Genomic DNA, 71,029 nt, shown 5'->3' with positions numbered 1-71,029 from the left:
TTTGACGGTGGTGATAGGTAGTTTAAAAACATGATCAAGTAGCTGAGCGTCCAACACTAACCCATCATTAAGGTCGGCTTCCGGTCCATTGGGTGGCGGATTTGGAATGGCAACAATATGATCGCTCATGTCATTAGCCCCATCAATAAACTTAACCAGGCCACTCGGGTGGTGACATGAACGACTCAAGGCATGAAGACTCATGTAATCCCCGTATATCCATTGACCAAATGCATTCAATGTTGCTACCACAGACATAAAAAATCCATGGATAGAAGTAATAGCTGTTGGATTAGTGTCTAAGCTGTAACTATATTTGGTATGTACTTGACCCGGTTATGCATGGTCCTTTTGGGTTGCCTTCACCAAAGCAACTTGACAAGGTAATTTAAGGAAAGAGAGAGAGGATATTATGGTTTATCAATATATTATAAGAATAATATATTAAAGGAGAAATCATATTTATTTAATTAGTATTAGTCATAAATTAATTAGGAATTAATTTGGTGACGAAAAGAGATTAATTAAAAAAAGGGGTTTAAACTGTCAAATGTGTGATAGTTGGGTTTTGGGCTGGGAAACCTAATGGACTAAGGGGGAACGAAATTATGATGAAGGTTCATTGGGCTGCTTGGTGACTAAGCTTTCCATTAGGGTTTAGACTGAAACCTTAGCAACCTACAGTATAAATAGAGACCCTTGCTTGCAATTTTCGGCCACTTGCTTCCAAGAGAAACCCTAGGGCCGATTTTAGCATTCTCTCTCCTCTCTCATAATTGCCTTCTTGCTTGTGGTGTTTGTAAGCCATTAGAGGAGTTGCACTTGTGACTCTAAGCTCAAGAAGAAGAAGATTCAAGAGGACTTTCCAAGAGGTAAACTTTCAAATCTGGTAGTATTTGATATGATTAAAATATGTATGCTAGATTAGGGTTTGTAAGTCTTGGATTCAATTGCATGTTCAATAGAGAAACCTAGATCTAAGCATTAGGGTTTGCATGAGCACATAGGAAAGTTCTTATGTATAAAACCCATCAGCGGTATCAGAGCCTTGATTGGTTTCTGTTGTATGTGATGTAATTATCGAAATTTTGCTGAAAATCGTTTTTCTGGCCTCTGCCCGACTCAACTCGGCGAGTTGGCCCAACTCGGTGAGTTCAGGTTGCTACTCGGCGAGTTTGGGAGTCAGACAGAGGATATCTCGGGATTTCTTGCTGTTTTGCTTAAGGATAAATGCCAAAATCGTTTTTTAATGATAAAATCCGAATTTTATTGTATTTTAATGATTATCCTTACCAAAACAAAAGATAATATCAAATCTTTTAAATAATTGTTTCTTTATATGATAAATATTGATTGTTTAAATTATTTGGTAATTATCTTGTGAATAAAATTGGATTAGGTCAAATATAGATAATCATGAAATTAATTGTTTAATTTATATTATTTGTTATTTGATCCCTTGTGTATTGAAAAGTTCAAAACTTGCCCTCAAGTTTTGAAATTTAATTTTTGATTAAAAGTTTAATTTTGAAAAATTTTAAATTTCAACCCTTAGAATTTTACAAGTTTAAAATTCAATCTTATACTTTATCTATTACAAGATTAATATATATACGTGTATAAGAATAAGCTAGTCTTATCGCTAGTAGGCCTCATTCACGAAGCCAATCTATAAGGGGGGTATAAGGTTGCTGCCTATAAAATGGCGCTTAATGGGTGTACACTCACACCTACCGCTTCCTTGATTGGTGTAGGGTCGTTAGCCGAACGGACAGGATAGGGCATTTAATCCCTCATTATAAGTATAATGAATATTGCAAAGTAACTACAATGTTTTTCCAAATTCCCAATCTTAGTTACTTTAGGGTAAAATGTGAAAATTGATGTTATTCCATGGAATTACACTTTGTACCCTTGTCAAACGTTAGTGGAGCGTGCGTGGCTAACCGGCACACTAATTTGGGATTGACATTGGTGGCGAAGGGCGGCTCGATGTTTATCATAGATCAATGGAGCGTGCGTGGCTAACCGGCACATTTATTAGGTGATAGAGACATTGAGTGCACCATGTTGATTCGCATGGTTATTCACAACTTGTTTGCGATCCTCGGCATCCCAGTCGCAAATTTGAAGTGCATATCGAGATTTAAACATGCCATTGAAATGTTCAATGAATCTCAAAAGAAATCTAGGAATTTTCAAATACATTTAAAACTTAATCTCTTTTCATTTTTCATGGTGAAAATTAGTGAATTGTCATTCACTTACCTTCAAATTATTTACTTTTAGATTACGGCATCCCTTTTCTAAGTTGTAAATAATGTTGTTGGATCCTAGCCCTAATTTCTCATTTGGGTGTTTAATTGGGGATTCATTTCTAATCAAACTTTGTTCCTTTCTTTTTCAGATGTCTAACGCAAACGCAAACAACAACGCTTCTGGGTCATTCTCGTTGATGAACCTATGTCAAAAGGTGACATTTGATGGGCCGAATTTCAACGAGTGGATGAGATACATTCGCATGATAACTCGCTACGAGGACAAAGAATATGTCCTCGATGAGAAACTAGAAAAGATCAACCCAGAAGATGCTACTCCTGAAGAGATGGCCGCCTTTGAGGCCCACGAGCGTGATGCTATGAAAGTTCATTGCATCATGCTGGCCACCATGAACCTCGAACTCCAAAAGTCCTATGAGGACATGTATCCATATGAGATGCATCAAGATTTGTTGGACATGTACCACTAAAGCGCGAGGCAAGAGCGTTATGAGATCATCACTAACATGATCACCGCTAGGATGGGGAGTGGAGAATCCTTAACCGCTCATTTTCAGAGGATGCAAAGGTATGTTGATCGTCTTCTCAAACTTAATGTTAAGTTTGATGAAGATTTGGCTATCGACATTATCCTCCACTCCTTGCCTTCCTGCTACAACCAGTTCAGAATGACCTACCACATGAACAAGGAAGAGGTCGCCCTGAGTAAACTTCAAGGGCTCCTGAGGACCGCTGAGAGCAACCTCAAGGACAAATCTATTGCATCATCCTCTACTGTAGCTGCTCCTGTGTTGGCAATTGGCCAAGGAAAGGGTAAAAAGAGGAAGGCTCCTTCTAAGAGCCACCAAAAGGGTAAGACCCAAGATGGTTCCTCTTCTAGTGGGACCAAATCAGGTTCTGTTAAGCCCTCTTCTGACCCCAAGGAAGCAGAGTGCTTCTACTGCCACCAGAAGGGCCACTGGAAACGAAGCTGCCCTAAATATCTGCAAGATATTAAGGATGGGAAGATAAAGGCCACCTTTGCAGGTATGTATTCAATTAAATCTAATAACTCATCACTTGCTACTTCATGGGTCCTTGATACTGGATGTGGTTTCCACATTTGTTCTGATTTGCAGGGGCTAAGAGAAAGTAGGGAAGTGGAGCATGGGAGAATAAACTTGATCATGGGAAACAAGAGATCATCACCAGTCATCAAGATTGGAGTTTATTCCTTAGTGTTGAGTAATGGGTTAGGACTAGATTTAAATAATTGTTGCTATTCGCCAAATATGGCAAGGAACATCATTTCTTTTCATGGATTATATAGACAAGGTTTCAGATATTCATTTGATAATAGCAATGGTTCTATTAATGTTTATTTGAATGGTGTTTTTTTTTCAATGCATTACCTTGTAATGGGATTTATGAATCTGTGTTGATTGTAGATAATTTAGGAAATGATGTCTTGAATATTGATTCGTCCAATAGTTTGGACAAAGCATGCTTGTGGCATTGTCGCCTTGGCCATGTTAACAAGAAACGTATAGCCCAACTCCAAAAGGATGGAGTCTTGGAGTCATTCGACCTTAGAGACGATGACGTGTGTGAATCTTGTTTACTTGGGAAGATGACCAAGTCACCCTTTACTGGTACATGTGAAAGGGGTGAGGGTGTATTGGATCTCATACATACTGATGTATGTGGACCCTTTAGATCCACCACAAGGGACACTTGTCGCTTCTACGTGACTTTTACAGATGATTATAGCAGATATGGATATATGTACTTAATCAAGCAAAAGTCAGAAACCTTTGAAAAGTTCAAAGAGTTTAAGAATGAGGTAGAGAATCAGTTGGGAAGGAAAATCAAGATGCTTCGATCTGATCGAGGGGGAGAGTACCTAAGTCTTGAGTTTCACGACTATCTAAAAGAATGCGGAATAGTTCCGCAATTGACGCCTCCTAGAATGCCACAATTGAATGGTGTGGCTGAGAGACATAATCGAACCTTGTTGGACATGGTTCGTTCTATGATGAGTTGTGCTTCGTTATCAATCTCATTCTGGGGGTATGCCTTAGAGACTGTCGCCCATATCCTTAACTTAGTTCCCACCAAGAAGGTTGCCAAAACACCTCACGAGATGTGGACAGGGAAAGCTCTCTCGTTAGCACATATCAAGGTTTGGGGTTGTGAAGCTTTCGTAAGACGAGAGACTCACGACAAGCTAGAACCTCGTAGTGAGAAGTGTTATTTCATCGGCTATCCACATAAGTCTTTTGGCTATCTCTTCTATAGACCAAGTGACAATGTTGTCTTTGTTGCTAGGAGAGGGGTTTTCAGAGAAAGAGAACTCATAAGTCAAGGAGACAGTGGGAGTCAGATTGACCTTGAATAGCTTCAAGAGTCAGGAGATGAAGGAACCTCTGACACTGGCGTTCAACCTGAGGAGGAAACTCCTGTTGAACCAATTGACCAGTCCTTACCTCTTAGATGTTCAAGTAGAGTTAGTGTTCCACCCTAGTTTTATGGTTTCCATATTACTACTGAAGGGGATACGTTTATTAGTGATAGTACACTAATAAATCTAGATGAACCTAATAGCTACAAGGAAGCCATGGCAGGCCCGGAATCTGCTAAATGGAAAGAGGCAATGGACAGCGAGATTCAGTCCATATATGACAACCAAGTTTGGAATTTGGTTGATAATGTACCAGGCCGTAAGACAGTCGGGTGCAAGTGGATCTTCAAGAAGAAGACGGACATGGATGGGAAAGTGCACACTTATAAAGCGCGATTGGTCGCGAAGGGCTTTACTCAAACTCCTGGAGTTGACTATGATGAGACCTTCTCGCCAGTTGCTAAGATAAAGTCTATTAGGGTAATGCTCGCAATAGCTGCGTTTCATGACTATGAAATATGGCAGATGGACGTTAAAACTGCTTTCCTTAATGGGAAGTTGGCTGAGGATGTTTACATGAATCAGCCAGAGGGTTTTGTCGATGCGAAGCATTACTCTATAGTGTGCAAGCTTGAGAAATCCATTTATGGATTAAAGCAAGCATCTCGCAGATGGAATCTTTGTTTTGACGAGAAGGTCAAAGAGTTTGGTTTTCTGCTAAGCGAAGATGAGTCATGTGTGTATGTCAAGGCCAGTGGGAGTATAGTGAGCTTCCTCGTATTGTATGTCGATGACATACTACTCATAGGAAACGACATCCCAACCTTGCAGGAGGTCAAGTCCTGGCTTGGGAAGTGTTTCGCTATGAAGGACCTCGGAGAAGCTGCATATATTCTGGGAATAAGGATAGTGAGAAACAGAAGTAAGAGACTGATAGTACTCAGTCAGGATACATACTTGGAAAAGGTACTAAAGCATTTTAGTATGGAAAATTCCAAGAAAGGGGAGTTGCCAATTCAATGTAATACCAAACTGAGTAAGACTCAGAGCCCGAGTACAGAGGCAGAGATAGCTGATATGAGCCGAGTACCTTATGCTTCCGCAGTTGGCTCGATTATGTACACTATGACCTGTACTCGCCCTGATGTGGCCTTCGCTTTGAGCATGGTCAGCAGATATCAAGGGAACCCTGGTAGAGCACATTGGATTGCTGTCAAGAATATTCTTAAGTACCTACGAAGGACCAAGGAATGGTTTTTAGTCCTCGGTGGGAGTGATGACTTACGGGTGCGAGGGTACAGTAACGCTAGCTTCCAGACGGATCGGGATAATTATCGATCACAGTCGGGTTGGGTCTTTACCCTGAACGGAGGAGCAGAGACTTGGAAAAGTTCCAAGCAAGAGACCGTAGCTGATTCAACGTGCGAATCAGAGTACATTGCTGCAAGCGAGGCGTCAAAGGAGGCTATATGGTTGAAGAACTTCATTGGAGACCTTGGAGTTGTGCCATCCATAAAGGAGCCCATGGAAATTTTCTGTGATAATGAAGGAGCGGTTGCCTTAACCAAGGAACCAAGGGATCATGGCAGATCTCGACATATCGACAGGAAATACCATTTTATTAGACATAGGGTAGAAGAGGGACTCCTCGTGTGAAGAGGGTATCGTCGGAAGATAACCCAGCATATCCCCTTATGAAGGGACTGAGTAGGGTCAAGCATTTGCAGCACGCTAGGAGCGTTGGGCTAAAGGACGTTATTAGTTTAGATTAGATAGGTAGGAAACTTGTAATGGATAATTTTGTATTCAACATTTGATGATTAAATAAAGGTGTGTTATTTATAAGAAAGTTACTATCTTGTGTTGATTATTTATCTATTGTTTCGATTTTGCATGTTTTGACTTCCTGAATAATAAGATTATTCGAACGGTCCACAATCGCTCATATGTTGGAAGTAGATATGAAAGAAGATTGTCATGAATTTGTTTGTAGATTGTCTAAAAGGTTTTAGACATAGCAAAGGTTTGCTACAAAGTTTATGAGTGCTTATGAAATATGTTTTGAGCATTGGAATAAACCCGCACTTGCTAGTATCACTTCATGAAAGTTATCACAAGTGATCGCAAGATGATAATATCATATAATCTTTAAACCTAGAGATATGGTTATTGTTTGCTAGTTGATTATGCATTGATAATACGAATACGCATCGGTAACTTGATGTTATAAAACGTATTATTGTGTGTAACTTAGCTAGTGGATAATAAGAGCATATAAGTCGAAGTTTATCTGTTCCTTTTATTCTAAGAGGATAAAAGCGATATCTTGGCCACTCGATGATTTGGTTTGACTTATGTGTCAGGCCCGGTCAGGATGAAGTTGATGTCTTCAACTGAGTTCTGTGTCGAACAAATCAGAGATCGAGAAACAAAAAATTGCTGGACAATAAGTATTGTCAGCATGATATCTAGAACAGAGGATTATACGATCTCTTATCTGAAGGACAGGATTTTGATCAGAGTTGACAGAAGCGTATAAGAGCTACGATTGCTAACCGGATTCTGAAGTCATATGTGAGATATAGTTACTAGACTTATCCAAGTGGGAGACTGTTGGATTAGTGTCTAAGCCCGTAACTATATTTGGTATGTACTTGACCCGGTTATGCATGGTCCTTTTGGGTTGCCTTCACCAAAGCAACTTGACAAGGTAATTTAAGGAAAGAGAGAGAGGATATTATGGTTTATCAATATATTATAAGAATAATATATTAAAGGAGAAATCATATTTATTTAATTAGTATTAGTCATAAATTAATTAGGAATTAATTTGGTGACTAAAAGAGATTAATTAAATAAAGGGGCTTAAACTGTCAAATGTGTGATAGTTGGGTTTTGGGCTGGGAAACCTAATGGACTAAGGGGGAACGAAATTATGATGAAGGATCATCATATTTTCATCCAAGGCCTTATTCCAGAAGGTTCCTTGGGTTGCTTGGTGACTAAGCTGTCCATTAGGGTTTAGACTTAAACCCTAGCAGCCTACAGTATAAATAGAGACTCGTGCTTGCAATTTTCGGCCACTTGCTTCCAAGAGAAACCCTAGGGCCGATTTTAGCATTCTTTCTCCTCTCTCATAATTGCCTTCTTGCTTGTGGTGTTTGTAAGCCATTAGAGGAGTTGCACTTGTGACTCTAAGCTCAAGAAGAAGAAGATTCAAGAGGACTTTCCAAGAGGTAAACTTTCAGATATGGTAGTATTTGATATGATTAAAATATGTATGCTAGATTAGGGTTTGTAAGTCTTGGATTCAATTGCATGTTCAATAGAGAAACCTAGATCCAAGCATTATGGTTTGCATGAGCACATAGGAAAGTTCTTATGTATAAAACCCATCAATAGCCTCCCGTAACGCAGCTTTGCGTTCATCTGTATGGAGGTGTAAGCTCTTGAGGTGAGATATCATATGGGAAATCCCTTTACCTCCAACAATACCATTTGGGAAACAATGAAACCCCCGAAAAGGACACGGCTAAGTTCCACTCTCAAAAGGATGATAGAACACCATGAACACGCAAATAAAGTTTATTTAAGCCTTAAGGTGAGACCCGAAATTAGAAGCGGTAACCCAAAGGAAAAAAGTGACACTCCAACAAAAAGTTGGAGTGTGCACAATGAAACCAACATCGGGCAGAAACTCTACATCTTCTTGAGTCTAAAATTGGTTGCAACTGATGGGTTTTGAGCATTCTAACACTCCTAAGTGTACATGCAACCCTAGAAAACCTTGGATCTATGTTTGTCTAAAATACATTCAAAATACTTTTTCCAAGGTTCATAATCCTATCTAGCATACATGGGGAACATTAATCATAAAAGATGGCTAGGATTACATACCTTGTAGTTGTTTTGATTCCTTGAAAACCTTGAGAGCCTAGCACCCCAAGTGTGATGCCTCAAATGTTTCACACAACACCAAATGCTCTTGGAATAAACTTTGAGAGAATGTAGAACACTTCTAATTCGGCTTGCCCTCTTGTCTTACTAGTGTAGCTGATTTTGGTTGCTCTAAGTATGCTTATATAGTATGTTGCATTACGGTTACACCATGTAAACCCTAATGTAACATGGCTCTTCATTTCCATGACCCATGGGTTTGTAACTCCTATGGAGCATCCATGGAGCATCCTATGGACCTTAGCCCAACTAGATAATCCATAGAGCATCTAGCCCATTATACAAGTATGGATGATTTACACAATCAACCCATATATTTAATTAGTCTCCTTTTGATCACTTAATTAATTCTAGATTAATTCTTGATCAATACTAATTAAATAATACTATTAATATATTAGAACTTATAATATATTAATAAACCACAAGTGTTATTTTTCTCATTTAGTCTATCCAAATGCATGATGCCATGCAACCCAAATGGACCATGCCGGGTTGGGTCAAGTCCATACCAGAAATAGTTATGGACTTAGACACCTTATCCAACAGTCTCCCACTTGGATAAGTCTAAAAACTATAACTGCAAGTATGACTTCAGGAACCAATCAACAATCGTAGCTCTTTTCAAGGTCTCTCGGAACTAAGAAGATGATGATACACCATTTAAGATAAGTGATCATATAATCCTCTGTTCTAGATATCAGCCAGACAAATACATGGATCAATGTCTTGCTTATTGTCCAACACTTTGTTTCTCGATTTCCGATTTGTTTGACATAGAACTTAGTTGAACACATCAATTTAGTTCTGACCGGGCCCGGTACATAGGTCAAAACAAAATCATCGAGGGGCCCAGATATCGCTTCTAATCCAAGAAGGAACAGATAAACTTCGACTCATATGCTTGTTCTACTACTTGTTAAATCACACATAAACGCACGTTTTATAACATCGAGTTACCAATGCGTTTTCGCACGATCAATGTATAACCAACTCATAGACAACAAGACATATCTCTAGGTTTGAAGACTTATATGATATTACCGTCTCGCGATCACTCGAGATAAATTCCATGAAGTGATACCAGCGAGCGTGGGTTGAATCCAATACTCAGAACTTATGAGCACTCATGAGTGTTGAGGCCATGTCCAACATCTTAGACCTCTACAACCAACTCATGACAATCTTAATTTATATCTACTTCCAACATATGACCGACTGTGGATAATTTGAATAATATGTAAAACACAACATAAATATTCTGGAAGTCAAAACATGCAAAAGAAATAATAGTAAACGATTGACAAAAGATAGCAACACTTTACTCATAAATAAACACAACTGTTATTCATCATCAAATGTCAATTACACTTTACAAATTTCAAAAAAATTATCTAACTACTAAAACTAATATCATCCTTCAGCCCTATGCTCCTTGCATGCTGGACATGCTTAACCCTACCCATTCCCTTCGTGAGGGGATCTGCTGGGTTCTCATCCGATGATACCCTCTTTGCCACGAGGAGTCCTTCTTCTATTCGATGTCTGATGAAATGGTATTTTCTGTCAATGTGTCTAGATCTCCCGTGATCCCTTGGTTCCTTCGCTAAGGCAACTGCACTTTCACTATCACAGAAAATCTCTATGGGCTCCTTTATAGCTGGTACAACTCCAAGGTCTCCAATGAAGTTCTTTAGCCATATCGCCTCCTTTGCTGCCTCGCTTGCCGCTATATACTCTGATTCGCAAGTTGAATCAGCCACTGTCTCCTGCTTGGAAGTTTTCCAAGAAATTTCTCCTCCGTTTAAGGTAAAGACCCAGCCCGACTGAGAGCGGAAATTATCCCTATCAGTCTGGAAGCTAGCATCACTATACCCGAAAAATCTCAAGTCATCACTCCCACCAAGGGTAAGGACCATGTCCTTAGTCCTCCGCAGGTACTTGAGAATGTTCTTTACCGCAGTCCAGTGAGCCTTACCAGGGTTCCCCTGATACCTGCTAACCATGCTCAAAGCAAAGGCTACATCAGGACGAGTACACGTCATAGCATACATGATCGAGCCTACAGCTGAAGCATAAGGTACTCGACTCATTTCTGCTATCTCAACCTCGGTACTCGGGCTCTGAGGCTTACTCAATCTAGCGTTACTCTGGATGGGTAACTCTCCTTTCTTGGAATCTTGTATGCTGAACCTCTTCAGCACTTTATCCAAGTATGTACTCTGACTAAGTCCAATTAGTCTTTTACTCCGGTCTCTCAGAATCCTTATCCCTAGAATATAGGCAGCTTCTCCTAGGTCTTTCATAGCGAAACACTTCCCAAGCCAGGACTTTACTTCCTGCAAGGTTGGGATGTCATTTCCTATGAGTAGTATGTTATCCACATACAATACCAAAAAGCTAACTATACTCCCACTAGCCTTGACATATACACAAAATTCATCTTCACTCCTCGAAAAGCCAAACTCTTTGACTTTCTCATCGAAGCAAAGATTCCATCTGCGAGGTGCTTGCTTCAATCCATAGATGAATTTCTCAAGCTTACACACTTTATTAGGGTACTCTGTGCTGACAAAACCCTCTGGCTGATTCATGTAAACATCCTCAACCAACTTTCCATTAAGGAAAGCGGTTTTGACATCCATTTGCCATATTTCATAGTCATGAAATGCAGCTATGGCTAACAATTCCCTAATAGACTTAATCTTGGCTACTGGTGAAAAGTTCTCATCATAATCAACTCCCGGAGTTTGAGAAAAGCCCTTTGCAACCAGTCGCGCCTTATAAGTGTGTACATTACCATCCATGTCGGTCTTCTTCTTGAAGATCCATTTGCACCCAACTGTCTTACGACCTGGTACATTGTCAACCAAGTCCCAAACCTGATTGTCATACATGGACTGTATCTCGCTGTCCATTGCCTCTTTCCATTTAGCAGACTCGGGGCCTGCCATGGCTTCCGTATAGCTGTTAGGTTCATCCAGACTTACTAGTGTCTCATCACTGATAAGTGTCTCACCTTCCGCAGTAATATGGAAACCATAGTAGTGCTCAGGTGCATTCCTAACCCTTGTGGAATGCCTCAGAGGTACAGACTCGTCAATTGGATCAACAGGAGTTTCCTCCTCAAGTTAATTGCTAGGGTTTGAGGTTTATTCACCACTTGACTCTTGAATTTCTTCAAGGTCAATTTGCCTCCCACTGCTTCCTTGGATTATGAACTCTCTCTCTCTCGAAAGACAACCCTCCTTGCTACAAATACCACATTCTCACTAGGTCTGTAGAAGAGCTAACCAAAGGATTTATGTGGGTAGCCGATGAAAATACACCTTTCACTTCGAGGTTCGAGCTTATCGTGAGTGTCACGTCTCACGAAAGCTTCGCAACCCCAAATCTTGATGTGGGCTAGATTAGGAACTTTTCCAGTCCACATCTCGTGAGGTGTTTTGGCAACCTTCTTTGTAGGGATGAGATTAAGGATATGGGCGGCAGTCTCTAAGGCATACCCCCAGAATGAGATTGGTAGCGAAGCTCGACTCATCATGGAACGAACCATGTCCAACAAGGTTCGATTACGCCTCTCAGCTACACCATTCAACCGTGGTGTCCTGGGAGGTGTCAATTGTGAGACTACCCCACATTCCCTAAGATAGTCGAGGAACTCTGTACTAAGATACTCACCACCACGATCGGATCGAAGCATCTTAATGTTCCTACCCAATTGATTCTCGACTTCCTGTTTAAACTCTTTAAACCTTTCGAAAGTCTCTAACTTATGCTTGATTAAGTAGACATATCCATATCTACTATAATCATCCGTAAAAGTCACATAATAACGATTAGTATCCCTTGTGGCAGTTTTGAAGGGTCCACACACATCCGTGTGCACTAGATCCAACAAACCTTTACCCCTAGCAGAGGAACCTGTGAAGGGTGACTTTATCATTTTTCCAAGTAAGAATGATTCACAACTATCATCTGACTTTAGGTCAAATGACTCCAAGACTCCATCCTTTTGGAGTTGGCCTATGTGTTTCTTGCTTACATGTCCAAGACGACAATGCCATAATGATGCTTTATCCAAGTTATTATCATTAGTAGAATCAATACATAACACATTATTTCCTAAATTATCTACAACAGACACAACTTCATACACACAATCACAAGGTAATGCTTTAAAATAAAACACATTATTAAAGAAAACATTTATTCCACCAACTTCATTATCAAAAGAAAAGGTAAACCCTTGTTTGTACAAAGCATGAAAGGAAATAACATTTCTTGCCATTTCAGGCGAATAACAACATTTATTTAAATCTAAAGTAAACCCAATACTTAGCAACAAAGTATAAACTCCAATCTTGGTGACAGGTGAAACTTTCCTATTCCCCATGATCAAGTTTATCTTTCCATGCTCCACATTCTCACTTCTTCTTAGTCCCTGCAAATCAGAACAAATATGAATACCACAGCCGGTATCAAGGACCCAAGAGTTAGAATAGGGTGAGTTATTAGATAATATAGTGTAAATACCTGTGTGGTTGGGTTTCACTTTCCCATCCTTCAAATCTTGCTGGTACTTTGGGCAGTTCCGCTTCCAGTGCGCCTTTTCATGGCAATAGAAGCATTCAACCTATTTGGGATCAGAAGAAGGAGTGACGAAACCTTTCTTGGTTCCGCTTGAAGAGGAGCCATCAAGGGTCTTACCCTTGGTACCCTTCGAAGGGTTCTTCCTTTTCTTCCCTCTACCTTTCCCGATTTCCAGGACAGGTGCGGAGTTTGGAGTAGGAGTAGGAGTGGTAACAACCGACTTACCTTTAAGACCTGATTCTGCGGTCTTTAGGAGTCCTTGAAGTTTGCTGAGGGTGACTTCTTCCTTGTTCATGTGGTATGTCATGCGGAATTGATCATAACACGATGGTAAGGAGTGCAAACTGATATCTATTGCTAACTCCTCGGGGAAGTTCACATTCAGCTTCATTAAACGGTCCACATACCTTTGCATTTTCTGCATGTGGCCCGTGATGGGTTCACCATCCTTCATTCGGGTTGTTATCATGGAGGAGATGATTTCATATCGCTCTTGACGAGCACTCTGATGGTAGCGGTCCATCAAATCCTGGTGCATCTCAAAAGGATAGTAGTCCTCATAGGACTTTTGGATCTCGGCTATCATAGTGGCCATCATGATGCATGCCACTTTGGTAGCATCTCTTTCATGTGCCTCATATTCAGCAAACTCCCCAGGAGTAGCAGTTGGCTCAGGTACCTTAAGCTCCTTGTCGATAACATATTCTTTGTTCTCGTAACGAGTGACCATCCTGATGTTCATGATCCAATCGGTAAAGTTGGATCCATCAAAGATGACTCTCCCACAAAGATTCATGAGAGAGAAGGAGTCGGTAGGGTTTGAGCCAGAAGCAGCATTGTTGGAAGACATCTGAAAAGAAGAAAACAAGTTTAGTTTAGATATAAAGACAGTCCTTAATAAAACACCCAAATGTAATATTAAGGCTAGGATCCAATCACAATATATTTAGTTTACCAAATTGGCACGGTAAAGTCAGACTTCCTGGATCTCTCATTTTCTGAGGAAGTTTGTTCAACATGGCTGCTGAACATTGTTCGTTTAATACTACACTTGAAGCTTCCTCCATTTTCTTTCGGTTAACAAGCAAATCTTTCAGAAATTTTGCATATTGGGGCATTTGAGCCATAGCTTCAATGAATGGGATGTTGATATGCAAGGATTTTATATGATCGATGAATTTGCGATAGTCCTCCTCCTCTTTTTCCTTCCTCAAGCGTTGAGGGAAAGGAATTGGTGGCCTATATGGTTTGACAACTGGAGTGGATGTAGTTGTCTCAACCGGAACTGGTTCTTTTTCCTTCTCTTGGGATTGTGAAATAGTAGAAGGTTCGTTAGTATGAACTGGAACTAACGGCTCAAGATTTTTTCCAGTTCGAGTTGTTATTGCTTTGACATGAGCAGTCGGATTTGTCTCAGTGTTACTTGGTAATGTTCCAGGAAATCGCTCTTGTAGTACTCTCGAAATTTGCCCGACTTGGTTTTCGATGTTCAACATCGAAGCTTGCTGATTTCTTAGAGCAGTTTCAGTTGTTGATCCGATTCTTTTCACCAACTCTTCTGTATCTCGATGTCTTTTATCAGATGCTTCTGCAAATCTGGCCATCATTTCTTCGAAAGTTGGCTTCTTTTCTTGCACAATTTGCTCCAATGGTGGGTTTTTTTGGTAGAAACCTTGACCGCTTTGTCTCCATTTCCCTTGCATCTCCATTTCCTTCTTGTATTCATCGAATGGTTTCCAGTTGTTTCGAGGCTTCCTTTCATCGTATCTATCTCCAGATGAGTAGCATACATCAACCTTTTGATTCCCATCTTGATCTAATGGACAATCTCTTTCAAGATGTGGTCCATTACAGTTGTCACAGCCGACTTGGATAGCATGAATTGTCTGATTGACCTTTTTCATGTCTCTTCCTAATGCATCCAATTTTGCATTTAATGCTGCCAAGCCATCTGAGCTCTCTCCTGTTGATCTTTTTCGAAAAGATGAATCTCGTGAAGAATGCCACTGATGTGAGTGTTGGGCGAGTTCCTCGATTATTGCTTTCCCGTCAGCTGGATTTTTCTTAGGAATGGGTCCTTGAGAGTCAACTAACTGACGGGTACAAACATCGATCTCGTTATAGAAAGTCTGCACGACCTGATGTGGATTTAGATCATGTTGTGGACAATTTTGCAGCATTTCTTTATAACGGTCCCAAGCATCATACAGTGTCTCATCTTCAAGCTGCTGAAAATTTTGAATTTTCATTTTCATCTTAGCAATTTTGCATGGTGGGCTAAATTGTTTTATGAATTTTGTTCTTAAACCCTCCCATGTGGTAATCGTAGGTTCAGATTTTATCCAGCGTTTTGCAGCTCCTTGTAGTGTTATTGGAAACACTCTAAGCATGACTGCATCTTTGCTTACTCCAACAATGTTGAAGTAGTCAGCTATTTCGAGTACAGCTTCGACATGTTGGTTCGCATCTTCATCTTCTCTTCCGGCAAACGGAGTTTCTCGTAGAAGGTGAAGAAATTGTCCTTTCAATTCGAAATTTGTCTGGGCTGGTATCGCGGGACGAATGACTCCATGATCATCTTCGTCTCTAGTACGGCTTGTATATTCCTCTAATGAAAGGAGGGCTAGATCGGTCATTGTTTGGTTTTCTCGGATTAGTTGATGAAACGTGCGTTCGGGCTCTTCTAAAGGTGGAACGAAAGTGAAATTTGAACTTCGGGTCATATATTAAGGAAATTCTATCTTTAAGCGAATTGATTATACTGCATAAATTATTTATCTAATTTTTTTGTGTAATACTTTGACTATCAAATAGAGAACAGACAGAGAGAGACAGCCAGGAGGCAGGATCATTTCGGTGTATATTATAAATATAACTTTTCTGAAATCCAGCAACCAAAACCAACGTACCAATTCCAAACACCGTTCTGGTAAGTAGAATTACTCGTATTACACGCGAATTAAATAAGGTTATTAATGCAATATAAACATGGCTCTGATACCATATATATATTTTTTTTATTTTTTATTTTTTTATTTTTTTTTTAATTTTTTTTTTAAGTAAATTTAACAATCTATTATTAACTAAAGGAATTTAACAATCTACAATTATCTTACAACTAGGAAATTTATGCAATACTAAATAAATATTTTTTTTTTTAGTAAATTTAACAATCTATAATTAACTAAATGATTTTAACAATCTATAATTATCTTACAACTAAGGAAATTTGTGTAATACTATATATATATATATATATATATATATATATATATATATATATATATATATATATATATATATATATATATATATATATATATATATTTTAAAAAAAAAAAATTTATTAAAATTTTTTTATAGGTAAATTTAATTTTTTAAATCAATTTCGTCCTTTTTTTTTATTAATTTTTATTTTAAATTTTTTTTTATATATAAATAATATTTTTTTTTAAATATATGTTAACTAACAAACAATAAGACTAAAAAAATTTTTATAATTTTTTTTTTAAATTTTTTTTTTTATATATATATATATTTTTAAATATATGTTAACTAACAAACAATAAGACTAAACCAAATAAAACCGTTTCCCCGGCAACGGCGCCAAAAACTTGATGTGAAATTTATCTAGTCTTAAATTTATAAGGTTGAAATTACCGATACTAGAATTTACTATCGACTTAGGCAAGTGTACCTAATTGAATTTGTAATATAGCAATGGTAAGAACGGATGTCGAACACTTGGGGAAACGAGTATGATTTAATATTAGACTATTTGTCGCTAATTAACTTAAAAGATAAGTAACTTGGGGGAATTTCTAGTAACAAGACAATAATGAGAATTTTAACAATTAAAGTGTAGAATAAATATAGAACAAGAATTGGTTTTTAAGAATCAAGAATGATAAGGATGCTTTCACTTAGATTTAATTCCACCTTTTAGTAATGAATGATTTATATTAAGTGCAATGGATATTATTAGTTATTTACCGATTTCTAAAATTGGTTAAAAATCATGATCTAAATTTTTTACCGTTTTGATAATAAAATTAATTAAAAATAATTGTCATGCAATTAACAATTTTATTAACAATAATTAATTCGTATCATGCAAACATTTGATCAAACTATTCATTTTAGTGGTAGTAAAACAAATAAGAATCGTAAGTTGGTCGTACGATATAAAATATACATGTTAAATTTTTAGTATTTTATTTTGCCCAATTCCTAGAATATTGTCCTTTACTAGTCATAAATATCAATGGTTATGAAAAATTTATGATTGAAGATAATATAATTAAAGTGATCTTTTAAAAATATTAACTTAGTTATGGGAAAATTAATTACAAAAACTTAACATATACAAATAAATAATCAAATATGCATGATAAAATAAATAACAATTAATATCCGAATAATATAAATCAAATCATATTTTCAAGGTTTCATTATCCAAGTGAAAACAAAGAGAATTTAGCTCATAATTAAGGTTACAACATACATAGAAAACATATTGAGAATGTTAAACATGTCGATAAAACAAACCCGATGTAGTCCCTAATGCCACTGCAATCTTCAATTCCTTAGCTTTTTGACTCTTGAATCCCCAATTGTGGTTCAAAGGTTGGGTGGAATTTGGTATAGTGGTGATATGGTAAAAAATTGTATGGGGAAATTTGTGTATCAAAGTGTATGATGGATCTTTTTGTGGTGAAAAATGGTGGTATTTATAGTAAAAATTTGGAAAATTAAATACCAAAAAGAAATAAATTGAGATTGGATCTAATGAAAAAGAATTCAAAAGAAATAAAAAGATGGGAATAAATGGTTGGAAAGTTTAAAGGTGGTGAATTATTGAGTATTGGTTGGAAAGATATGGGTTTAAAATAGGAAAAAGTGGGAAAAATTGGTTAAAAAAACGTAAAGGAAATGAATTGGCAAATCTGGTAACCAAAACGACGTCGTTTAGAAGGATGAACAGTGCGAATCGGATTTTGGGTCGAAACCGGGTCAAGGCGCGGACCTTGATGTGAGACGAAACGGATCGGAGTTCGGGTCGGATCGGGCACGGATCTGGGCGTGGATCGGATCAGGTGACGTCACGGATGACGTCACAGGCTAAAAAAAAAACGCGGATCTAAACCGGTTCGGATCTCTGGGTCGGGTCGGTAACATCGGATCTTTCTGTGAGGGAAAATGGAAGCGGGGCGGAGCGGTTCGCGGGTCGGATCGGGTACCGGATTGAGGTGGACGGATCAGGCCTTGTTTTTGTTGGGCTCCGGGTTTTGGGCTAAATCCTGATTTTTGGGCTCTTTTTCTTTTCCTTTTTATTTTTTTATTTTTTACAAATTAAATTAAATTAAATTAATTTAATTAATATAAATTATTTAGAAATTAAATAATTAATTCCCAATAATTTATTTTAATTAAACCTCATTAATTAATTTAAATTTCTTTTTATATTTTTATTTTGTTTTCTCGTCTTTCCAACGCGGCTATCTTTGAATTCTTTGACTTTTTTATCTCGATTTTCTTCGTGTAATTTCTTTCACTTCTTTTTGCGGATTTTTGCACGTTTTCTTCTCCTTTTTCCTCAGAAATGCTTTTTAGCTGTAAAATGGAAATTCAAACTTTATAAGTACCTTTTATCTTAAATCATACCAAAATATAGCTAAAAATACATAAATATCGCTCGAAATATATGTATAATTATTGCGATATCAAAATACCCCACACTTGAACTTTGCTTGTCCTCAAGCAAAACTAACTTTAGCATGTCATCATATCAAAACCTTCATCACCAACATTGTTTAAGACAATCCAACTTGAACCCAACCATTACATCGAAACCTCAATGCATACATTTGTGTCTAATGATTCTTAAAACTTCCACAATCCTAAATACTCACAATCTTCATAAACACTTGCCCACTTCTTTTGAACAACATTCATTTTATGCATCCCTCCGAATATATCCTCAGAAATCTTTCTTAACCTCAAAGTATTTTTACTAAGTCCCCAAGCATACATATGGAAAAATAACCTAGAAATAAAAATTACAATAACTAATAACTTGGCAAATTGCCTTTATTCTAGAGTCTTCATTGATTTTTGGAATTTTTCTTCATGATATTTCTTGATCTTCATAGCTTTGTAGACTTTTCTTTTCTTTTTCTTTTTTTTTTCTTTTTTTTTTTTAACTAAAAATCCTAAAAAAAAAACATATGCTTAAGCAAGGGAACTTAACTTCAACCATTATTGGTTAGAGATATTAGTCTAGAGTGCAATGACTACATAAGCTTTCCTGGATATATTTCTGGTACACGATGCTAAACATATTATGGCCCTCAAACTAAGCAAGGTTGTGTTTTTGTTCCATGATTTCACTAGGATAGGGAAAACACAAATGTACTATAACATACTATTGGTTCAATTAAACATTTGAGTTCGCATTGGATCATCCCACACAACGTTAGTAAATTGGTTTCCTTATTCAACCCCCTACCCCACACTTAAATCATACAATGTCCCCATTGTATGCAAAAGTAAAGAACATAAAGGTAAAAAGGGAGAAAAAGGAACAGACTCCCCTGGGGTATTGTAGTGGCGAGGTCGAAATTCTGATCTGCGTGGGACAAGTGTTTGGTACACTTTTCTGTTTGTGCTGTTGAAGTGCATGTAACTCATTTCTTTTTGAACCAGCTGGATATTTAGGAAAAAGTGGCATCTGAGTCTTTTTCCGCACAATTTCTCTGAACAGGTGCATTTACGTGTCGCGTATAATATTTGAACACGTCGCGTAATGCAATTATTGGGATCCTCTACGCGTTTCTTGAATTTAATGTTGTGTATACTGGCCAAGTACACATTGCGTTATTAGAACAATTACTTCTTTTCGCTGAGTGAATTTTGATTTGACTTGTGTCGGCCGAACACTTGCTTTATCCTTCGAATAAAACTCTCCCGTAGGTCAGTATCAGCTTCAGTTCTTCATCCTGTTCTTTGTGGGGAATCACCCCACACTTATGTGATGCCACTTCTCCTATTGTAATTTGCATTTCAGAAATTTACTTTACACCATTCTGACCATCACCTGTTTCTAAGCTGAAAAGTAACTTTCACAGAAAAATAAAACCATTAAAAAGCACTTTTATTGAAAACACAAACTAAAAAGAAAATTCACACCAAACATACAGAAAATAAACACACCAAATTTAAAAATCAAAACAAACATCGGGTTGCCTCCCGCAAGCGCTTCTTTTTAACTGAGTCATGAGCCAGACTCTACCCCTCACTTAATTGTTTTCAGTGAGTTGGAGGGGTATATCCTCTTTCTCTTCTTCTTCTAACATTCCTTCCTGGTAATGCTTCACTCGATGTCCATTTACCTTAAAGCTTTCTCCATCTTTTCCAATTAGTTCGATTGCACCATGTGAAAAGACTTCTTTTATTGTGAATGGACCGTACCAACGCGTCTTCAGTTTACCTGGAAAAAGTTTCAACCTGGAATTGAATAGCAATATTTTTTCTCCAGGGGTAAACTTTTTGTCTCTGCTTAATCTTTTATCATGCCATTTCTTTGATTTCTCTTTGTAGATTTGAGAGTTTCCATAAGCTTCATCCCTTAATTCTTCCAGAGCATTCATCTGCATAAGACAGTTAGTTTTAATTTCCACAGGATCAAAGTTGAATGATTTCAATGCCCAAAATGCTTTATGTTCGATTTCGACTGGCAAATGACATGCTTTTCCAAAGACCATCCTATATGGTGTACTACCAATAGGTGTTTTGTATGCAGTTCGAAATGCCCACAACGCATCATTAAGTTTATCTGCCCATTCCTTCTTGTTACTTCTCACTGATCGTTCCAGAACTCTTTTTAAAGCTCGATTTGTGACTTCAGTTTGCCCACTGGTTTGTGGATGATAGGCCGTTGCGATTCTATGGTGAACACCATATTTTTGCAAAACCTTTTCCAGTTGGGTATTGCAGAAGTGTGTACCCCTGTCACTGATCAGAGCTTTAGGGAAACCAAAACGTAAAAACAGATTCTTTAAAAACTTGACTACTACACGAGCATCGTTAGTGGGTAAAGCTTTCGCTTCAGCCCACTTTGATACGTAGTCAACAGCTACCAAAATATATTTGTTTCCTCGTGAGGAAGGAAATGGTCCCATAAAATCGATTCCCCAAACGTCAAAAATTTCACATACTTGGATGCTGTTTTGGGGCATCTCATTTCGGGAAGAGATGTTACCGGCCCTTTGACATGCATCACATTCTTTCACGAAGATGTGAGCATCTTTGAAAATCGTAGGCCAGTAAAATCCAGCATCAAAGATTTTTCTTGCTGTGTAATTAGCACCATGATGCCCCCCAGTCGGTCCAGCGTGACATCCTTTCATGATCTCACGACTTTCTTTTCCGAATACGCATCTCCTTACTACATTATCCGCGCAACTTCGGAATAAGTAAGGGTCATCCCAATAATAGTGCTTGAGGTCCGAAAAAAATTTCTTCTTCTGTTGATGTGTCATTCCTTTAAAAAGAAATCATGCAGCCAAGTAGTTTACAATGTCTGCATACCAAGGTACCTCTTCACCTATCATCATCAAGGATTCATCTGGAAATTTGTCATTTATTTCAGACTCCTTGAGTTCTTCGATGTTGGGATTCTCTAATCTGGACAAATGATCAGCAGCCACATTTTCCATGTCTTTCTTGTCTTTAATCTCGATGTCAAATTCTTGGAGTAACATGATCCAACGAATTAATCGTTGCTTAGAGTCTTCTTTCCTGAATAAATACTTCAAGGCAGCATGATCAGTAAAGACAATAGTTTTTGACAAGATCAAGTAAGAGCGGAATTTCTCAAAAGCATAAACCACAGCAAGCAATTCTTTTTCAGTTGTGGTGTAATTTGCTTGAGCGGGGTTTAACGTCTTGCTGGCATAGTAGATTGGCTGAAAATGTTTCTCAATTCTTTGTCCCATAACTGCTCCCACTGCAAAATCACTAGCATCACACATTAATTCAAATGGCAAATTCCAATTTGGAGCGACCATTATCGGGGCTGTTGTTAATTTTTCTTTTAAATTGTTGAAAGCATTTAAACAATCTGAAGAAAAATTAAACTTTGCTTCCTTTAACAGAAGTTGAGTCAAAGGGCGCGTGATTTTTGAAAAATCTTTTATGAACCTTCTGTAAAATCCTGCATGACCTAGAAAACTTCTGACCCCTTTGACGTTGGTTGGAGGTGGCAATTTTGATATTGTCTCTATTTTCGCTTTGTCCACCTCAATCCCCTCCTTGGAGATTTTATGCCCTAGTACAATGCCTTCTTGCACCATGAAATGACATTTCTCCCAGTTCAAAACCAGATTTGATTCTTCGCATCTAGCAAGCATTTTGTCTAGATTAGCTAAACATGCATCAAAGGAATCTCCAAACACTGAAAAATCATCCATAAACACTTCCATGAAGTTTTCCACCATGTCGTGGAAAATGGCTGTCATGCATCTTTGGAAGGTTGCAGGAGCATTGCAAAGTCCGAATGGCATTCGTCTGTATGCAAAAGTTCCGTATGGGCAAGTGAATGTTGTCTTTTCTTGATCTTCAGGAACGATAGGAATTTGAAAGTATCCTGAGAAACCATCTAGGAAACAATAGTAAGCATTTCCAGAAAGACGTTCTAGCATCTGATCGATAAAAGGAAGGGGGAAATGGTCTTTGCGGGATGCATCATTTAACTTTCGATAATCGATGCACACTCGCCACCCTGTAACTGTTCTTGTTGGTATCAGCTCATTCTTTTCATTGATTATGATGGTCATTCCTCCCTTCTTTGGGACAATGTGAACGGGGCTTACCCATGGACTGTCTGAAATAGGGTAGATCATTCCCGAATCTAAGAGTTTTACGATCTCTTTTCTCACAACTTCTTGCATTTTCGGGTTCAATCGCCTTTGTGGTTGGACTGCTGGTTTTGATCCTTCTTCCATCAAAATTTTGTGAGAACAATAGGATGGATTTATTCCTTTGATATCAGAAATATTCCATGCTATAGCTTGCTTTCTCTTTTTCAAAACTTCAATCAACCTCTCTTTTTCATGCGGTGAGAGATTTGCAGCGATGATCACAGGGAATTGCTCATTATTTCCTAGGTATGCGTACTCCAAATGATCAAGTAAAACTTTCAACTCACTTTTGACATCGGAGTCAAAAGGTGTTTCTTTGTGGTGTGCTTCCTCTTTTTCTGATTTACTATCCGTGTAGTCTTCTTTTTGATTAATCTCCTCCAGCAGCTTTTCCAGTTCTTCCAGATCTTTTTCAGCATCAAACGTATCTTCTCCAAGTTGCATCATGCTTTCAATGTCTTTATCTTTTACTTCCAATATCTCATTTTCCAATAAGTTATCAAAAACATCAGCAAAGAAAACTTCATCATTACTCACCTTGGAGTGCTTCATTGCTCTATCAAGACCGAAGGTGATAGCATCAGTTCCGACTCTTAGTGTCAACTTTGATCCATGAATGTCAACTAATGCTCTTGCAGTGCTTAAGAATGGTCTTCCCAAAATAATAGGAACTTCATTGTCTTCTTCCATATCAAGCACTACAAAATCTGCAGGAAATACGAACTTGTCAACTTTCACCAGTAAGTCCTCCACTATCCCTTTTGGATACGTCACTGATTTGTTTGCCAGATGGATTGCCATTCGAATTGGTTTTGGTTCAGGTAAATCAAGTTTCTTGTAAAACGAATATGGCATAAGATTTATACTTGCTCCTGAATCAGCCAGAGCATGGCTGAGACCCAAATTACCAAATTGGCACGGTAAAGTCAGACTTCCTGGATCTCTCATTTTCTGAGGAAGTTTGTTCAACATGGCTGCTGAACATTGTTCGTTTAATACTACACTTGAAGCTTCCTCCATTTTCTTTCGGTTAACAAGCAAATCTTTCAGAAATTTTGCATATTTGGGCATTTGAGCCATAGCTTCAATGAATGGGATGTTGATATGCAAGGATTTTATATGATCGATGAATTTGCGATAGTCCTCCTCCTCTTTTTCCTTCCTCAAGCGTTGAGGGAAAGGAATTGGTGGCCTATATGGTTTGACAACTGGAGTGGATGTAGTTGTCTCAACCGGAACTGGTTCTTTTTCCTTCTCTTGGGATTGTGAAATAGTAGAAGGTTCGTTAGTATGAACTGGAACTAACGGCTCAAGATTTTTTCCAGTTCGAGTTGTTATTGCTTTGACATGAGCAGTCGGATTTGTCTCAGTGTTACTTGGTAATGTTCCAGGAAATCGCTCTTGTAGTACTCTCGAAATTTGCCCGACTTGGTTTTCGATGTTCAACATCGAAGCTTGCTGATTTCTTAGAGCAGTTTCAGTTGTTGATCCGATTCTTTTCACCAACTCTTCTGTATCTCGATGTCTTTTATCAGATGCTTCTGCAAATCTGCCCATCATTTCTTCGAAAGTTGGCTTCTTTTCTTGCACAATTTGCTCCAATGGTGGGTTTTTTGGTAGAAACCTTGACCGCTTTGTCTCCATTTCCCTTGCATCTCCATTTCCTTCTTGTATTCATCGAATGGTTTCCAGTTGTTCCGAGGCTTCCTTTCATCGTATCTATCTCCAGATGAGTAGAATACATCAACCTTTTGATTCCCATCTTGATCTAATGGACAATCTCTTTCAAGATGTGGTCCATTACAGTTGTCACAGCCGACTTGGATAGCATGAATTGTCTGATTGACCTTTTTCATGTCTCTTCCTAATGCATCCAATTTTGCATTTAATGCTGCCAAGCCATCTGAGCTCTCTCCTGTTGATCTTTTTCGAAAAGATAAATCTCGTGAAGAATGCCACTGATGTGAGTGTTGGGCGAGTTCCTCGATTATTGCTTTCCCGTCAGCTGGATTTTTCTTAGGAATGGGTCCTTGAGAGTCAACTAACTGACGGGTACAAACATCGATCCCGTTATAGAAAGTCTGCACGACCTGATGTGGATTTAGATCATGTTGTGGACAATTTTGCAGCATTTCTTTATAACGGTCCCAAGCATCATACAGTGTCTCATCTTCAAGCTGCTGAAAATTTTGAATTTTCATTTTCATCTTAGCAATTTTGCATGGTGGGCTAAATTGTTTTATGAATTTTGTTCTTAAACCCTCCCATGTGGTAATCGTAGGTTCAGATTTTATCCAGCGTTTTGCAGCTCCTTGTAGTGTTATTGGAAACACTCTAAGCATGACTGCATCTTTGCTTACTCCAACAATGTTGAAGTAGTCAGCTATTTCGAGTACAGCTTCGACATGTTGGTTCGCATCTTCATCTTCTCTTCCGGCAAACGGAGTTTCTCGTAGAAGGTGAAGAAATTATCCTTTCAATTCGAAATTTGTCTGGGCTGGTATCGCGGGACGAATGACTCCATGATCATCTTCGTCTCTAGTACGGCTTGTATATTCCTCTAATGAAAGGAGGGCTAGATCGGTCATTGTTTGGTTTTCTCGGATTAGTTGATGAAACGTGCGTTCGGGCTCTTCTAAAGGTGGAACGAAAGTGAAATTTGAACTTCGGGTCATATATTAAGGAAATTCTATCTTTAAGCGAATTGATTATACTGCATAAATTATTTATCTAATTTTTTTGTGTAATACTTTGACTATCAAATAGAGAACAGACAGAGAGAGACAGCCAGGAGGCAGGATCATTTCGGTGTATATTATAAATATAACTTTTCTGAAATCCAGCAACCAAAACCAACGTACCAATTCCAAACACCGTTCTGGTAAGTAGAATTACTCGTATTACACGCGAATTAAATAAGGTTATTAATGCAATTTAAACATGGCTCTGATACCATATATATATTTTTTTAATTTTTTAATTTTTTATTTTTTTTTTAATTTTTTTTTAAAGTAAATTTAACAATCTATTATTAACTAAAGGAATTTAACAATCTACAATTATCTTACAACTAGGAAATTTATGCAATACTAAATAAATATTTTTTTTTTAGTAAATTTAACAATCTATAATTAACTAAATGATTTTAACAATCTATAATTATCTTACAACTAAGGAAATTTGTGCAATACTATATATATATATATATATATATATATATATATATATATATATATATTTTTAAAAAAAAAATTTTATTAAAATTTTTTTATAGGTAAATTTAATTTTTTAAATCAATTTCGTCCTTTTTTTTTATTAATTTTTATTTTAAATTTTTTTTTATGTATAAATAATATTTTTTTTTAAATATATGTTAACTAACAAACAATAAGACTAAAAATTTTTTTATAATTTTTTTTTTAAATTTTTTTTTATATATATATATATTTTTAAATATATGTTAACTAACAAACAATAAGACTAAACCAAATAAAACCGTTTCCCCGGCAACGGCGCCAAAAACTTGATATGAAATTTATCTAGTCTTAAATTTATAAGGTTGAAATTACCGATACTAGAATTTACTATCGACTTAGGCAAGTGTACCTAATTGAATTTGTAATATAGCAATGGTAAGAACGGATGTCGAACACTTGGGGAAACGAGTATGATTTAATATTAGACTATTTGTCGCTAATTAACTTAAAAGATAAGTAACTTGGGGGAATTTCTAGTAACAAGACAATAATGAGAATTTTAACAATTAAAGTGTAGAATAAATATAGAACAAGAATTGGTTTTTAAGAATCAAGAATGATAAGGATGCTTTCACTTAGATTTAATTCCACCTTTTAGTAATGAATGATTTATATTAAGTGCAATGGATATTATTAGTTATTTACCGATTTCTAAAATTGGTTAAAAATCATGATCTAAATTTTTTACCGTTTTGATAATAAAATTAATTAAAAATAATTGTCATGCAATTAACAATTTTATTAACAATAATTAATTCGTATCATGCAAACATTTGATCAAACTATTCATTTTAGTGGTAGTAAAACAAATAAGAATCGTAAGTTGGTCGTACGATATAAAATATACATGTTAAATTTTTAGTATTTTATTTTGCCCAATTCCTAGAATATTGTCCTTTACTAGTCATAAATATCAATGGTTATGAAAAATTTATGATTGAAGATAATATAATTAAAGTGATCTTTTAAAAATATTAACTTAGTTATGGGAAAATTAATTACAAAAACTTAACATATACAAATAAATAATCAAATATGCATGATAAAATAAATAACAATTAATATCCGAATAATATAAATCAAATCATATTTTCAAGGTTTCATTATCCAAGTGAAAACAAAGAGAATTTAGCTCATAATTAAGGTTACAACATACATAGAAAACATATTGAGAATGTTAAACATGTCGATAAAACAAACCCGATGTAGTCCCTAATGCCACTGCAATCTTCAATTCCTTAGCTTTTTGACTCTTGAATCCCCAATTGTGGTTCAAAGGTTGGGTGGAATTTGGTATAGTGGTGATATGGTAAAAAATTGTATGGGGAAATTTGTGTATCAAAGTGTATGATGGATCTTTTTGTGGTGAAAAATGGTGGTATTTATAGTAAAAATTTGGAAAATTAAATACCAAAAAGAAATAAATTGAGATTGGATCTAATGAAAAAGAATTCAAAAGAAATAAAAAGATGGGAATAAATGGTTGGAAAGTTTAAAGGTGGTGAATTATTGAGTATTGGTTGGAAAGATATGGGTTTAAAATAGGAAAAAGTGGGAAAAATTGGTTAAAAAAACGTAAAGGAAATGAATTGGCAAATCTGGTAACCAAAACGACGTCGTTTAGAAGGATGAACAGTGCGAATCGGATTTTGGGTCGAAACCGGGTCAAGGCGCGGACCTTGATGTGAGACGAAACGGATCGGAGTTCGGGTCGGATCGGGCACGGATCTGGGCGTGGATCGGATCAGGTGACGTCACGGATGACGTCACAGGCTAAAAAAAAAACGCGGATCTAAACCGGTTCGGATCTCTGGGTCGGGTCGGTAACATCGGATCTTTCTGTGAGGGAAAATGGAAGCGGGGCGGAGCGGTTCGCGGGTCGGATCGGGTACCGGATTGAGGTGGACGGATCAGGCCTTGTTTTTGTTGGGCTCCGGGTTTTGGGCTAAATCCTGATTTTTGGGCTCTTTTTCTTTTCCTTTTTATTTTTTTATTTTTTACAAATTAAATTAAATTAAATTAATTTAATTAATATAAATTATTTAGAAATTAAATAATTAATTCCCAATAATTTATTTTAATTAAACCTCATTAATTAATTTAAATTTCTTTTTATATTTTTATTTTGTTTTCTCGTCTTTCCAACGCGGCTATCTTTGAATTCTTTGACTTTTTTATCTCGATTTTCTTCGTGTAATTTCTTTCACTTCTTTTTGCGGATTTTTGCACGTTTTCTTCTCCTTTTTCCTCAGAAATGCTTTTTAGCTGTAAAATGGAAATTCAAACTTTATAAGTACCTTTTATCTTAAATCATACCAAAATATAGCTAAAAATACATAAATATCGCTCGAAATATATGTATAATTATTGCGATATCAAAATACCCCACACTTGAACTTTGCTTGTCCTCAAGCAAAACTAACTTTAGCATGTCATCATATCAAAACCTTCATCACCAACATTGTTTAAGACAATCCAACTTGAACCCAACCATTACATCGAAACCTCAATGCATACATTTGTGTCTAATGATTCTTAAAACTTCCACAATCCTAAATACTCACAATCTTCATAAACACTTGCCCACTTCTTTTGAACAACATTCATTTTATGCATCCCTCCGAATATATCCTCAGAAATCTTTCTTAACCTCAAAGTATTTTTACTAAGTCCCCAAGCATACATATGGAAAAATAACCTAGAAATAAAAATTACAATAACTAATAACTTGGCAAATTGCCTTTATTCTAGAGTCTTCATTGATTTTTGGAATTTTTCTTCATGATATTTCTTGATCTTCATAGCTTTGTAGACTTTTCTTTTCTTTTTCTTTTTTTTTTCTTTTTTTTTTTTAACTAAAAATCCTAAAAAAAAAACATATGCTTAAGCAAGGGAACTTAACTTCAACCATTATTGGTTAGAGATATTAGTCTAGAGTGCAATGACTACATAAGCTTTCCTGGATATATTTCTGGTACACGATGCTAAACATATTATGGCCCTCAAACTAAGCAAGGTTGTGTTTTTGTTCCATGATTTCACTAGGATAGGGAAAACACAAATGTACTATAACATACTATTGGTTCAATTAAACATTTGAGTTCGCATTGGATCATCCCACACAACGTTAGTAAATTGGTTTCCTTATTCAACCCCCTACCCCACACTTAAATCATACAATGTCCCCATTGTATGCAAAAGTAAAGAACATAAAGGTAAAAAGGGAGAAAAAGGAACAGACTCCCCTGGGGTATTGTAGTGGCGAGGTCGAAATTCTGATCTGCGTGGGACAAGTGTTTGGTACACTTTTCTGTTTGTGCTGTTGAAGTGCATGTAACTCATTTCTTTTTGAACCAGCTGGATATTTAGGAAAAAGTGGCATTTGAGTCTTTTTCCGCACAATTTCTCTGAACAGGTGCATTTACGTGTCGCGTATAATATTTGAACACGTCGCGTAATGCAATTATTGGGATCCTCTACGCGTTTCTTGAATTTAATGTTGTGTATACTGGCCAAGTACACATTGCGTTATTAGAACAATTACTTCTTTTCGCTGAGTGAATTTTGATTTGACTTGTGTCGGCCGAACACTTGCTTTATCCTTCGAATAAAACTCTCCCGTAGGTCAGTATCAGCTTCAGTTCTTCATCCTGTTCTTTGTGGGGAATCACCCCACACTTATGTGATGCCACTTCTCCTATTGTAATTTGCATTTCAGAAATTTACTTTACACCATTCTGACCATCACCTGTTTCTAAGCTGAAAAGTAACTTTCACAGAAAAATAAAACCATTAAAAAGCACTTTTATTGAAAACACAAACTAAAAAGAAAATTCACACCAAACATACAGAAAATAAACACACCAAATTTAAAAATCAAAACAAACATCGGGTTGCCTCCCGCAAGCGCTTCTTTTTAACTGAGTCATGAGCCAGACTCTACCCCTCACTTAATTGTTTTCAGTGAGTTGGAGGGGTATATCCTCTTTCTCTTCTTCTTCTAACATTCCTTCCTGGTAATGCTTCACTCGATGTCCATTTACCTTAAAGCTTTCTCCATCTTTTCCAATTAGTTCGATTGCACCATGTGAAAAGACTTCTTTTATTGTGAATGGACCGTACCAACGCGTCTTCAGTTTACCTGGAAAAAGTTTCAACCTGGAATTGAATAGCAATATTTTTTCTCCAGGGGTAAACTTTTTGTCTCTGCTTAATCTTTTATCATGCCATTTCTTTGATTTCTCTTTGTAGATTTGAGAGTTTCCATAAGCTTCATCCCTTAATTCTTCCAGAGCATTCATCTGCATAAGACAGTTAGTTTTAATTTCCACAGGATCAAAGTTGAATGATTTCAATGCCCAAAATGCTTTATGTTCGATTTCGACTGGCAAATGACATGCTTTTCCAAAGACCATCCTATATGGTGTACTACCAATAGGTGTTTTGTATGCAGTTCGAAATGCCCACAACGCATCATTAAGTTTATCTGCCCATTCCTTCTTGTTACTTCTCACTGATCGTTCCAGAACTCTTTTTAAAGCTCGATTTGTGACTTCAGTTTGCCCACTGGTTTGTGGATGATAGGCCGTTGCGATTCTATGGTGAACACCATATTTTTGCAAAACCTTTTCCAGTTGGGTATTGCAGAAGTGTGTACCCCTGTCACTGATCAGAGCTTTAGGGAAACCAAAACGTAAAAACAGATTCTTTAAAAACTTGACTACTACACGAGCATCGTTAGTGGGTAAAGCTTTCGCTTCAGCCCACTTTGATACGTAGTCAACAGCTACCAAAATATATTTGTTTCCTCGTGAGGAAGGAAATGGTCCCATAAAATCGATTCCCCAAACGTCAAAAATTTCACATACTTGGATGCTGTTTTGGGGCATCTCATTTCGGGAAGAGATGTTACCGGCCCTTTGACATGCATCACATTCTTTCACGAAGATGTGAGCATCTTTGAAAATCGTAGGCCAGTAAAATCCAGCATCAAAGATTTTTCTTGCTGTGTAATTAGCACCATGATGCCCCCCAGTCGGTCCAGCGTGACATCCTTTCATGATCTCACGACTTTCTTTTCCGAATACGCATCTCCTTACTACATTATCCGCGCAACTTCGGAATAAGTAAGGGTCATCCCAATAATAGTGCTTGAGGTCCGAAAAAAATTTCTTCTTCTGTTGATGTGTCATTCCTTTAAAAAGAAATCATGCAGCCAAGTAGTTTACAATGTCTGCATACCAAGGTACCTCTTCACCTATCATCATCAAGGATTCATCTGGAAATTTGTCATTTATTTCAAACTCCTTGAGTTCTTCGATGTTGGGATTCTCTAATCTGGACAAATGATCAGCAGCCACATTTTCCATGTCTTTCTTGTCTTTAATCTCGATGTCAAATTCTTGGAGTAACATGATCCAACGAATTAATCGTTGCTTAGAGTCTTCTTTCCTGAATAAATACTTCAAGGCAGCATGATCAGTAAAGACAATAGTTTTTGACAAGATCAAGTAAGAGCGGAATTTCTCAAAAGCATAAACCACAGCAAGCAATTCTTTTTCAGTTGTGGTGTAATTTGCTTGAGCGGGGTTAACGTCTTGCTGGCATAGTAGATTGGCTGAAAATGTTTCTCAATTCTTTGTCCCATAACTGCTCCCACTGCAAAATCACTAGCATCACACATTAATTCAAATGGCAAATTCCAATTTGGAGCGACCATTATCGGGGCTGTTGTTAATTTTTCTTTTAAATTGTTGAAAGCATTTAAACAATCTGAAGAAAAATTAAACTTTGCTTCCTTTAACAGAAGTTGAGTCAAAGGGCGCGTGATTTTTGAAAAATCTTTTATGAACCTTCTGTAAAATCCTGCATGACCTAGAAAACTTCTGACCCCTTTGACGTTGGTTGGAGGTGGCAATTTTGATATTGTCTCTATTTTCGCTTTGTCCACCTCAATCCCCTCCTTGGAGATTTTATGCCCTAGTAAAATGCCTTCTTGCACCATGAAATGACATTTCTCCCAGTTCAAAACCAGATTTGATTCTTCGCATCTAGCAAGCATTTTGTCTAGATTAGCTAAACATGCATCAAAGGAATCTCCAAACACTGAAAAATCATCCATAAACACTTCCATGAAGTTTTCCACCATGTCGTGGAAAATGGCTGTCATGCATCTTTGGAAGGTTGCAGGAGCATTGCAAAGTCCGAATGGCATTCGTCTGTATGCAAAAGTTCCGTATGGGCAAGTGAATGTTGTCTTTTCTTGATCTTCAGGAACGATAGGAATTTGAAAGTATCCTGAGAAACCATCTAGGAAACAATAGTAAGCATTTCCAGAAAGACGTTCTAGCATCTGATCGATAAAAGGAAGGGGGAAATGGTCTTTGCGGGATGCATCATTTAACTTTCGATAATCGATGCACACTCGCCACCCTGTAACTGTTCTTGTTGGTATCAGCTCATTCTTTTCATTGATTATGATGGTCATTCCTCCCTTCTTTGGGACAATGTGAACGGGGCTTACCCATGGACTGTCTGAAATAGGGTAGATCATTCCCGAATCTAAGAGTTTTACGATCTCTTTTCTCACAACTTCTTGCATTTTCGGGTTCAATCGCCTTTGTGGTTGGACTGCTGGTTTTGATCCTTCTTCCATCAAAATTTTGTGAGAACAATAGGATGGATTTATTCCTTTGATATCAGAAATATTCCATGCTATAGCTTGCTTTCTCTTTTTCAAAACTTCAATCAACCTCTCTTTTTCATGCGGTGAGAGATTTGCAGCGATGATCACAGGGAATTGCTCATTATTTCCTAGGTATGCGTACTCCAAATGATCAAGTAAAACTTTCAACTCACTTTTGACATCGGAGTCAAAAGGTGTTTCTTTGTGGTGTGCTTCCTCTTTTTCTGATTTACTATCCGTGTAGTCTTCTTTTTGATTAATCTCCTCCAGCAGCTTTTCCAGTTCTTCCAGATCTTTTTCAGCATCAAACGTATCTTCTCCAAGTTGCATCATGCTTTCAATGTCTTTATCTTTTACTTCCAATATCTCATTTTCCAATAAGTTATCAAAAACATCAGCAAAGAAAACTTCATCATTACTCACCTTGGAGTGCTTCATTGCTCTATCAAGACCGAAGGTGATAGCATCAGTTCCGACTCTTAGTGTCAACTTTGATCCATGAATGTCAACTAATGCTCTTGCAGTGCTTAAGAATGGTCTTCCCAAAATAATAGGAACTTCATTGTCTTCTTCCATATCAAGCACTACAAAATCTGCAGGAAATACGAACTTGTCAACTTTCACCAGTAAGTCCTCCACTATCCCTTTTGGATACGTCACTGATTTGTTTGCCAGATGGATTGCCATTCGAATTGGTTTTGGTTCAGGTAAATCAAGTTTCTTGTAAAACGAATATGGCATAAGATTTATACTTGCTCCTGAATCAGCCAGAGCATGGCTGAGACCCAAATTACCAAATTGGCACGGTAAAGTCAGACTTCCTGGATCTCTCATTTTCTGAGGAAGTTTGTTCAACATGGCTGCTGAACATTGTTCGTTTAATACTACACTTGAAGCTTCCTCCATTTTCTTTCGGTTAACAAGCAAATCTTTCAGAAATTTTGCATATTTGGGCATTTGAGCCATAGCTTCAATGAATGGGATGTTGATATGCAAGGATTTTATATGATCGATGAATTTGCGATAGTCCTCCTCCTCTTTTTCCTTCCTCAAGCGTTGAGGGAAAGGAATTGGTGGCCTATATGGTTTGACAACTGGAGTGGATGTAGTTGTCTCAACCGGAACTGGTTCTTTTTCCTTCTCTTGGGATTGTGAAATAGTAGAAGGTTCGTTAGTATGAACTGGAACTAACGGCTCAAGATTTTTTCCAGTTCGAGTTGTTATTGCTTTGACATGAGCAGTCGGATTTGTCTCAGTGTTACTTGGTAATGTTCCAGGAAATCGCTCTTGTAGTACTCTCGAAATTTGCCCGACTTGGTTTTCGATGTTCAACATCGAAGCTTGCTGATTTCTTAGAGCAGTTTCAGTTGTTGATCCGATTCTTTTCACCAACTCTTCTGTATCTCGATGTCTTTTATCAGATGCTTCTGCAAATCTGCCCATCATTTCTTCGAAAGTTGGCTTCTTTTCTTGCACAATTTGCTCCAATGGTGGGTTTTTTGGTAGAAACCTTGACCGCTTTGTCTCCATTTCCCTTGCATCTCCATTTCCTTCTTGTATTCATCGAATGGTTTCCAGTTGTTCCGAGGCTTCCTTTCATCGTATCTATCTCCAGATGAGTAGCATACATCAACCTTTTGATTCCCATCTTGATCTAATGGACAATCTCTTTCAAGATGTGGTCCACTACAGTTGTCACAGCCGACTTGGATAGCATGAATTGTCTGATTGACCTTTTTCATGTCTCTTCCTAATGCATCCAATTTTGCATTTAATGCTGCCAAGCCATCTGAGCTCTCTCCTGTTGATCTTTTTCGGAAAGATGAATCTCGTGAAGAATGCCACTGATGTGAGTGTTGGGCGAGTTCCTCGATTATTGCTTTCCCGTCAGCTGGATTTTTCTTAGGAATGGGTCCTTGAGAGTCAACTAACTGACGGGTACAAACATCGATCTCGTTATAGAAAGTCTGCACGACCTGATGTGGATTTAGATCATGTTGTGGACAATTTTGCAGCATTTCTTTATAACGGTCCCAAGCATCATACAGTGTCTCATCTTCAAGCTGCTGAAAATTTTGAATTTTCATTTTCATCTTAGCAATTTTGCATGGTGGGCTAAATTGTTTTATGAATTTTGTTCTTAAACCCTCCCATGTGGTAATCGTAGGTTCAGATTTTATCCAGCGTTTTGCAGCTCCTTGTAGTGTTATTGGAAACACTCTAAGCATGACTGCATCTTTGCTTACTCCAACAATGTTGAAGTAGTCAGCTATTTCGAGTACAGCTTCGACATGTTGGTTCGCATCTTCATCTTCTCTTCCGGCAAACGGAGTTTCTCGTAGAAGGTGAAGAAATTGTCCTTTCAATTCGAAATTTGTCTGGGCTGGTATCGCGGGACGAATGACTCCATGATCATCTTCGTCTCTAGTACGGCTTGTATATTCCTCTAATGAAAGGAGGGCTAGATCGGTCATTGTTTGGTTTTCTCGGATTAGTTGATGAAACGTGCGTTCGGGCTCTTCTAAAGGTGGAACGAAAGTGAAATTTGAACTTCGAGTCATATATTAAGGAAATTCTATCTTTAAGCGAATTGATTATACTGCATAAATTATTTATCTAATTTTTTTGTGTAATACTTTGACTATCAAATAGAGAACAGACGGAGAGAGACAGCCGGGAGGCAGGATCATTTCGGTGTATATTATAAATATAACTTTTCTGAAATCCAGCAACCAAAACCAACGTACCAATTCCAAACACCGTTCTGGTAAGTAGAATTACTCGTATTACACGCGAATTAAATAAGGTTATTAATACAATATAAACATGGCTCTGATACCATATATATATTTTTTTAATTTTTAATTTTTAATTTTTATTTATTTATATTTTTTAAGTAAATTTAACAATCTATTATTAACTAAAGGAATTTAACAATCTACCATTATCTTACAACTAGGAAATTTATGCAATACTAAATAAATATTTTTTTTTTAGTAAATTTAACAATCTATAATTAACTAAATGATTTTAACAATCTATAATTATCTTACAACTAAGGAAATTTATGCAATACTATATATATATATATATATATATATATATATATATATATATATATATATATATATATATATATTTTAGTTAACTAACAAACAATAAGACTAAAAAAATTTTATTTATTTTATATATATATATATATATATATATATTTTTTTTTTTTTAAAAAAAAAAAATTTTTATTAAAATTTTTTATAGGTAAATTTAATTTTTTAAATCAATTTCGTCCTTTTTTTTTATTAATTTTTATTTTAAATTTTTTTTTATATATAAATAATATTTTTTTTTAAATATATGTTAACTAACAAACAATAAGACTAAAAAAATTTTTATAATTTTTTTTAAAATTTTTTTTTTTTATATATATATATATTTTTTTAAATATATGTTAACTAACAAACAATAAGACTAAACCAAATAAACCGTTTCCCCGGCAACGGCGCCAAAATACTAAATAAATATTTTTTTTAATTTTTTATTTTTTTTTTAATTTTTTTTAAGTAAATTTAACAATCTATTATTAACTAAAAGAATTTAACAATCTACAATTATCTTACAACTAGGAAATTTATGCAATACTAAATAAATATTTTTTTTTTAGTAAATTTAACAATCTATAATTAACTAAATGATTTTAACAATCTATAATTATCTTACAACTAAGGAAATTTATGCAATACTATATATATATATATATATATATATATATATATATATATATATATATATATATATATATATATATATATATATATATATATTTTAGTTAACTAACAAACAATAAGACTAAAAAAATTTTATTTATTTATATATATATATATATATATATATATATATATATATATATATATATTTTAAAAAAAAAAAAAAATTTTTATTAAAATTTTTTTATAGGTAAATTTAATTTTTTAAATCAATTTCGTCCTTTTTTTTATTAATTTTTATTTTAAATTTTTTTTTATATATAAATAATATTTTTTTTAAATATATGTTAACTAACAAACAATAAGACTAAAAAAATTTTTATAATTTTTTTTAAAAAATTTTTTTTTTATATATATATATATTTTTAAATATATGTTAACTAACAAACAATAAGACTAAACCAAATAAAACCGTTTCCCCGGCAACGGCGCCAAAAACTTGATGTGAAATTTATCTAGTCTTAAATTTATAAGGTTGAAATTACCGATACTAGAATTTACTATCGACTTAGGCAAGTGTACCTAATTGAATTTGTAATATAGCAATGGTAAGAACGGATGTCGAACACTTGGGGAAACGAGTATGATTTAATATTAGACTATTTGTCGCTAATTAACTTAAAAGATAAGTAACTTGGGGGAATTTCTAGTAACAAGACAATAATGAGAATTTTAACAATTAAAGTGTAGAATAAATATAGAACAAGAATTGGTTTTTAAGAATCAAGAATGATAAGGATGCTTTCACTTAGATTTAATTCTACATTTTAGTAATGAATGATTTATATTAAGTGCAATGGATATTATTAGTTATTTACCGATTTCTAAAATTGGTTAAAAATCATGATCTAAATTTTTTACCGTTTTGATAATAAAATTAATTAAAAACAATTGTCATGCAATTAACAATTTTATTAACAATAATTAATTCGTATCATGCAAACATTTGATCAAACTATTCATTTTAGTGGTAGTAAAACAAATAAGAATCGTAAGTTGGTCGTACGATATAAAATATACATGTTAAATTTTTAGTATTTTATTTTGCCCAATTCCTAGAATATTGTCCTTTACTAGTCATAAATATCAATGGTTATGAAAAATTTATGATTGAAGATAATATAATTAAAGTGATCTTTTAAAAATATTAACTTAGTTATGGGAAATTTAATTACAAAAACTTAACATATACAAATAAATGATCAAATATGCATGATAAAATAAATAACAATTAATATCCGAATAATATAAATCAAATCATATTTTCAAGGTTTCATTATCCAAGTGAAAACAAAGAGAATTTAGCTCATAATTAAGGTTACAACATACATAGAAAACATATTGAGAATGTTAAACATGTCGATAAAACAAACCCGATGTAGTCCCTAATGCCACTGCAATCTTCAATTCCTTAGCTTTTTGACTCTTGAATCCCCAATTGTGGTTCAAAGGTTGGGTGGAATTTGGTATAGTGGTGATATGGTAAGAAATTGTATGGGGAAATTTGTGTATCAAAGTGTATGATGGATCTTTTTGTGGTGAAAAATGGTGGTATTTATAGTAAAAATTTGGAAAATTAAATACCAAAAAGAAATAAATTGAGATTGGATCTAATGAAAAAGAATTCAAAAGAAATAAAAAGATGGGAATAAATGGTTGGAAAGTTTAAAGGTGGTGAATTATTGAGTATTGGTTGGAAAGAAATGGGTTTAAAATAGGAAAAAGTGGGAAAAATTGGTTAAAAAAACGTAAAGGAAATGAATTGGCAAATCTGGTAACCAAAACGACGTCGTTTAGAAGGATGAACAGTGCGAATCGGATTTTGGGTCGAAACCGGGTCAAGGCGCGGACCTTGATGTGAGACGAAACGGATCGGAGTTCGGGTCGGATCGGGCACGGATCTGGGCGTGGATCGGATCAGGTGACGTCACGGATGACGTCACAGGCTAAAAAAAAACGCGGATCTAAACCGGTTCGGATCTCTGGGTCGGGTCGGTAACATCGGATCTTTCTGTGAGGGAAAATGGAAGCGGGGCGGAGCGGTTCGCGGGTCGGATCGGGTACCGGATTGAGGTGGACGGATCAGGCCTTGTTTTTGTTGGGCTCCGGGTTTTGGGCTAAATCCTGATTTTTGGGCTCTTTTTCTTTTCCTTTTTATTTTTTTATTTTTTACAAATTAAATTAAATTAAATTAATTTAATTAATATAAATTATTTAGAAATTAAATAATTAATTCCCAATAATTTATTTTAATTAAACCTCATTAATTAATTTAAATTTCTTTTTATATTTTTATTTTGTTTTCTCGTCTTTCCAACGCGGCTATCTTTGAATTCTTTGACTTTTTGATCTCGATTTTCTTCGTGTAATTTCTTTCACTTCTTTTTGCGGATTTTTGCACGTTTTCTTCTCCTTTTTCCTCAGAAATGCTTTTTAGCTGTAAAATGGAAATTCAAACTTTATAAGTACCTTTTATCTTAAATCATACCAAAATATAGCTAAAAATACATAAATATCGCTCGAAATATATGTATAATTATTGCGATATCAACTGCACTCAGGGGCTCCTACTCGTCGAGTGCAAGAACCTACTCGACGAGTAGGATGAGTTTGGTCATGGACTCGTCGAGTCCCCCCCCCCCCATGGACTCGGTGAGTTCATGCTGCAGAATGCATAAAAACGAGTTTTTTTTTCACAATTTTGCATCAAGTATCAAACAAACAAGCCTAGGCTCTGATACCACTGATAGGTTTTGAGCATTCTAACACTCCTAAGTGTACATGCAACCCTAGAAAACCTTGGATCTATGTTTGTCTAAAATACATGCAAAATATTTTTTCCAAGGTTCATAATCCTATCTAGCATACATGGGGAACATTAATCATAAAAGATTGCTAGGATTACATACCTTGTAGTTGTTTTGATTCCTTGAAAACCTTGAGAGCCTAGCACCCCAAGTGTGATGCCTCAAATGTTTCACACAACACCAAATGCTCTTGGAATAAACTTTGAGAGAATGTAGAACACTTCTAATTCGGCTTGCCCTCTTGTCTTACTAGTGTAGTCGATTTTGGTTGCTCTAAGTATGTTTATATAGTATGTTGCATTAGGGTTACACCATGTAAACCCTAATGTAACATGACTCTTCATTTCCATGACCCATGGATTTGTAACTCCCATGGAGCATCCTATGGACCTTAGCCCAACTAGATAATCCATGGAGCATCTAGCCCACTATACAAGTATGGATGATTTACACAATCAACCCATATATTTAATTAGTCTCCTTTTGATCACTTAATTAATTCTAGATTAATTCTTGATCAATACTAATTAAATAATACTATTAATATATTAGAACTTATAATATATTAATAAACCACAAGTGTTATTTTTCTCATTTAGTCTATCCAAATGCATAATGTCATGCAACCCAAATGGACCATGTCGGGTCGGGTCAAGTACATACCAGAAATAGTTATGGACTTAGACACCTTATCCAACAGCAACATCGGGCAGTGACACTCCAACAAAAATTAGAAGCAGTAACCCAAAGGAAAAAAATGACTTATTAAGGTAATTAACTTTTCAATATGTTTACATCTGGGTAACTATCTTTTTTTTTGTACACATTTAGGTAACAAACTTGTTGGAAGTATTAACATATGACCATTATGACCTGTTGTAGCAGGTTAAATCCTAGATGTGAACACTTTCAACAAGTACCTAGATGTGTACAAAAAAAATAGTTACCCAAATATGAACAAAACGAAAAGTAAGAGTAAATTACACGAATGATCCCAGTGGTTTCGAGGAATTTGTGTTTTTGGTCCCTAACTTATTTTTTTAACTCGGATGGTCCATACTATTTATTTTTGTTGCACGTTTGGTCGCTGTCTTACCTAAAAAGACTATTGGCGTTTTAATTGTTGCTGGGCAAAATAGAAGGGTGGAGGTCACGAGTTTGATCCCTCCCCCTATCAATTTAATTGTTTTTTCTAAAGAAATTTCAAAAATTGTCCCTGTGGTATATCAAATGTCACAAATTCAGTCCTTTTATAATTGAAAAGACGAAAATACCCTTATAGATTTAGTCCCTAACGGCGTTTTACTAACGTCGTTAGTAAAAAGGGCCAACCTTGCAAGTTTTGCAAACCACAAGGACCATTTGCATCAAAAAAAATTAGCAGGGACTGACTTTGTGACTTTTGGCAAACCACAGAGACCATTTTTGTAAATTTATCTATTTTTTACAACTAAGGATATTTTTGTAATTTTGTCTATATATAATTTTGTATTTAAAATATATTTATCATAGAGCCCAATAAGAATTTGGGCTTTTAAAACTTAGATATTGGATTCGGACAGTTAATACTTTTTAGTTTTTATTCCTTTGCGAGACCACCAGTCCACGACTACTGCGACTCTGCGAGTCCTCGTTTTGCAGATCCCGGTCAATTCTTAGATCTTCTCGCCGGCGATTTAACCAAAATCACCACCTCCATCAACATTCAACGCTGTAATCTTCCAACGACAATAGGTAAATTTTAGCACATCACCTTGGCTTCATATATAAATTCGTACTAATCAGACAATTTATTTAAGTGATTGTTGGTGTTTCCGTTCTTTCTCACTCTTTCTTTCTGGATCGATCTCGAATTGTGATTTAACAGGAATGATGGATGGAGGTACACCTAATTTCAAAACTTGGAATATATTGTACCCTGTTTACATAAATTCAAAGAAGACTATTGCTGAAGGTAGAAGAATCTCCGCAGCAAAAGCATGCGAAAACCCTACGGCTCTCGAAATCGGCGATTGCTGTGGTCACCTCAAAATTCCTTTCGCTATTGAGGTTTTTCTTATTCGGTCGTTAACTTCATTGATTTTGTATCACTTATTCCCTACATTCCTACAAAAGAACCACACTTGTTGATTCTCACAAGCAAATTTGATTTTAAACGATGCCTGGATTCAAAATTTTCTGAAGTATTGTAATTGTCTTGAAGATTGATAAGGCGTATCCAAGGGATTTCATGCAAGTAGGGAGGGTGAGGTTTTTGCTGAAGAGACCAGATGGGAGTTTGCACAATCCACTTGTTGCATCCAGTAAGCATTTCTAATTTCCTTCAATGTCTTTCCCTTATATGCTATGAAATGAATATGATCACATAACAAAACTATGATCTAAGAATGAAGTAGTTTCAGGTTTATATTATTAATTGTGGAAAAAATATTGCAGAAAAACAGCTGATGATTCGTGTTGCTGAATTGGTTCCTAGACACCCTGGTAGACTGAAGAAACAAGAGCCTGCATCTACATCAAATGCTGTGCCTTCTAAATCTGGAAAGGGTGGAAAAAAGAAGAGATAGCTCTTAGCTTCACCCTTTACGAATATGTAGTTTTAAAAACCAGACATTGTTGCTGCTTAATGCTTAATTGTGTGAATCATAAGATTGTTTGTTAAGTTTTCTAGTGCTATTTTCAGATAAATCTTTACATTTTAAGCCTTTTAACTGACAAGCCATTAGGAAACTCTTTTTTTTTTTCAGAAAAACCATGATAATTTCATTTTTGTTTTTATTGAAGCCATGTTTACCGATTAAAAAGCAGGTTACAAATGCTTTACATATTTACATACTCAAAAACATTCCAATATGATATACTTTGTGTTGGTTGGAAATTATTGTAAGCATGCCAACTGATTTTAGTAGATAAATGGTGTCTTAAATAAATAAATTAATAAATTGAAATTATCAGAGGTTCTTATATATAAAATCATAATGTTTTTTCGGGTAGAAAAAGAAAATATATAAGCTTTTCTGAACATCTTATTTTACCTTTTTGGATGCAACAAAAAGTTGTGGGTTTTGTTGTATTGATATTAATCTCGATTGTTTGTTATGTGTGTGGCAATTTACAAACTTATGAATTGTAAATTGGAGTAATAACAACTATCTGTTCAAAGGATAAATGTAAAATGATACCCAAACCAAAGGTCTCAAATTCAAATCCTCCGGTTTTTCCCATATAATTACATAAAAAAAATGTGTCAATAGAAAAACAACCATGTCTTTGAAAGATACATGGTACAAGAATACACACACAAAGCAAACAGAAGAGATGTATATTTTCTACCCAAAGGAATTTTGTTAACAAGAAAGTTCTACCAAAATAAAATAAAAAGAAAGAAGCAACCTATTTATCTATATTCTAGAAAACAAAGAAACCATTGGAATCGCTCAGAAAAATATGATGGAGACACCCATTGATAAGCATCCAACAGCCACCCATGGGCTCAACCGTTCACCTGTTTCAAATATTAACCACAACTCAGATTCCATATCATATGTCTCATTATGAAAAAAAAAATAATAATAATAATAATGAAAATGAAACATGGTAACATCACATGCCGATGTACATGAGCATCGGAAGCTTTACCTATTCTAGCAGCCTTCCAGAAGAATCCCCGAAATCTGCAATAAACACATTATCAGAAACCTACTTTAAGGAAAACAAATCAATTTTATCAATATAAAAGGTATTGTCATTTGTATCCATTTTGGGATTTTATAGATGTTTTGGGTTTTGAGGTCTAAAATTAATTGTAGATTTTTGTTAAAAGATGGAATTGGGGATTAATGTTGTGTTTTAGACCCAATAAAGATGTCATTTAGATGTTCCTAATGGCCAAAAAAGGTTTATGGTTCATGGGGAATCGATTGGGAATCTTTGGTATTTTTGTTAGGGTTTTATTTGTTACATGGCCAACAGTATCAACTTACTAAGTAAAAATGAGGACCTTTTCACTGAAGCTCAACTAAACTAAATACAAAATACTGATAATTGTGCTTATTAGAGCCTACAAATCTATAATATGAAAACAACAAAGACAATCTTTCACCAAAATACATGTTAATGTAGAAGGATGTGTGATCCAATTATGTATTCAAAGGCTAGATAGCACTTGTTTCTGTGAGAAATACATGCCACAACACGGATTCATTACTCATATTCTCACAAAAATCCCTAATCACTACTCCCTTTATAGGAAGACAATCTTCCACCAAAACAAGCCTTTCATAAGAAGCTAATTTGGATAGATTAAATCAAATGTGCTCCTAAAAGAAGAAACTATAAGGCAGTGAAATTTAATAGAAACAGTCTTACTAATAAACCCCACCACTCATAAACACTAATAAGGAATTCACCATCTAATCCAAGATACACAAGCTGAAGAAAATCACTTTGCTCAAAATTAGATCACTTCTTTCAGATCTCCATGCAATTCACAGTCTTAACTCTTAACACAGAATAACAACGTCATACCACCAAATCTATTTCGAGATTGTGTAGTGATCAACCTATGAATCTAGTCTAACACTTGATCAGAACCTAAAATAACCAAATTTTACATGGTAAATCCTAATAGATCCTCCAAAAAACAATAGAATGTGTGTATAGATGTGCAAGGAACAAGGATTTACATAAAAAAGTCAGAAAATTTTAAGATTAACCCTAGTAAAAGAGTATTGGGTACATGGAAATCTCTGTTATGATGAACCTTTCAATAACGGATCCGTTTCTTTCAATTTTGAATAAAGGGGAAGTTTGGAAAATAATTCTTAATCTTTAACAGTAATCAAAGCTATGTTTTCTAGGTCAATCGATACCTAAATCAGGGGTTGTCAAAATATAGATGATGAATAGCGATCAAATTAGAAACGATTAGAGATTGACAGGGAGAAGCTAACCCTGTTTTCTGTTCAAGGATGGTAGGAAACTGCATCTTCAAGAAAGTGCACGTGCATATTACCAACAAAACCACCGTCAGAAATGAATGGAAATTGAACAGCGCCGACTGTATAAATCAAATTAACAATCCATAAGATTAGATTTATGAGAAATCGATACAAAAACCCATGGAGTGTAAACAATTACTCAATTTACCATGTTAGTGGAACCGTGAGAATTGAAGTGGAGGGTTCTTCTTCGTCGGCTCCGATTCAGATTTAGTTACAGGCCAAAAATAAAGCGTAAGCAACAACATATACGACGTCGTTCAGCTTGTGATTCCGAAGAATTACTTACTTTTAATTAATATTTTAAGAAAAATTAATAAAATAACCAATTATAGTTTGGCGAATATACAGTTTCATCATCATATTTTCTTAGAATCCGTATATATTTTCCATACAATTTAACATATTTACTTTTTTCGGTAAAACGTAAACCTTAAAAAAAACAAAAAACAGATAACGGTCGGAATTTAATACTTTTCTGTTTTTTGGAAAAAAAAAAACTCGAAAAATCTGCAACAACAGTGGTCGTGATGAATTTTTTTTTAAAGTATAGATAGTTTTTAGAACAAAATAGTAGAGTGGTTAAACCGGATATTAGTCATGCATGCTATAATGACTTTTATTTTACTAACCTCTAAGTAAATTATTTAAATTGTTCATGTAGTTTGGCTAAATTGCAAGTTTTATCATTACTTTTATTTTTCATTCGAACTTTATGATATTCTTTTGTTACCGTTTTGGTATATGTTAGACATGAAATTGTTCTATTACTTTATCTATTTTTAATTAATTTATTATATATATTTTTAGAAAAACAAAATAGATCATTCCATTCCATTCCATCCCACCCCACACATTCACCTCTTATGAATTCCCCTTCTTCACCAAATTCAAGTCGTTGTCAACCCTGCTCTAGTCATCAACATTTCTTTGATTTTGTTTTTCTTAAGCTATCAGATCCGTGAAAAACAAAAAAACCTAAAAATCATAAAAATACATAAAAAAAAATACTTAGAGATCACAAATTTTCTTTTGACTTTATAAATGAAAAAATCGCACCTTTTAGGGAAAATTCGCTGAAATTTTTTTTGAAAAAAAACCAAAAAAAAAAATCGATTTTTTTTTCAGCGAATTTAAAAAAAAACCTTACAATTTCTTCATATATAAATTCAAAAAAAAAAGTTTTGTGATCTCTAAGTATTTTTTATGCATTTTTATGATTTTTAGGGTTTTTTTATTTTCCATATAACCCTTCCCTACATATATATATATATATATATATATGGGAAAGTTATTGCAAAACTACAAAAAAGATGTGAAAACGCGAGAACCAATTAGAAGATGACACATCATTAATCTTTATTATTTATAATAAATCATTTAACTAATTTATAAAGGGTATAGATGACAATTGAATAACTTGGCAATCTACGTTCACAATATTGCATACTAATAACTACATATTAAAAAAGAATCCACAACATAATAACATAATTTTGTTGGAATACTTTGAGTCTTCATATCAAGCAATGATCCAAAATCAATTCTTCTTACACACTCTTTTTGGATATCATTCAAAGATTTCACAGCCCCATAAATAGAATTAACAGAAACACGAACATATAAAGCTTTCACATTACCAGCTTTACAATCATTTTTTTTCCTTTTTTATTAGATTTTACTACAAACTTCTTAAAACTACTTATACTCGCCTCTTCAAAATCAGAATCACTAGAAAAAGGATTAGAACCTAAAAAAAAAACCAAAAATTACATTAATAAATACATAACAAAAACCTGATTATGTTATTGAATGTATATTACCATATAGTCTTTTTTTCTTCGTATTCAATGAATTACTGGAATGAATCTCAATTGGATTCTTCACATCTAATTCAAAAAAAAAAAAAAAAACAATTGAATTATTTACAGGAAAAACAAAAAGAAAAAAAACACTTACCTTCGTTGATTTTTTCCTCTTGCTAAGTAAATCATCAATTCTATCTTTCCTAAGCTTCAAAGAATTACTATAATGAAACTCAATTGACTTGTTCACATCTGAAAAAAAATTTGCAAAAAACAAAAACAACAACAACAACAATTAAATTATTTACTCAAAAAACGAGAATGAAAAAAACACATACCTTCATTGATTTTTTTCCCATTACTAAGTACATCATCAATTAAATTAACATCATCTACCAATTCTTGTGGATCTTTTTTAATCTTCCACGATTTACTGGAATTTATCTCAATCGGATTGTTCATATCTGGAACAAAAAAATATATATATAACAAAATAAATTTACTAAAACAACATCTTAATCAACATTGATAAACATATGAACCTCCATCGTTTTTTTATTCGTGTATAAAATCTTCAACTGCACAATCTTCATCATCTTCAATTTCAATCGGTTTATCAGCACAGTTCGAATTCAAATTCATGTTTCCACCTACTTTCGAACGCAAGATCTTCTTTTTTTTTTCTTTGCGAATTAACCTTTTTTCTACTTGACCGAGTAAACGCAAACATCGACTTTTAACGAAAAAAAAAAACGATGAATCAGAATTCTCGGTTCTGTCCAGGTATCTTCAAGAAAACTGAATTAGATAGACCACCTTTAGTAAGGAAGTTACAAATTCAAAATTCAAAATCTATTCTAAAATATACAATTACAACCTTGCCCTTATATATACATTTACATCCTTAAAATAATTAGAAATAAATATTAATTACCAAATCCATGTGTCCAATTTTGATTGGTTCTCGCTTTTTCACAGAATATATATATTTTCACATGAACCTATATATATATATATATATATATATATATATATATATATATATATATATATATATATATATATATATATATATATATATATATGACTTTAAATCAATTCAAAGTATCATAATTTTGAAACAAAAAATTGAAATTATAAAAAGAATGGAGCGACAAAATGGTTTTATGGAGGGGTATATTGGTGTATATGGCGTAAATTAAGGTCCTGATTTGGAACATTCTACATTGTAAAGGACGTAGTTGCAATTTTCCATTGACTAGATACAAGCCGAGAATCTGGAGTACCATTACAAAGCGCACATCCGTAGGGCAAGTGAACGGCGAAAAAAGCGTTACCGGAAAGTCTCATCAGCTTCATCGCCGCTGTCTTCTGTAGGTATTCCTTCCCCCATCCCTCTATTTCATCTTGTTTCTATCTCTACAAACAAAGATTCAACTTCAATCAATCAGATCTATAACAACCGTAGATTCACATGAGTTTAGGCTTTCCTTTGCTTCTTCACGCTCATACGATTTGTTTTGTTGTATAACGAATATAAACTTGAATCGATTTATTTACTTCTATGTGCTATTTGACTTGATTGATTGCTACCAAAATCGTTATCGCCATATTTCATTGTTTATTGATAGACTTAGTAATGGATTAGGGCATTTTTCATCTTTTGCTTTAGCTCCAGTCCAAGCTATGTATTTAAATCATGGAAACAATGAAGTACGATTGGTGGGGAAAACATCTGATCTGTATAAACGCATAGCCCTTAACTTTAGGCGAGCAAACGTTAATTATAGCAATAAAAATTCTACTCATTTCATGGGTATGTCTTGTTTTTTCGATGTGCTGTGTAAGTTATTTTGGTACATTCTTTAAAGTCCTTTCATTTCTCTCTATTCTATATGAGTTCTGGAATGGAAAAAGGAAAGAGTTGCATTGAGAAGAATGGATAAGATTACAAACTGTTGTATACCTGTGTGGAAATTGTTCATATGTATAGTGAATTGATCATTTATCACTCGATTCTTTTTAAAATCAGTGAGTTAGAGTTGCTTGTGAAGATTTGTGTGCATTTATATAAGTAACATTTATGGGCAACAGTTTCTTTAAGGTAATGGGATGATTTACTGATATTCATGTTTGTTGGGTTTTGAGTACAGAATTAAACCATGGTTGCTGGTAGGGTTGCTCATCCAGTGTTGAAAGGCCCAAGTGTGGTTAAGGAGTTAATCATTGGATCAGTGCTTGGGTTAGCTTGTGGTGGTTTGTGGAAAATGCATCACTGGAATGAGCAAAGAAAAACAAGGGCATTTTATGACCTTCTGGAGAAGGGCGAGATAAGTGTGGTTGTAGAAGAATGAGGACATTTTAGTCATCATGATATGTTTATGACCAAGGCTTTAAATCAGAGGTGATACTCTGGATTTTATTTTTTAAAAATAAAGTTTTTGTATTGGATTTGTGCACAAAAGTTGCTCTTTTGTTAAAACTCTGAAAATGTTGTTTTTCTTGATTCTTGTTGTTGAAGATGCTATTGTAACCAAATTGCTCATGTCATGGATTTACAAAAGGCGTATTCATGTGTTTGGTATGCACTGGAACAATGTTGGACATGGAATACTTGCTTTCACATCTCTCATCTTTATCATAAAAATAGCTTAAAAGCTTGTCTGGTTGTGTTAAAGGCCTATCATTATCATTATGTGACATGTGAAATGTAACTCAGATACGTGAACTTCAACTCTTCAAGTGGTTAAAAGTAAACAGTCATCCTAGTCTATGCCTAGTTGTTAGGGCTGTCAAATCGGGCAGTCGTGTCGTGTTTTTGTCTGACACGACACGACACGATGTCGTGTTTTTTTTCATTAACACGAAAACGAACCAATTAAAACATGACAACACGACACGACAAATATAATATTACATAACTATTAGTGTATTTCATTCATACTTAAAGATATATAACACGACAAAAACGACAAACACGAAAAACCCGACAACCATATGCTTAATCGTGTCAATTTTGTGTCGATTTATGAACACGAACACGACATCGTATTTTTTAATTTTGACACGAACACGACACGAATATGAATTCAAATTTTGATTTCGTTCCAATTTCGTTTCGTTTCGTGTATTTTTGTCGTGTCGTGTCATAAATTGACACCCCTACTAGTTGTTAGTCAAGTGGGTTGCATGGGTCGGTTTTGGAGTAAACCCGTAGCAAACCGATATGTTTGCTTTTTGGCTTTTGAAACTCATTGGGTTTGGTTTTCGGTTTCTTGGGTCGGTTTTTTGTTTTCAGTTTCAATCCATGAGTTGATGGTTTCGATTCAGTAAATTATTATACAATAATTATTATTAATATATTATTATATAATAATTATTATTAATATATTCTTGGTGGGTTTTCTGTATTATAAATTTAGTTTATGATATTTGATGACTAAAATATTTAAACTCCTGGACACCACTATTTTTTTTTGGTTATTTTCATAATTTGTCAACACTGGTAAACTATAAATTTCTTTAAAATCAATATTTTTTTCAATTTATTGTCGCCGACTAGTCTCTTATATATATTGGAACCGAAATTCCCACAGTTTGGCAGAATTAGTAATGTACGCTTGGGAATAACTTCTTCTACGCTTAATTTGTTAACATTTGCATAATTACATTTGACTTGTTTTGTAATTGTAAAAATCCCAAAAGGAACGACTTTGAAAACCAGGTTTGACCACTTACCACCAAACCTAGTATGAAAATGTGTTTCTCATAAATGGAATAAACTTTAGTTTTTCTTATTGGGTATTTCTGTTCTAATCAACAACACAAAATCCAAATCCAACAAGGTCGTAAGATAAGAGAGACTAAACTTAGACTCTTACCCCCACTAGGGTGGATAAACTTCTTTCAAGTGAGACCTTTGAGAAGATGAAGAACGTGCCATACACATATGAAGAAAAGATAAATATGATATATATATACATACATACATACAAATTCATAATTAAAGACGCACATAAGTATATTGGTATCTAAATCTATATAAAGATGGTAAAAGTTCTCAAAAAGTTTAAACTCCATGTCCAACCTCAAACTCTTTTCTCACTTCCTCCTTGCTCCTTATTGTCTCCGTGGCTGCCTTATTTGAACATAACTAAACCATTATAATATTTGTTCCCTGCATTTATCTGTAAATGCCTAAATGGTATGTCCATCTCATCCTCATTTCCGCAAATTCCATTTTTCCTTCATGTTGTTTCTTTATCGGAACCCTAATCCAAGATGCATCGGCAATATGGCCAATGCTATATTTTTGGTTCTAAACTTGTGAAGAAAAGACATATGTGTAATGCTATTTATACTCGTTCTTGTGCTTATGCATGCTAAGCAACGCTTTAAAAAGGTTTCTAGTTTTCCTGGAGTAAACTTCCATATCTTTTCTTCTTTCTCTTTCAGGATACAACGATTGAGACCTCCACGCCTCCACCGGACTCTGCAATCATACGAATCAACTTCCTATAACTTCTGAACGATTCATTATATATATAAAAAAGAAAAGAAACAATAATCGGCTTCATTTTCGCTTACTTGCTGTGTGTTTGGACTGATGGATTGATGAACAACGGATCCGTAACGCATGATCGGAAAGCTCGGACTGGCGGATCGATTAGTAGTAGAACCTGTGCGCTTGATTCTGAATCGACTCGGTGACATGGATCGTGCTCGTTTTTCTGGTAATCAGATAAACCCTAATTAGTACATGAAGTTTGAAGACGGAAAAAACTCTGTTCTTTGTGTACCTAATCCCTTATTTAATGCAGCTTTTGCGAATGAAAATGCAATCGGACCTGATCGGAAATCAATAGAAGCTAGTTCCGTATCCCTCCTCCTGACAAACAATTTTATTCCATCAACATGAACTTGGTGGAGCTCCAATGGAGGTTAGTTATCAACATTAACAGCTTTTCTACAATTTTACTGAAATTTACCTCAAACTTGATAATTCTACTTTTGCTTTTTCTGCTTCAGCTGCTTCACAAAAGCGTCCATCTGTGTCAATAACTTTTCGTTAAAACCAATGTTCGCCATTAAAACTCAGAAGAATACATAAACTACACAAAAAGCATTCAAGTACAGTTACCTGGGAGCTTATACTGCTTATGGTATTTGGGTATTTGTATCATCAAGGATTGTTGCAAAAGACCTTGGTGGTCACTATAAGTTTGACATGTTCGTAATCTCTGCAACAATCTCCAAAAGGATTCACTATTCAGACACATGACATATGACATATGAACATACGAACAGAAAACGAAGAACAATTGTCGTGGTTACCTGTTCGATGCATAATATTTGAAGATTTGTTTCAAAAGCTTCATTGAGATTTTCATCCATGAAACTGTTGACTTTAGACGACACAGAGCCCAAATGGTCAATGGTGCTAACCAGAGCTTTTGACACATAATCTTTTAAGCTTTCTAACAATCTACAAGAAAGCAGCACATGACTTGTCAAACAACGAAATTAAACTAGAATTTAAAAAGTCAGTTTTAGGATTTCATATCTACTTACAATTCATCATGATCACTTTTGTGATACGAATCTTCAAAAAACTCTGCAGCTGAGTACAACTGCATTCTTATATTCCTCAAATCCTATAAAGTTCATTTCCTTACGTTATAAAAGAATCCCATTAAGTTGTTGAATATGTTAAAAAGAATTTAACCTTGAGACTATCAGCAAAGACCAAGCTGCGTTGCATGAAGATTTCATCATGATTTGAAGGTGGATGAAGATCATTTAACAGAGATGATCCATCCATAGTCTCCATAAACACCAAGAACACGAAACCCAGAATTCTTTTTGAATCGAAATCACAGAATATTTGGAGTTTTATTGAAATGTGGTGAAATGAGAGTTGGCAATCAAAGAATCGGGTGTTATGGAGGGTTAATAAAGTGTCGGCTATAAAAGCTGAAAGAGAAATATAAGTGGACAAATTAAAGATGGATAATAGAAACAAATGGTGGGACTTGATTACAGCAACTTTTGGTGGCTTATGGATGGCTGGTTTTGGAGGCAACTCACATTGATATTATCGCACACTAGTACTGGGTAATATCATATTATCATTCGTAATATCAACATGAAAAAAAGGGATTTTGATGGATAAAATAAATTAACTTTGAACTCAATATGGTGATGTTAGATCAACTAAACTACGAACATGGTGTATTAATGTAATATTTTCAGCATAAAAAATGAATAAAAAGGTATAATAAGCAAGAAAGTAAGGGCTTTGTAGTCTGAAATGTCAACATTTTAAGGCATGTGAAGGAGAAAAGAATGGAATTTAATATAAAAAAATGAAGTTGATGGGTGTATTACTAATGGAAATGCATGCATCATGGATATCTAATCTAAGAGGACCACGAAAAGGCAATAATATCTAGATATTAAATGCTATTTTCTTGTTGAGATTTTATTATCAAATTCGTTAACATTATTATCAATAATAAAAAACTTCTTTCATAGCATCTTCATTAAAGTCCTCGTTTTCGGACAAAATTTATAGGTTTTTGTCTTTCTAGGTAAGAATATTTTCCCATTTTTTTAGCGTGTTTATTATTTTCAGGTATCATGTAACATAATGATTAAAAGTCGACCATGTTTGTAGATCAAATGAGATAAAATGATGTAAATCCACATGTTTTAAATACACCCATCAGGTTTCATTTCTTTTTTGTTTTAAAACAAGTAGTTCACAAAAAGGTTAGTGGTAGGTAAAAGAGTGAAAACCCCGTGAATGCAATCAAGAATAAGCCAACAAGGTTTCAAATCACCAAATGCAAATGCTGTTCACGCAATCTCAGTGACATTAATAGTCTAGTACAACATGAGGTGGGTTTTAAAAAAGCAAATAACAATTTTTTTTTTTTTTTTTTTTTGAAATTAAGAAATGTTTTTGAGGTTTGATTTATTAATCAAACAATGCGCTCTAATTCCCTTGCGTAGCTGAGAGTCTGGTTAATGAGCTGGAGAGATGGAATCTCTTTGCATGGAGCCGAATCCTTAGCCTTCTGGAATACAACTAATCCATTCTTCACCTCCCACTCTGGATGCTCCTGAAAATTTCATTTCAATTCATACTCTGTCAATAATTCATATAATAATAACAAAGTATATGGTATAGAGGAATGGAATCAGTCAAAGGAATTAGAATCTTAAGTCATTGGAATATGAAATAGATATGTATGTATAATGAGGGTACTTTGGTCTTTTAACAAAAAAGAAAAAGAAAAAATGGAATTGAATTCCTTTCATCCGCCCTTGGGACTGGGCAAATTCATCAAACATGAAACTCGAAGGAATTGAATGCCATTGGCAACAAAACACACCATGGAATGGATTCTCGAATTCCAATTCCGCCGGAATCCACCCACAAACCAAACACATCTTAATAGTAAGAGTGATGCAAAACTTAGCTATGATTATAATAATTGTATAGCTAATAAACAGAAATTTTGAAAGAAAGAATGGAACCTCTTTGATGTAATCAAAAAGTTCTTGGTCTGAGGAAATCAATAGCATTTCTCGTGCATCTTTAACAGTGAGAGAGTCATACGCCTTCTCACTGCACCCAGCAATCTCATCCCTGCAAATGAATTTACAAAATCATGTCATAATTACTGTTAATAAACTCAATAAAAAAGAAGTGAAATGCTCCCAACAATTGTTACCTGACTGTTCTAGCCAAAAGATCCATGAAATAAACATAAGTTTCATGAGGTACAGTTTGTCTAGCAGTCAATACTCGATTGTAAGCCCCTTCCATGAATGATTGCTCAAGCTCCACTGCATGCTTGATACAAGTGTTTTCAAGAGCATTGGCTGAAAGCAACTCTAATTCAGTGTGAAACTCAGCAATTCTGTTCTGGACAAGTAGTCTCAAAAGATTCAGACCCAGGATTGGGTACTCTTGGGGAGATTGTGTAAGCCGACTACTGTTTTTCCAATAATAAAATAAAATTGAATTATGAACAACGATTTAGGAACAGAAAGATTCATAAGAAAAAAAAAAAAAAAGATTAGATCAAACTATAAATACCCAACATCTGTATAGTAAGGCTTCAGCTGAAAGAAATCTCTCTCAAATGCATCTTGATCTTCCATCTTTACACTAAGCACAACAGCATGCTCATAGATATCCCCTGAAATTGACCGATTAATCAAATTATATGCTTATACTATGAATAAAATGTACCTCGATCTCAATAGAGTGAAGGAAGGTGAAAAGAAATGCAAGTTGTTGAACACTTACTTGCTATGGTTAGCTCTTGAACTGCATTAGGAGTTTCTTCAAACAATGGAGGAAGGCTTTTGAATTCTATCAGCAAGATCTGCAATTTAAGAATCAAGAAGGAGTATAGATTGATTATATGTCGAGTATTACCCTAGTATGTATTTCTATCCAAAAGCACATCAGCCCTTCCAGGGTTCTATTTCATATTTTCATTAGAATAACAAAAAGAGAATACGATCCATAGTCATATATAATGACTCCCTGGAGTTCGATCAAAATTTATTAGTAAAAATAACTCCTTAACTGCAATGGCATCTTAAGTCTAAGAAAAGCATCTCAACCACCTCTTAGATCTCAATTGTGAGTTTATATCCATATCTGCTAACAACAGCCGGAAAATCTCAGTTTGTGCTAATGAATTTACTCAAGTTGTAATTTATATAAGGATTACATCAAACATGAATACGTAATAACAATCTAAGGAACACGAAAAAAACGGCAAGTATAATTAGGGTTTATGATTGCGGGTACCTTGAGCTGAGAGAGAAGCTTCGAACAAGTATCGAAATCATTACGAACTAACGCAGCTTTGAATCGTTCGAAGAGCTGTGAAACCTCGGTTAGCTTGGGATCCATACCTTCTTCTCCAAAACTCCTCTCTGTGTTCTTTTCGGTATCTGCTTCGTCTTTCTCGTTCCCTTCTTTCCAAGAAATGTATTTTACAGATAGAAAAGTAGACTGGGCCGGACTCGGATCCCATATACATCTGGATATCGTGTTCTACTAACGGGCCTTCGAGTGGACTACCCCAATTTCCAAATGTCTATTACGGAAAAACATAAAACTAAAAGTTTACAAATTCTTATAAGGACAAACTTAAATAATAATTATATGTTAATAAATATTATTTTTAATATTAATTTGTTTTAAATAATTATTTTTCTTTTTAATTTCAGATTAATTTTTTTTGGATTATTATATATTAATAAATATTACTTTATTGGATTATTAATTTTTTTAGTTAATTTTTTAATTTATTTTTATTGGATTATTTATTTATTTTTTTTTTTGATAACACCACCATTATCCTAACTAGTGTTATACCCGTCCGATGGACGGTTGACCGGTGTAATAAAAAAATATTTATTTTACTTTGTTCTATATCCTCATTATGTAAATTGTTACTGTACAATGACAAATCTATCTTGATTTTTTTTCTTATTACCACATTGTACTTTCAAGTGCGGTCAGTTAGAACCAAGAATATAATGGTAAGAGTTTAGTAGATATGGATAGTGGAATGCTAATGTCATTTCATTAAACTCTGATAGAATTCATTGCATTGTGGATTCTCGAGTTTAATAATTTCAAAACCCTATTATGCCATTTTGATGCTCCTTGCTAGTTGATTTTATAATATTGTAGCCGCTAAAAACACCATGCATTCCAGCTCATTCAACTATTGTATTAAACTACATATTGTGGATGCTTTTATTGCTTCAATATGTAGCATATTTCAAACTCCAATGCTCTAATAAAAAATAATTTTAAAGTATAATATCGTAATAAGAAAAAACAAAAATACAATGCTATAATAAAAATAAAAATTAAAAAACACATTGCTATTTCTTATATTCAACTTTGTTACCATGCCTTGTACAATGACAACTCTACCCAAATCCACATGATCCAACACTTTTTTTAGGTTCCCATCTTCTTTCTTTATACATGAGCTTATAAGATTGACATATGAACAGGTTCACCGATAAGTGAATACTCATTAATTGTTTGTATAATGTAATTGCCTATACAATTGATGATGCATTACATGGTCACCAACCATATTTTTAGGATCCTATCTTCTTTTTTTATCCGCCACCAACGACCACCACCTCCGCCACCAACCACTGTCATCGTCACCAACACCTCTTCACTCCACGAACACAACCACCTCCAATGTCACCAACACCACAACCACCTCCGCCACTCTTACCACCGCCATCTCCGCCACCGCTGCCACAACAACCACCACCATTGCCACTGCCACTACCTCTGCCACCAACCCCATGTTCATACTTATTTATATATAAATATAATATATAATTTGGTCCAAGATTACCAATACATTACCTAAAAAGTTAAAAGAATATTTGTTACATGAAAATATTAAATCATATTTTGTTTAAAAATATTATAAAAAGGTGTCGAGTATCCTAACCATCACTAGATGCATACATTTTCTCTTTGGTCACACCATCAAGTCGTGCAAATCTATGATTTAGATATTTATTTCAAAAAAATATTGCAAATTGAGGCGTTCCATTCATGAGTTATAGAAGTGAAATGGTCACCACCACCTTCTTTTCGAGTTATTTATTATAATGTGTTATGCTCTGTTTGGTCATATTTTTTGTGCTTTCGACTTCCCTTTTTGCGCCTGAGGGTCCCACACAAATACCTAGTTCCACCTTCATATGTGAATCATCAAGGGTCATATTTATTACATCATTTCAAAACAACCCTTTTATTGGATTGAAAGACCTAACTGACATTATTTGATAATAATTAAGTAACCTTATTACTGCATTAGTTAAATAATCCATTTGATCTCACAAACTTTATAAAATGGTGCTGCTAATAAGACACCCTTAGACACCCAATTTAAAAGTCAAATAGCTTTTTGCATTGGGATTTCCGTTTGTCTGCCTTAATATTCAATAAAGATTTCAGCAAAACATATTTTAAAATTTTACAACTTAGCTCTTTGTAAAAAGCAAAATAACAATTTTAACTTTTAAATTAAACTCATTACACTTCAAACATTTTTCAAACTGGCCACATACGATTCAATTTTTTTTTCTTTTAGTGTAAATTGTTTTTTTTACAATCATAAATTTCAATTAAATAACCACTGACCATTTTTTGAAGACTGTGTTTTTAATGAGAATTAAATTTGATTATATTGAAACTTGGTCATAATCAACTACTAACCAATTGTTCAAAAAAATTCGTAGTTTATAAGCCAATAACACAAATTAACAGTGAACAAACCAAAATCAAGGTAAATAATCTATTTTGAATCTTAAATCAACTTTTGAAGTATTTATCGTAATGCCGTCACCTTCACCTTCACCGGTGGTCCGACGGTGGTATACCGACGAGTATACAGATGTGTATTGAGAATAGAGTGAGAGAGTGGAGAGTGGAGAGTTTTGTCAAAAATCGGATGCTGCAATTGTCTTTCCGACGATGTCAAGGCCATATGCGATGTCAGTAACCATGGTCGAATACCAGAATTCGGTATGAAGGAAGAATCGGAGAAGACATCGGAGGTAAAGTGACGGCGGCAATGGTCGACAGGAAAGAGACGACGACATTGGTGGTGTGTCGTTTCTGATGGTGGTGGTGTGTCGTTCCGAAGATCAATCCGATGAGAGAGGGTGGAGAGCAGTGACTTCCAGTGAGAGTGTAGAGTGTGGATTGCCAGAGACGCGATTGATTTTGGAGTGAAGGCTAACAAATTTTAGGGTTTCTTTTTGTATTTATTTGGACGGGTTTAAAATTTGGCTAAAATAAAAAATGGGCTGAAGCTAAAACTTGGGCCACCACGTTTATTAGTTTTTACACTAAATTTTTGTTTATAAAACATATTAATTTTTGGATGAGTAGTTAATATATAATTTTATTTTTTATAATTACTTATTATTTTGCAGTGTTTAGTAAAAAATGTGGAGACCCGATGGAAATAATTTAAATGACGGCGTTGAGAACACGACGGCGACATCATCGTTTTCTACCGAGCAGGTATAATTCAAATGTTGATTAACATTTTTTTATCATTGTGTTACAATTTGTTAACAAAGTTTTTTTTTTTAAAATAGGTGTTTGAGTCTCGTGATGAGTTGATGGAATGGGTGCAAAAAATTGCATTCTCTCTTGGTTATGTCATCGTGATGAGAAGATCAAAGGCAAAAAATGGCGTGGTGTCTTATATTACACTTATTTGTGACCGTGGTCGTGAATACGAAAGCAAAGCAACAATTAAAAATTCTGGAACCAAAAAAATCAATTGTAACTTTCAATTGGTAGGTTCGTATATCAAAAAATATGACGGTTGGACCCTCAGAGTGATATGTGATCAACATAATCATCCACATGCACAATATATGGAGGGACATGCTTTTGCTAGGCGGTTGAAAGAACACGAGAAACAATTGGTGGCTGACTTGACAAATCAGAATGTTGCACCACATGACATACTCTCGATATTAAAGGAGCGTGACGAGAATAATGTTTCTACACTAAAAACCATATACAATGAGCGTCTCAAGCTTCGCTCGTCCCGAAATTACAAAAAACTCCAATGCAAGTATATCCAACAAGTAGTATTTTAAATTTAATTTGTATATTAATTTTTTTTATTAATTAACAGTATTTAAATGTAGGTTCTAATGGAAATTTTGAACGAGAAACATTTTGTTACGGAGTTCTCCGTAAACAGTATTTCAAATGAATTGGAAAATCTTTTCTTCATTCATCAACGGTCGTTGAATATATGGAAGGTGTTTCCACACTGTACTTGTTGACTCTCCAACATGGATAGTGTACAATGAAAACTACAAAACACTCCGATCGATGTTGAGAAAATATCAAGGTACAAATCTTCGTATTTTCTAACTAATTATTTATGATTTTAGACTATTTTTATAGATAAATAACATTTATATAATTGCAGATGTTTTAAATTATCTGGATGAAGTTTGGTTAAACAAATATAAGGAAATGTTTGTCTCAGTCTGGATCGATCAACATCTCAACTTTGGACAACGAACTACGAATAGAGTTGAGAGCGCACATTCAAATATAAAGAAGTTCTTGGATGGCACAAATTCTTTTCTTGATAAATTTATCGGTTGTCTTGATCAATTTGTGAGGTCTCAACTTCCATCGATACATGATAGTCTTGAAAAGAGTAGAATTGTTCGTAAACGGGAACACAACTTGCCATGTTTTACATTATTGTGGGGTTCAGTGTCACATGAAGCTCTCGATAAACTTTGGGGAACTTTATCGGTTGAATGAAAATCAAATTGACTCATCAAACTGTGGTTGTAAACTACAACATAGTTGTGGCTTACCATGTGCTTGCATGTTATCAGTTTACTTGAACTCGGGTGAGTATATTCAAGAAGTATATTTTTTTAAATTAATTAATATATTGAATTTTTATATATTAATGGTATTTCAATACAGGTCGGTATATTCCATTAGATTCGATAGATATATTTTGGAGAAAGCTTGATTTATCAGAGTTAATTTTTGTAGCAAATGAGGATATTCGTTGTGAGGATGATTTAGAAATGATTAAAGAAAACTTCTATCAGCAGTCAAAAGCAGGAAAAAAAGTATGATAAGAAAGCTAATAGATATGTTCCTACCAAGTAAAACACGCATTAAGGAAAGCTAATAAAATGAGTTGATTCTACAAATCAAGCACCCAGAAGACGTAGCTATTCAACCACATCAAAATATGATGGATTGAATTCAACATGGATGGACAAGGAACCAACAAGACATAGTTCATATGCAACCGCAATTCCAGACATGAATGAAACAATTCCAGAATTTGATGAAGCAATTCCAGACTCGAATGAAGCAATTCCAGACTTAAATGAATTTCTGGATTTGAACCAAGAGCCTCAGTCATGCTACATTCATCCATTAATGGATGAAATTCCACTCGTGTTTCGTCCATACGTCTCACGTATACAAAATGTTGAGGGTGATGGACATTGCGGATTTCGAACAATATCTATTTGTCTCGGGTATGGCGAAGATCAATGGCTCTACGTTCGAGAACAACTAGTAGACGAGTTACAGAGTGCATCCGATGTATATGCAACGGTTTTCATAGATGGAATCCATGAATTGTGGACTTCGTTGTATTTCTTCGGACCGAGTGCACCAACGGAACATTGGATGCTTATGCCTGAAACAGGTATTCTGATTGCTAACAGGTTTGGTGTGGTCCTTACTTTCTTAACCAATCATGGTTCCTTAACTTTCTTTCCTCTTTGGAAAGGTCCGGAAGAATTTTTGGACCATCGGATTATTACAATTTCAATTGTACATGGTAATCATTATGTTATGGTACAATTAAAAGAAGATTTTCCGATGCCTACCATTTCGGCTTACTGGATCCGCCATAAAGCCCCGTGTGCAGCTGGATGGGAAACGATGTTTATGTCACGTCTGCAAAGTTATAGACAACTGAAACATTGTGATCGTGATTTTATAACTATAGAGGATTGTTGAAGAGTATTATTTATGTCTTGTATTTGAAGATGATTTTATTAAATTAGATGATTGTTGTTGAATCAATTTTCATTTATTAATAAAGTATTTATGCTATTCATTATAATAACTTTTTGTTTAAAAAATCAAAAGTAATAAGTAATCATCATATGTATTTCGAACACTTCTTGGTTTAAAACTTTATGTGGCCACAAACGATAAAAATATGTCCCCCTTATCAATTGTAAAACAAGAAAAACTTTAAAATATATAAATTTTAGAATAGATTTAGTGGGTAGATAAGTAAAAAATTATATAAATTTAAAAGTGAATTTAGTGAATGTATGAATAGAAGTTCCAAAAAATGATATAAATTTTATCGATTATAATATTTTATAATTAGAACAAATTTATGAAAAAATGTTCTAAATTGATACAATTAATTTTTAGGGTAGTTTTTGAGGGTGTGAAAATTTTTGAACGCAAAGAGAGATATATCATTGTTTTCTTGGGTTGTTAATTGAAGCCATTTATTTACCTTCAAGCTTCTCGGATAGTTTTCTTTATATATAATTTTGTTTTGCTTACTTCTTCCATTCGCGATTTATCAAACATAAACACTATATTTTTCATATTGTTGACTAACACTTTGTAATTGCATACTTGGATGAAGTTTTAAATGTGTAACGGACTTATTTTTTGTCCTAATATCAGTTAATATTATTTTCTCTCGTATTATTTGTTTTTTTTTAATATAAGTAATTTATAAGTTTCAGGAAAAAATGATACAAATTTTATCGAGTATAATATTTTATAATTGTATTGCATGAATAAATTTATGAAGAAAAGGGTTCTAAATTGATACAATTAATTTTTAGGGACTAAATTTGATATAATTAATTTTTAGGGATTAAATTTGTGAACAATAAAGGCATGTTGAAAACTAGGAGATAATTATAATTTAAAAGTAATTATTATGTAATAATTGGTTGTAGGGTTGTGTAAATAGCCAAATGGGGTGTCTCTTTATCCAACCCCTTTATAAAACTAATATAAAAAAATATCCATTGGGTTAAGCCTATACACGTACTAACATCATAAAGTTTATGGACATGGATTCTCCCATACAACATCAATGTACTAAGAAGTAAGTAGTAAATATACATAATTTATTTATTTATCCATGGATAGCTTCGGTTCTACTTTTATACTAATTGTTTTTGTCACCTAATGATGCTATTTTCTTTAGGATTCCTTATACACTTAAAACTTTATACTACTATCAATAACTAATCTTGTTTTTTGGTCCATGTTGCTTTCTTCCTACATGATTTATTTCCTGCATTTTTTTTACCAAATTCAACCATAACCGATTATAAACGTGTTATTAAAAAAAAACTTTCAAGTTAAATTGGGTCCAAAACATGTTCATACCTTATTTCACATATAATATTGGCATATGTTAAATAATAAGGCAATGACGTAGAAAGAAATCATACACCAATATATTGAGCGTAGAAGTTTAGAAGTAAATGATAATCAAATTTCAGGGGTTTTAAGAGATCTATATCATATAAGAACACAAAACATATAGTCACATCAAAAGCAGGATACTATAATAAACAAAGAAAATGAAAATATATTGATATTTATTGCATTTAACACGTTAACTTATTAATGGTAGGGAAGGGGAGATTTGGATCTTGAAGGAAAATAAATCATTTGTCCCGATTTGTTTCTTTTATCGATTCCCTGTAATAGATGTTGGTATTATATTTTGACTGAATCAAAGATGTATCATTGCACATTAATGAAACTAATTACTAAAGCATATATTCATGAATCCCTCTATATATGAACAAAAAATGAGAAAGCCCACTTCTCAAATGCCTATAACGAGGTATCCAAATAATAACCAAAAAAGCAAATAAAAAATTGTTGTCACTTTGGTGTATCTATTAGAGAAATCTCAAACAACAATCACATGATTATAGGATATCCTCAAAAACACATAATGCTTACTCTTTAATCGGTATATACTGTACAACGCTTAGAATATACATAATAATTTCCTTGCTAACAAAAACAATGCTAGTTTCCATTTCAAAACACAATTGTAATACTTTATCGACTACCCCCTCACTTGTGCTTAGATAAACCATGCTAAAAATAAGTAACTTCAGTAGAAATAGCACAAAAACACAAAAACACTTCTTGAGCATGAAATAGTGATCCACTTTCATTTGTTTGTCTAATATAGCACCTTACTTATACTTTTTTTTTTTTCATTTCTTACACATTCAACATACACAAAAACACTTATTGAGCATGAAATAGTCTAAATAGCAACATAATTTGATATAATTACCGAAATAAAGTGAAATACATTAAAATGGACTCACTTTCACTAATGCCTTCCTCATTAACATTCTTTCTTATTAATTTTAATAGTAAGAACTACCCTTGACTTGACATCTCTTTGAGTATATAAGCTTAGTTACAGACCCTTCTGTAAGAAATTTTCATTAAATGCCAAACATATGTAAATGAGAAGAAAATAAACTATACATGTACTACCATCTCCCATTTTCTTTCAATAAACAACACAGATTTGGTCAATGTAAAAAAATTTAATCTTAAAGCCATATGGTAAATTTATATAAAGAAAAACTAAAAGGAAATAAACATACCAAAGAGTTTCCTCCCTAGCATCATCATATACTTTAGGTTTCAAATTTTTTTCTTCTGAATAACTTCTAAAGTATCTCCTACTATTGAATTTAGATTCTTAGTTACATGGAGTCGTTACTTTACATCTGCCTGAACAATGTCGCGCAATAATTAAAAGGAAAGAAAATTGATTAGATTGTCACCAAAAATGATAAAAGTCAAAATCATCATATACAAATAAAGATGTAAAATAGGAGTAGCTCATTAGTTATATACCAATTTATTCCTTCAAAAAGTAAGGAGATATCAACTACACTTATATACAACAACATTTTTCAGGAAAAGAAGTCCAACCAACATCCGATTAACTAATCAAAATATCATGTTCAACTTTCTTCTTTTCCCTAATAAGATCATAAACAATGTTCTTATGGTACTCATCTTGAGAGGAGAATTTCCCAGTGCCAAATCCTTATTGAAGCGAGAAGACGAAGGGGCATTATCTGTAATTAAAACTTTTTTAGTAAATTAAAGTTATAATTGGTACTCTGTTGGTATATATGATTAAAAATCTAAAATCCCCACGACAATGACGTATCAAAAGGCACTGAAATTCAAGCTCAAGAGACTGGGAGAGTGATGAAAGTAACTTTAACCTCAATGATTTCATATGCAAATGCACAACTGTAGTCCAGCAGAAAATATTAGTGTGAAGCAAGAAGACCAAGGGTAAGCTACATTGCAGGATTTAGACCTAGAAACGGTAAATCTTAATACTATGAATTTTGATTTTTATATATTGCTGGAAGTGATCCCAGAAAGATAATCAACCATACACTTAAACATAAATACATTAAAATAGATAAAGCAGACATACATTACTATCTAGAGAGAGAGAGAGAGAGAGAGAGAGAGAGAGAGAGAGAGAGAGAGAGAGAGAGAGAGAGAGAGAGAGAGAGAGAGAGAGAGAGAGAGAGAGAGAGAGAGAGAGAGAGAGAGACGTAACTGGGAAAGTTCAAGACGCGGAGAGGAATTTAGATTCAATCAATTTAGAGTTTTAAGAATTAGAATTCAGATGTAAAAAAATTAAAAATTTCTAAAGACGGGAATCAAAAAACCATAAGTCTGTTCAAGAATTTACCTTCCGAAAAGCGTTGTCAGCCAATTTTTGGTCCATGGTTGATGAGACGGTAGACAGATTTGAACCAGTTGTTGGAAAGAATATTACATTGCAACCCAACTCTGATTTCCAGTTATCTTACATGGAGAACGAGATCGAGGGTAGAAGAGAGGAGGCGTGGGGCAACACTTTTGTAGTTGACGATCGTGGGTATCGGAGAGAAAACAGGGTAATTTACAAAGGATGTTAATAAGTAAAAAAAAAAAAGTTTTTGTGTATTAAAAAGCGTTTTTTAAACAACTTTTTTTGATAGGAAAAAAAAAAAAAAAAACTGAAAAATCATAGTCTTTTTAGCTTTTTAGCCATTTTACTCCTAAAAAAGAGATTTTCTTATCAAAATACTTTTTAAAATTCGTTTTTCCTAAAAGCCATAAGCTAATAAACACTTTTCTTAAAAATCATTTTTGTGATAAAAAAAAAAGTTAACCCAAACACCCTGAACTGTGGGGGTTGTTGCGATCTTCAGATCGTGGGGAAGAAGGAGATAGTGGAAAGGGATTTACAGGAGAATGTTGCTAAAGAAAAGGAGATAAATATCGTTGTGTGTGGTGTCCGAGTGAAGGTCACCGACTCACAGGTGTAGAGTACAGATCGGTGCTCAATGAACGGTCGTCGTTGTGGAGGCGGTGATGAAGATGTTTGAGAGAGGCGATATTTAGGGTTCTTTTTAATGCTGATAACTATGGACGAATCCGAACTTTATATAGGCCGAAATTGAAGATCGTGGGTGCGGTTACATTATCGCGGGTTCTTTCTGCTGGGATAGTCGGAGGAGACAACCGTCGAATGTGACAAACATGGGGAAAGAAGAAATGGGAGGAGATCGTAGGCTATGAAGAAGTGGGAGGTTGAAGAAGGAGTATGAATCGTTGTGAGTGGTGTCTGACTGCGAGGAATGTGAGGGGGAAGAAAGACTATGTGGCTGTGATTAAAAGTTGAAGAGATCCAAGGGCTGAAAATGAATAAGCGGTTATTTGTGACCTGCTGTTAGTAATAATAATAATAATTTATTTTAGAAAATCTCATACATTCCACCACTATCGGACATAAACCGAGTCAAGAATCACACGTTAGGTTATAAAAAAAACTACAATGGCTAGAAAGATTAACAACGTAACATCAACTTGAAAAACAATAAACTAAAAACAACCTAATCGGTATTCTATTTGGATTTTAATTGATTAATGTTTAATTACTTTGTATGACAATTTGTATTTAGATTTTTAAATGATTATTATGTAATTTTGATTTTATATGACAATTTATATGTTTTTATAATTATTCAACAACTTCATCCATCACAGTATAGAACAACATGGTGATAATTCGCACAGTCAGTCAGATGTACAATTAAACAACATGTTTTTTTCCTAATCAGAAAACTTTTTCATACAACACTTTCTTGGACAACAACTATCAAACGAGACCTTAGTCTTTTAGTCTTTTTTGGTTTTATAGAATATCATTATAGTTTCAATTTCGGTTAGTGTCTTATTCATATAAAAACATTCATATCATTTTTTTTATATTTTTCTTAAACTAATATTAGATTTTTAAAGAAAATAAAATAAATAAACGACCCTACCCCACCCCTTAGCTCTCTCCTTTACTTCTCTTCCATTTTCGACCACCTCTTCACGGTGGCCACCTCTTCATGACGGTAACCATCCTCACCCACCCATATAAAAATTTTCCCAGTGTAAATTAACCACACCCTTTGAAAATGTTGAAACCCACAAAATCAACCAAAAAATCTCTAAAAATAATCAAAACCCAAAAAAATTCTCACTGCTCACCAACAGGAGATGAATCAGATCCAAAAAACATTAAACAACGCAACTAAAACTCATAATCACAAAAATATTGAACAAATATAAAAGGTGAAGGGGTCGAGGGTGGACAAATCGTTTATGAAGTTTTTGTTTTATTTTGTGCTTCAGTAATCTCCTTCGCTATGTCGACTCCGGGAATCAACGACTTGGATTGTGATGGAAAATCTCATCCCGATCGAATAACCGAATGGATTGTGAAACCGCAATGTTAAATGATGATCAAATACATGTACTGAAATCAAGATGTAAAAGTATGACTCAGGCCGTATTGACACATAGGGCATACAAGAATAGAGATGCATGATACACTATCAAAAGCAGGCTAAAGTTCCAAAGAAAGACTAAGAGGAAATAACAATAGTAGACAATATCGTTGTTTGATTGTATTTGTGCCCAAATATGTCGAAAGATTTGATTGATATGGATGATGCTTGGTGTCTTGGAACTCATTCTACTTCTTTCGGGTTCCATAAAACTTGATTGATCAAAGCCCATGTAATCTTCATTTTGGTGTTCAATGTCATGTATAATTGGAACATTGGAATTGGAACCAGATTCTTGATGATGAATGTTAAAGTAGTTTTCTACATTTGTAACCGCCTAATTCCCAAACGATTTGAAACGTCCCAAAAATACGGTCCAAAATTTTCGTTTTAAATCAGTAATAAATAACATCAATCATATAAAATCATAGTCATGTATCTAAAAAACATCATCATCAATGTATCAAAATCATATATCATAAACAGAGTGAATCCTCCCAGGCTAAAACAGTGGTGTGTTCCATGCGATCATCCCGAGCCCTTCCCTTTGCTAGTGGAAGTACCTGAAACCAAAACTGAAAACCGTAAGAACGAAGCTTAGTGAGCTCCCTAAACTACCACATAACATACACACAACATATCACATAACTTTGGGACTCCGCCCAGCTGCATCGGGACGAACCCGACATCGGCTTACCCGGCATTGGGCTCCGCCCGGCATCGGGCTTACCCCGACATCAGACCGCGTCTGGCATCGGACCTCGTCCGGCATCGGGCTTGCCCCGACATACATACAACGTATCATGCAACATAAACAAATAACATAAGCATATAACTTTCATCAGGCTTGCCCCGGCATCGGGCTCGCCCCGCCATACAACATATCATATAACATAAGCACATAACATAAGCATATAAACATTCATCGGGCTTGCCCCGACATCCGACCGGAGTCCGAAACATATAACACATAAAATATAGGCTAACATATATCGGGATTGCCCCGGAATCGGACCGAAGCCCGGAACACATAACACATAACATGCAAGAATCACAAAGACATCAAGCATACATAAACATTCCTCGGGACCGCCCCGACATCGAATCGTAATCCGAAAAGCATATAACCTACATCGGGCCATGCCCGACATCGGACCGTAGCCCGAAAATACTAACATCTAAACGGGCCAACATTGTGGCCTTAGACCCGTTCCTACTGGAGAAAACTCACCTCATAAAGCTGTCTGCAAAATCTCGCGGTAAGGAATATCTGATAGCTGCTCCAACGACTCCCCGACTATCAATATCACAATAATACTTAGTCACAATCTGATAATCCTTCTCAGGGTAAAATAATCATTTTACCCTTGGTCAAAGTCAACGTTCTGTCAAGGTCAACTCCCAGTCAACCCAACTTGTCGAGTTATCTCCTAACTCGTCGAGTTCTATGCTATCCAGTCTCGAAAATAAACTGAGTCAACTCGTCGAGTCGCTTCACAGACTCGTCGAGTTCTATCCTGTACAGAGTCGGGACAAAACGAATCAACTCGTCGAGTCCCTCCATGGACTCGCCGAGTTCTGTGGTTTTCGAGTCCTAATCATGCCCATTTTGCTGAGTCATTTCCTAAACTCAACGGGTTCACTCAAAACCAGAAAATGTTGGGGAACCACAAACTGAATCGCCGAGTCGCATGAACAACTCGCGAGTCCCCCATATGCCAAATTCATATAGTCGATTCTAATCAATTCCAATGCCTCCAACTCACAGATATGGACTCCTTAAACTAGCATTATACGTAAAGTTGCTAACTTTACATGCATGCATGGTGTTATGAAGCTAAAACACCCACCACAAGCTAAAAATGGAGGTCTAAGTCATGGAATAGGGCCATGGCTGAATAAAGCTGGCAACTTTGAGCTTCTAAAGCTCAAGAGTGCCAAGATCTGAAGTCCTTACACCACCAAGGGTTTAAATCTCGGGAATGACCTTGGAAATGGCCCAAAAGTGACAATATACAAGCTCAAATGAAGATCTAACATAATAGAAGCCAAGGTATAAGCTTTAAACCTCTATCAAGACAGAAATGTAGTCTAAGCTCTGGATCTTTAGTCTTCCTCTTGCAACTCCAAGTCTTTGCTTCCTTCTTCTAGCTTTAAATCACAAAAATGGCAAGAAAATAGCTCAAGATCACTCAAGGTTGATTAGGGTTTCGAGATTAGGGTTTGGAGGTGATAGAGGCTGGGGTGGAGGCCAGATATGATGCTTAAATAGGGTGCAAGCCCTAAAGATTAGGGTTTCATCCTGGCAGTCCTACTCGTCGAGTCGAGGCTCCCGACTCGTCGAGTAGGTCACTTAAAACCCGTGCATATTCTGCCTTCTACTCGACGAGTTAGTGATGGGTTTTTGAGCATTCTAACACTTCCTAAGTGTACATGCAACCCTAATAACCTTGAATCTATGTTTTCTCTATATACATGCAAATTTCTTTTTCAAGGTTATTTCCTAACTAGCATGGCATGGGGATTACATAAAACATAAAAACTAGTAGAAATACATACCTTGTTGTTGCTTGGATTCCTTCAAGACTTTGTGAGCCTGGCACCCCAAATGTTGTGCCTCAAATGCTTCACACAACACCACAAGACTTGGAATAACTTGAGAGAATACTTCTAGCACTCAAAATCGGTTATGCCCTCTCTAGTAACACTAGGTCACGATTTTGCTAGCCATAGGGTTCCTTTTATAGTGTTGTCACAATTAGGGTTTACACATGAATGCCCTTAATTGTCATGACTCTTGATTTCTCATGACCCATGGGTTTGTAACTCCCATGGACTATCCATGGAGCTCCATATGGTTATAACCAAATCCATAAACCATGGATCATTAATCCACCATAAAAGAATTGATGATTGTCATAATCAACCCTATATATTTAATTAGTCTCACTTTGATCACCAAATTAATACTAGATTAATACTTGATCAATACTAATTAAATAATACTATTATTAATATATTAGAACTTATAATATATTAATAATCATAAGTGCCTTATTCTCTCATCTAGTCTATCCAAGTATTGCAATGCCATGCAACCCAAATGGACCATGCCGGGTCGGGTCAAGTATATACCAAATAAAGTTATGGACTTAGACACTATATCCAACAGTCTCCCACTTGGATAAGTCTAATAACTATATTTGCAAATATGACTTCAAAATCCGACTAGCAATCGTAGCTCTTTCAAAGTCTCTCGGAACTGAGATGATGATGATACGCCATTTAAGATAAGTGATCATACAATCCTCTGTTCTCATGATATCAGCCGGACAAACACATGGAACATGGTCTTACTTATTGTCCAACATTTGTTTCTCGATCTCTGATTTGTTTCGACATAGAACTAAATTGAACACATCAATTAGGTTATGACCGGGCCCGGTACATAAGTCAAAACCAAATCATCGAGGGGCCCAGATATCGCTTCTATTTCTAGAAGGAACAGATAAACTTCGACTGATATGCTTGTACTAACTACTTGTTGAATTATTCACAAAGGCACGTTTTATGACATCGAGTTACCAATGCGTTTTCGTACAATCAATGAATAACCAACTCATAGTCAACAACTCATATCTCTAGGTTTGAAGATTTATATGATATTACCGTCTCACGATCACTCGAGATAAATTCCATGAAGTGATGCAAGTGAGCGTGGGTTGAATCCAATACTCAGCCCTTATGAGTACTCATGAATGTTGTAGCAACCATTGCATTGTCTAAAGCACTTTAGACAAATCATACAAGCCAAATTCATGACAGTCTTGATTCATATCTACTTCCAACATATGACTGACTATGGATGGTTTGAATAATATAATATATACCATAACATAATTATTCTGGAAGTCAAAACATGCAAAGTGAAACACAAGAATAATACTAATCTTATATGGCCCCAACACTTTGAGTGTAAATAAAACACCTTTTATTTAAGCACCATATTGATTACTCATTATTTATGTTTCGATTAATCAA

General features: G+C 34.8%; 9 protein-coding genes across 11 annotated transcripts; 4 read left to right on the top strand and 5 right to left on the bottom strand.

Annotated features, from left to right (window-relative positions):
• Positions 1–14,144: 14,144 nt before the first annotated feature.
• On the bottom strand, positions 14,145–15,845 carry LOC145163362 (uncharacterized). The gene has a single exon (XM_079082202.1). The coding sequence runs from the start codon at positions 15,843–15,845 to the stop codon at positions 14,145–14,147; it is 1,701 nt and encodes a 566-aa protein (XP_078938328.1).
• Positions 15,846–31,593: 15,748 nt separating this feature from the next.
• LOC145163361 (uncharacterized) lies at positions 31,594–34,517 on the bottom strand. The gene is made up of 2 exons (XM_079082200.1): positions 31,927–34,517; positions 31,594–31,837 (listed from the first exon to the last, which is right to left on the bottom strand). Exons 1-2 carry the CDS (start codon positions 34,515–34,517, stop codon positions 31,594–31,596), a joined length of 2,835 nt encoding a protein of 944 aa, XP_078938326.1.
• A 6,727-nt stretch (positions 34,518–41,244) lies between these two features.
• On the top strand, positions 41,245–42,304 carry LOC145162243 (signal recognition particle 19 kDa protein-like). Its single transcript, XM_079081444.1, has 4 exons — positions 41,245–41,376; positions 41,510–41,691; positions 41,846–41,945; positions 42,079–42,304. Exons 2-4 carry the CDS (start codon positions 41,512–41,514, stop codon positions 42,207–42,209), a joined length of 411 nt encoding a protein of 136 aa, XP_078937570.1. The 5' UTR covers positions 41,245–41,376; positions 41,510–41,511; the 3' UTR covers positions 42,210–42,304.
• Positions 42,305–42,838: 534 nt separating this feature from the next.
• On the bottom strand, positions 42,839–44,921 carry LOC145165379 (uncharacterized). Its single transcript, XM_079084110.1, has 4 exons — positions 44,791–44,921; positions 44,595–44,701; positions 43,282–43,316; positions 42,839–43,147 (listed from the first exon to the last, which is right to left on the bottom strand). Exons 1-4 carry the CDS (start codon positions 44,791–44,793, stop codon positions 43,080–43,082), a joined length of 213 nt encoding a protein of 70 aa, XP_078940236.1. The 5' UTR covers positions 44,794–44,921; the 3' UTR covers positions 42,839–43,079.
• A 2,771-nt stretch (positions 44,922–47,692) lies between these two features.
• On the top strand, positions 47,693–49,072 carry LOC145165378 (cytochrome c oxidase subunit 5C-1). Of its 2 annotated transcripts, none has more exons than XM_079084108.1 (2): positions 47,693–47,824; positions 48,601–49,072. In XM_079084108.1, exon 2 carries the CDS (start codon positions 48,610–48,612, stop codon positions 48,799–48,801), a length of 192 nt encoding a protein of 63 aa, XP_078940234.1. In that variant the 5' UTR covers positions 47,693–47,824; positions 48,601–48,609; the 3' UTR covers positions 48,802–49,072. The 2 variants fall into 2 exon arrangements, with proteins under 2 accessions (XP_078940234.1, XP_078940235.1); XM_079084109.1 differs by having other exon boundaries at positions 47,694–47,820.
• A 1,325-nt stretch (positions 49,073–50,397) lies between these two features.
• Positions 50,398–52,565, bottom strand: LOC145165377 (protein ABIL2-like). The gene is made up of 8 exons (XM_079084106.1): positions 52,173–52,565; positions 52,019–52,101; positions 51,782–51,932; positions 51,588–51,687; positions 51,436–51,496; positions 51,247–51,335; positions 51,035–51,177; positions 50,398–50,939 (listed from the first exon to the last, which is right to left on the bottom strand). The coding sequence occupies exons 1-8, from the start codon at positions 52,275–52,277 to the stop codon at positions 50,799–50,801; spliced, it is 873 nt and encodes a 290-aa protein (XP_078940232.1). The 5' UTR covers positions 52,278–52,565; the 3' UTR covers positions 50,398–50,798.
• Positions 52,566–53,265: 700 nt separating this feature from the next.
• On the bottom strand, positions 53,266–55,459 carry RPN12A (regulatory particle non-ATPase 12A). Of its 2 annotated transcripts, none has more exons than XM_079084105.1 (6): positions 55,281–55,459; positions 54,768–54,846; positions 54,555–54,657; positions 54,187–54,447; positions 53,990–54,101; positions 53,266–53,571 (listed from the first exon to the last, which is right to left on the bottom strand). In XM_079084105.1, the coding sequence occupies exons 1-6, from the start codon at positions 55,383–55,385 to the stop codon at positions 53,431–53,433; spliced, it is 801 nt and encodes a 266-aa protein (XP_078940231.1). In that variant the 5' UTR covers positions 55,386–55,459; the 3' UTR covers positions 53,266–53,430. The 2 variants fall into 2 exon arrangements, with proteins under 2 accessions (XP_078940231.1, XP_078940230.1); XM_079084104.1 differs by having other exon boundaries at positions 54,187–54,450; positions 55,281–55,458.
• Positions 55,460–58,475: 3,016 nt separating this feature from the next.
• LOC145163360 (uncharacterized) lies at positions 58,476–60,160 on the top strand. Its single transcript, XM_079082199.1, has 6 exons — positions 58,476–58,553; positions 58,631–59,041; positions 59,195–59,324; positions 59,485–59,729; positions 59,782–59,923; positions 60,003–60,160. Exons 1-6 carry the CDS (start codon positions 58,476–58,478, stop codon positions 60,158–60,160), a joined length of 1,164 nt encoding a protein of 387 aa, XP_078938325.1.
• A 142-nt stretch (positions 60,161–60,302) lies between these two features.
• LOC145163359 (uncharacterized) lies at positions 60,303–61,064 on the top strand. Its single transcript, XM_079082198.1, has one exon. The coding sequence runs from the start codon at positions 60,303–60,305 to the stop codon at positions 61,062–61,064; it is 762 nt and encodes a 253-aa protein (XP_078938324.1).
• The last annotated feature ends 9,965 nt before the right edge of the window (positions 61,065–71,029 follow it).

This window comes from Lactuca virosa, chromosome 3, assembly GCF_052849685.1.
Source record: "Lactuca virosa cultivar CGN04683 chromosome 3, Lactuca_virosa_CGN04683_v6, whole genome shotgun sequence".
NCBI classification, from domain to species: Eukaryota; Viridiplantae; Streptophyta; class Magnoliopsida; order Asterales; family Asteraceae; genus Lactuca; species Lactuca virosa.
This window is presented reverse-complemented; position numbering and strand designations above follow the sequence as displayed.

Excerpts from the sequence above, each read along its gene's own strand:
- LOC145163362 (XM_079082202.1), bottom strand. The coding sequence starts at position 15,845 with ATGACCGATCTAGCCCTCCTTTCATTAGAGGAATATACAAGCCGTACT.
- LOC145163361 (XM_079082200.1), bottom strand. The coding sequence starts at position 34,517 with ATGATGGGCAGATTTGCAGAAGCATCTGATAAAAGACATCGAGATACA. Across the intron at positions 31,838-31,926 it reads AAAAAGAATTGCTTGCTGTG|GAAAGAAGACTCTAAGCAAC; the intron begins GTTTATGCTTTT and ends GTATTTATTCAG.
- LOC145162243 (XM_079081444.1), top strand. The coding sequence starts at position 41,512 with ATGATGGATGGAGGTACACCTAATTTCAAAACTTGGAATATATTGTAC. Across the intron at positions 41,692-41,845 it reads AAATTCCTTTCGCTATTGAG|ATTGATAAGGCGTATCCAAG; the intron begins GTTTTTCTTATT and ends ATTGTCTTGAAG. Across the intron at positions 41,946-42,078 it reads CAATCCACTTGTTGCATCCA|AAAAACAGCTGATGATTCGT; the intron begins GTAAGCATTTCT and ends AAAATATTGCAG.
- LOC145165379 (XM_079084110.1), bottom strand. Across the intron at positions 43,317-44,594 it reads ATCCTTGAACAGAAAACAGG|ATTTCGGGGATTCTTCTGGA; the intron begins GTTAGCTTCTCC and ends TGTTTATTGCAG. Across the intron at positions 43,148-43,281 it reads CTGGAAGGCTGCTAGAATAG|GTGAACGGTTGAGCCCATGG; the intron begins GTAAAGCTTCCG and ends TATTTGAAACAG.
- LOC145165378 (XM_079084108.1), top strand. The coding sequence starts at position 48,610 with ATGGTTGCTGGTAGGGTTGCTCATCCAGTGTTGAAAGGCCCAAGTGTG.
- LOC145165377 (XM_079084106.1), bottom strand. The coding sequence starts at position 52,277 with ATGGAGACTATGGATGGATCATCTCTGTTAAATGATCTTCATCCACCT. Across the intron at positions 52,102-52,172 it reads TCTTTGCTGATAGTCTCAAG|GATTTGAGGAATATAAGAAT; the intron begins GTTAAATTCTTT and ends TGAACTTTATAG. Across the intron at positions 51,688-51,781 it reads AAATATTATGCATCGAACAG|AGATTACGAACATGTCAAAC; the intron begins GTAACCACGACA and ends AGATTGTTGCAG.
- RPN12A (XM_079084104.1), bottom strand. The coding sequence starts at position 55,385 with ATGGATCCCAAGCTAACCGAGGTTTCACAGCTCTTCGAACGATTCAAA. Across the intron at positions 54,658-54,767 it reads TCAAGAGCTAACCATAGCAA|GGGATATCTATGAGCATGCT; the intron begins GTAAGTGTTCAA and ends GGTCAATTTCAG. Across the intron at positions 54,102-54,186 it reads CTTTTGGCTAGAACAGTCAG|GGATGAGATTGCTGGGTGCA; the intron begins GTAACAATTGTT and ends ATTCATTTGCAG.
- LOC145163360 (XM_079082199.1), top strand. The coding sequence starts at position 58,476 with ATGTGGAGACCCGATGGAAATAATTTAAATGACGGCGTTGAGAACACG. Across the intron at positions 59,325-59,484 it reads ATGGAAGGTGTTTCCACACT|ATGTTTTAAATTATCTGGAT; the intron begins GTACTTGTTGAC and ends ATATAATTGCAG. Across the intron at positions 59,730-59,781 it reads GTCTTGAAAAGAGTAGAATT|TGTCACATGAAGCTCTCGAT; the intron begins GTTCGTAAACGG and ends TGTGGGGTTCAG.
- LOC145163359 (XM_079082198.1), top strand. The coding sequence starts at position 60,303 with ATGGACAAGGAACCAACAAGACATAGTTCATATGCAACCGCAATTCCA.